The 72089-nt window shown below is 35.9% G+C and overlaps 1 long non-coding RNA gene across 3 annotated transcripts; it reads left to right on the top strand.

The window, feature by feature from the left end:
• The first annotated feature begins 24259 nt into the window (after nt 1–24259).
• Nucleotides 24260–63149, top strand: LOC118153835 (uncharacterized). Of its 3 annotated transcripts, none has more exons than XR_004743455.3 (4): nt 24260–25618; nt 34343–34463; nt 46795–46830; nt 63023–63149. It is a non-coding gene; the product is annotated as an uncharacterized LOC118153835 (long non-coding RNA). The 3 variants fall into 3 exon arrangements; XR_013536287.1 differs by lacking the exon at nt 24260–25618 and adding an exon at nt 33957–34232 and having other exon boundaries at nt 63023–63135; XR_013536286.1 differs by lacking the exon at nt 24260–25618 and adding an exon at nt 33958–34246 and having other exon boundaries at nt 63023–63135.
• The last annotated feature ends 8940 nt before the right edge of the window (nt 63150–72089 follow it).

The following is a 72089-nucleotide window of genomic DNA, read 5'->3' as shown; positions in this document are numbered from 1 at the left end:
AGCATAACTAGAATAAATGTAGAAAATCTAATGGTGTGCATTCTGTATTACTATTTGCTCACTGATTTTGACTTAGACAGTTTATCCTTGTATTTCCATTCTCTATTTTAAAAATATATTCATTTTTGTGTTCTTAATTAATTACATTCATTTTTAACTTTTTCAAATTCTTTTGGAAAATGAAGGACAATAGGTAAAAAGAGCTAGTTAATAAGCAAGCAAGAAAACGACATGTACTGGACAACATTATGTCAATCAGCCCATTTTGTTTGTTTTCAGTTTAAAGTAAGAAATTTCTTAAAGGGATTTAAATGTTTTATCCTGTTTGGCATGGTTCCTAATACCTATAAAGTATTTCCTGCTTTCTGTTTTGAAACAAGAATGATAAATTGGACAAGGTTGGTAGAATTGAGCAGCAATGCATGTGTGACATTTTGTGTCATGTCTTCAAATCTGTTCATAGAATGTAAATTTTGCATTGTAATTGAAAGTAATTTATCTATTTTAATGCAGATGCAGATGTATTCAGCTTGACTGATTATTATTTCACTGTATACACTGATGAGTAATTTATGTTTGTAATCCTATTAGTGGCTTTTGATCACTTTTATTTTTTTAATGGTGATTAAAAGATACTTGAAACATGTTGCAGTATCGTTATTAAGTAGCCTAATGAATGTAATTAATAAAATACTAAAGTTAACTCATACAATTTGTGACTCATATAGAATAATCTTCAAAATAAGACTCTACTAATTTATAAGCTGAGGTGTTAGTATGAACTAAGAATTATTTTAGTCTTTCATTACTATCTTTTTCAAAATATCTGATCAGGGTGAATAATCAGAGAAGCAATATATGAGTTTGAGGAGGTTTTACTGTATGATATATACAATATATCATCTGACTCTAACACAGCAAAATATACCAATTCTAATTTCATCCTCTCTAATACTAAGGAAAACATTTTAAGACACAACTGTAGCCCAAATTGTAATAATGCCATCTAAAAACTAACCCTAATTCTAGGACTAATCTTAGCCAAAATCCTCATGCTAATGCTCAATCTATTTAAAGCCTCTAATGCTAAGAGATTGGCATTTACTTTCATGCTGAAGTTGAATCCTAGCCTTATCCCTAACTGTAGTACCCGTAATAACAGCATCAACACAAAAACATGAAAAAAGCAAACAAGTTTTAACTCACATATGAACTTTGACTGGTAGTGTATTCTCAGTCAAAGTTCCTAAGGCTCAGTGGAAAAGAGTTTGAAGACAATGAACAATGTCTTTCTTGATAAATACTGAAGTAAAGGACAGCAGCATGGATGCCAAGCATTTGCTGTCTCTATCCTAATAATAACCCTTGCTGTGGTCTGGCTGTGACTCCCTAAACATAAACATTGCTGGCAAGTCATGTGACAAGAGAATAAAATCATTCTCTGCTTTGGTCTCTATTATACAAAAGAGGTAGGACTTGAGTTCCTAAGGACCAAGTTTTCTTCCCAAGAGGAAATATACTTCTTTCAAATGTCAAAACTTGTCAAAACAATTCATTCATTCCCTATATATTAAAGAATATGGACAAAGAATTAGAATTTAGTATCTCAATGCTCAGTTTTAATATTAAAGTGACTGATTACCAAAGAGACCACCTAACAATTATTCTTCTATCAAGAGAATACATTTTCTTATTTTACTTCTCTGGGACATTTATGTAATATATCAAATGTTATTAATCTCTGCCAATTGTTAATTTGAAATAATCGATGTGGTATTTTACAGGACGTAAGCATAAATTTTTTAGGGCAGTTTATTTTTCTAAGGATATGGGCATGATATTCAAGCCATGGCTAGAAAAATTCTTTTAAAATTTGTTTCATTGAAAATTTGCAGTTCAGATATAACTAAAAAATATACTATAATTGGCCGGGCACATTGGCTCATGCCTATAATCCCAGCACTTTGGGAGGCCGAGGTGGGTGGATCACGAGGTCAAGAGATTGAGATCATGCTGGTCAACAAGGTGAAACCCCATCTCTACAAAAAATACAAAAATTAGCTGGGCATGGTGGTGCATGCCTGTAGTCCCAGCTACTTGGGAGGCTGAGGCAGGAGAATTGCTCGAACCCAGAAGGCAGAGGTTGCAGTAAGCCGAGATCATGCCATTGCACTCCAGTCTGGGTAACAACAGCGAAACTGTCTCAATAAAAAAAAAAATACTATAATTAACTCCCAGATACTCTTAACCAGCTTCAACAATTATCAATCCATGTTTAATCTTATTTAATTAAGTACATATTACTTATGTTTTTATTCAAATTTTAGACACATTATCTGAACATATCTCATTAATGACTTGATGTTTAAAAATAGCTTAATTGAAGAATATTTGACTATCATAAAATTCACCTATTTAAAATGTACAATTCAGTGATTTTTCATATAGTCACAGTTCTGTTAGAATTACCACAATCTTATTTAAGAACAATTTCAGAGAAGATCCAAGATGGCCCTTTTAGGAGCAGCTCAGGATTGCAGCTCCCAGTGAAAGCACAGAGCATGACTGGACAATGCATTTCCAGACGGATCTTTATTGCCCACAGACCAGGAGATTCCTAGGCAGAGGAGCCCTATGGGTCGCCAGTGCGGCAGTTTTGGCCAGTGTGGCTGTTTGAACCAGCATGGCTGTTTTGCTGGTGCCGTGGTGCAGCAGCACTCCATACAAAATACATGGGTCTGGTTGCCCTTTTAAGCTGGCCAGGAGATTCCCAGGCAGAACCGTTGTTTCACCCAGCACAGTGGGTCACCTCACGGGAAATCACACAGATCCCGGCACCCTTTCAGCAGGCGACTGGAACGCCTAGGAGGGAGTCAACTGTTCAACTTAAAAAAAAAAGGCTCTGAGGCAGGGAGCTAGGTGATCAGGCTTTGTGGGTCCCACACCCCCCAAAAATAAAACAAAACAAACAGCAATTGGAAACACTGGGAGTTGAGAGTTTCATGGCAAGCACAGCTGAACCCAGGATGATGCAGTTCAGTGGGGGAGGACTGTCCACCATTACCGAGGCACTCCACCCCTACGGAGATAGTCCACCATTGCTGAGGCAGCCTGCCATTGCCGAGACAACCAACCATAACATAGAGAGTCCACTATTCCAGAGGCAGGCCACCATTGTCTAGGCAGTTCTAACCATACCCATATGAACAGGACTACAGGGAAGCTCAACGGCAGCAGGGGGAGCTCAGCAAAGCCTCTGCAGACAGACAGTGACTAGGCTGCCTCCTTGCTGGGCAGGGTGGCCCCGAAAATAAAAAAAGGCAGCAGCACAATGGACACTCATAAATAAAGCCCCAACTCCCCGGGACAGAGCACCTGGGGAAATAACGGTGGTTTATGAGTTCTGCTGCAGCAGACTTAAACGTACCTACCTAGCAGCTCTGAAAGAACAATGGAGCTCACAGCTCAACACTTGAGATCCTACAAAGAACAGATTGTCTCCTCAAGCAGCTCCCTGACTCCCATATATCCAAAGAGTCAGCTCACAAAAGATTGATCAGACTGACATTTGGGGGGTATCATTCTGGGACAAAGATAGGAAAAGAAGAAACTGGTAGCAACCCTTATGGTTCTGCAGCTGCTGCAGGTGATCCATAGGCAAGAAGGTCCTGGAGTGGACCTCAGCAGTCCTACAGCAGAGGGCTCAGAGAGTTAGAAGGAAAACTAAGTAACAGAAGTAACTTCATCATCAACAACCTGGACATCCACTCAGAGACCCAATCTGAAAATCAGCAACTAAACAGATGACAGGTAGATAAATCCAAAAAGATGGAAAGAAACCCACACAAAAAAAGAAAACACCCGAAACCAGAGCACCTCTCCTCCTACAAGGGATCACAACTCCAAACCAGCAAGGGAACAAAACTGGATGGATCATGAGTGTGATGAAATGACAGAATCAGAATACAGAAGGTGGGTAATGAAAAACATCTGTGAGCTAAAAGAACATGTTCTAACTCAATGCAAAGAAACTAAGAACCCTGAAAAAAGATTTCAGGAAATGATAACAAGAATGGACAACTTAGAGAGGAATATGAGTGAATTGATGGAGCTGAAAAACACAATACGAGAACACCACAAAGCATGCACAAATTTCATCAGCCGAATTGACCAAGCAGAAGAAAGGATATCAGAGGTCAAAGATCAACTCAATGAAATAAAATGAGAAGGCAAGATTAGAGAAAAAAGAGCAAAAAGAAATGAACAAAGTCTCCAAGAAATGTGGGACTATGTGAAGAAACCTAATCTATGTTTGATAGGAGTACCTGAATGTGAGGAAAAGAATGAATCCCAGCTAGAAAACACTCTTCAGGATATTATCCAGAAAAAGTTCCCAAACCAAGCAAGGCAGGCCAATATTCAAGTCCAGGAAATACAGAGAACACCACTAAGATATTCCTCAAAAAGAGCAACCACAAGGCACATAATCGTCAGATTCACCAGGGTTGAAATGAAGGAGAAAATACTAAGGGCAGCCAGAGAGAAAAATCGGGTTACCCACAAAGGGAAGCCCAACAGACTCACAGCAGATCTCTCTACAGAAACCCTATAAGACAGAAGAGAGTGGAGCCAATATTCAACATTCTTAAAAAAAAGAACTTTCAACCCAGAATTTCATATCCAGCCAAACTGAGCTTCATAAGTAAAAGAAAAATAAAATTATTTATGAACAAGCAAGTACTCAGAGATTATGTCACCACCAGGCCTGCTTTACAAGAGCTCCTGAAAGAGGCACTACACATAGAAAGGAACAATCAGTACCAGCCACTCCAAAAACAAACCAAATGGTAAAGAGCATCAACTAAATGAAGAATCTGCATCAAATAATGGGCAAAACAGCCAGCTAGCATCAAAATGGCAGGATCAAATTCACACATAAGAATATTAACCGTAAACGTAAATGAGCTAAATGCACCAATCAAAAGACACAGACTGGCAAATTGGATAAAAGCCAAAACCCATTGATGTGCTGTATCCAGAAAACCCATCTCACATGCAAGTATACACAAAGGCTCAAAATAAAGGTATGGAGGAAGATTTACCAAGCAAATGGAGAGCAAAAAGAAGCAGGAGTTGCAATTCTCGTCTCTGATAAAATAGACTTTAAAGCAACAAAGATCAAAATAGACAAAGAAGGACATTACATAATGGTAAAAAAATCAAAACAACAAGAAGAGCTAATGATCCTAAATATGTACGGACCCAATATAGGAACACCCAGATACATAAGCAAGTTCTTAATGACTTACAAAGAGACTTAGACTCCCACACAATAATAGTGGGAGACTTTAACACTCCCCTGTCAATATTAGACAGATCAACCAGACAGAAAATTAACAAGGATATTCAGGACTTGAACTCAGACCTGGAACAAGCAAACCTGATAGAGATTTACAGAACTGTCCACCCAAAATCCGCAGAATATATATTCTTCTCAGCACCACATAAAACCTACTCTAAAATTAACCACATAATTGAAAGTAAATCACTCCTGAGCAAATGCAAAAGAACTGCAGAAATTATAACAAACAGTCTCTCAGACCACAGTGCAATCAAGTTAGAACTCAGAATTCAGAAACTAACTCAGAACTGCACAGCTTCATGGAAACTGAACAACTGGCTCTTGAATGTTGACTGGATAAAAAATGAGATGAAGGCAGAAATAAAGAATTTTTTCAAAACCAATGAAAATGAAGACACAACATACCAGAATCTCTGGGACACATTTAAAGCAGTCTCTAGAGGAAAATATATAGCTATAAGTGCCCACATGAGAAGAGTGGAGAGATCCAGAATTGATACCCTATCGTCAAAACTGGAATAGCTACAGGAACAAGATAAAAAAAAAACAAACCTCAAAACCTAGCAGAAGACAAGAAATAACTAAGATCAGAGCAGAACTGAAGGAGATAGAGACACGAAAAACCCTTCAAATAATCAATAAATCTAAGAGAGGGCTTTTTGAAAAGATCAATAAAATAGAAAGACCTCTAGCCAGATGAATAAAAAAAAAAGAGAGAATAACCAAATAAATGCAATAAAAAATGATAAAGGGGATATCACCAGAGATCCCACAGAAATTCAAAACATCATCAGAGAATATTACAAACAACTCTGTGCACATAAACTAGTAAACCTGGAAGAAATTGATACATTCCTGGACACTTGCATCCTCCCAAGCCTAAATCAGGAAGAAGTCGAAACCATGAATAGACCAATAACAAGATCTGAAGTTGAGGCAGCAATTAAGAGCCTACCCCCCCCCACCAAAAAAAAAGCCCGGGTCCAGAGGGGTTCACAGCCAAATTCTACCAGACACACAAAGAGAAACTGTTAGCATACCTTCTGACACTATTCCAAATAATCAAAAAGAGGGAGTTCATCCCAAATCATTTTAGGAGACCATCATCATTCTGACACCAATACCCAGCAGAGACTCAACAAGAAAAGAAAACTTCAGGCTAATATCCATGATGAACATAGACACAAAAATTTTCAATAAAATACTGGCAAGCCGATTGCAACAGCACATCAAAAAGCTTATCCACCATGATCAAGTAGGATTCATCTCGGGGATGCAAGGCTGGTTCAAAAATCACAGGTCTATAAACGTAATTCACCACATAAACAGAACCAAAAACAAAACCACATGATTATCTCAACTGATGCAGAGAACGCCTTTGACAAAATTCAACAGCCCTTTATGCTAAAAACCCTCAATAAACTCGGTATTAATGGAATGTATCTCAAAATAATAAAAGCTATTTATGACAAACCAACAGCCATTATCATACTGAATGGGCAAAAACTTAAAGCATTCCCTTTGAAATCTGGCACTAGACAAGGATGCCCTCTCTCACCACTCCTATACAATATAGTACTAGAAGTTCTAGCCAGAGCAATCAGGCAAGAAAAAGAAATAAAGGATATTCAAATAGGAAAGGAGGAAGCCAAATTTTCTCTATTTGCAGACGACATGATAGTATATCTAGAAGACCCCATCGTCTCAGCCCAAAATCTCCTGAAACTGATAAACAACTTCAACAAAGTCTCAGAATAAAAAATCAATGTGAAAAAAATTACAAGCATTCCTATACACCAATAACAGACTCAAAGAGAGCCAAATCAAGAATGAACTGCCATTCACAATTGCTACAAAGAGAATAAAATACCTAGGAATACAACTAACAAGGAATGTAAAGCACCTCTTCAAGGAGAGCTACAAACCACTGCTTAACGAAATAAGAAAGGACACAAACAGATGGAGAAACATTCCCTGTTCATGGTTAGGAAGAATCAATATTGCAAAAATGGCCATACTGCCCAAAGTAATTTACAGATTCAATGCTATCCCCATCAAGCTACCAATAACCTTCTTCACAGAACTAGAAAAAACTACCTTAAACATCTTATGGAACCAAAAGAGAACCTGCATAGCCATGTCAATTCTAAGTTAAAAGAACACAGCAGAAGGTATCACACTACCGGACTTTATACTACAAGGCTACAGTAATCAAAACAGCATGGTACTGGTACCAAAACAGAGATATAGATCAATGGAACAGAACAGAGGCATCGGAGGCAACACAACATATCTACAACCATACAATCTTTGATAAACCTGACAAAAACAAGCAATGGGGAAAGGATTCCCTGTTTAATAAATGGTGTTGGGGAAAACTGGCTAGCTATGTGCAAAAAGCAGAAACTGGACCCCTTCCTGACACCATACACTAAAATTAATCCAGATGGATTAAAGACTTAAGCATAAGACCTAACACCATAAAAACCCTAGCAGAAAATTTAGGCAAAACCATTCAGGACATAGGATTAGGCAAGGACTTCATTACCAAAACACCAAAAGCACTGGCAACAAAAGTCAAAATAGACAAATGTTACCTAATCAAACTCCACAGCTTCTGCACGGCAAAAGAAGCAGTCATTAGAGTGAATCGGCAACCAACAGAATAGGAAAACATTTTTGCAGTTTACCCATCTGACAAAGGGCCGACATCCAGAATCTACAAAGAACTAAAGCAGATTTAGAAGAAAAAGCAAACAAGCCCATTCAAAAATGGGCAAAGGATATGAACAGATACTTTACAAAATAAGACATATATGAGGCCAACAAACATATGAAAAAATGCTCATCATCACGGGTCATTAGAGAAATGCAAATCAAAACTACATTGAGATACCATCTCATGCCAATTAGAATAATGATCATTAAAAAATCTGGAGACAACAGATGCTGGAGAGGATGTGGAGAAATAGGAACACTTTTACACTGCTGGTGGGAGTGTAAATTAGTTCAACCATTGTGGAAGACAGTTTGGCGATTCCTCAAGGAAATAGAAATTCCATTTGACCCAGCAATCCCATTACTGGGTATATATCCAAAGGATTATAAATCGTTCTACTATAAGGACACATGCACAAGAATGTTTATTGCAGCACTGTTTACAATAGCAAAGACCTGGAATCAACCCAAATGCCCATTGATGATAGACTGGACCGGGAAAATGTGGCACATATACACCATGGAATATTATGCAGCAATCAAAAACAATGAATTCATGTCCTTTGTAGAATGAACCTGGAGAACATCATTCTCAGCAAACTGACACAAGAACAGAAAATGAAATACTGCATGTTCTCAGTCCTAGATGAGTGTTGAACACTGAGAACACATGGACACTGGGAGGGAAGCACTACACTCTGGGGTCTGTTGGGGGGAATAGGGGAGGGACAGCAAGCGGTGGGGAGAGATAGCATGGGGAGAAGTGCCAGATATAGGTGAAGGGGAGGAAGGCAGTAAATCACACTGCCATGTGTGTCCTTATGCAACTATCTTGCATGTTCTTCACATGTACCCCAAAACCTAAAATGCAATTAAAAAAAGAAAGAAACCAAAGAACATATTTATCACTCACAAAAGAAACCCCCTATACATTAGCACTCTCTCCACATTTTACCCCCACCTGCAAACCTAGGGAATCCCTAATGTAGTTTTCTAATGATTTTCCTATTCTGCACATTAAATATAAAGTAAGTCACATAATTTTTGGTCTATTGTGTTTGCTTTCTTTTACATGGTATAATGTATTCAAGATTCATCCATGTTACATTATGTATCAGTATTTACACCTTTCAATTGTCTAACAATACTGCATTGTATGAATGTACCCCATTTTGTTTATTCATTTATAGTTGATAAAAATTTTGATAATTTCTATTTTTGTGGCTATTAGAAATAATGGTGCTCCAAATATTCATGTGCACATTTTTGCATTAGCAGATGTTCTCATTTCTCTTGGTTATGGAACCAAGAGTGAAATTGATGAGTAACATAGTAATGCTTTGTTTAAAGAAAAAAGTTAAAAACATTTCAAGGAATGACCAAACTCTTCCAAAGTGGTTCCACTATTTTGCTTCCTCCCTGGCAAAATACATGGGTTTCAATTGCTCCGTATGTTCATGAACATTTATTATTGTCTGTCTTTTTTTTTTTTACCATAGCTATAACAGAATTAGTAAATTTATCTTATTGTGACTTTGATTTATATTTCTCTAATGATTAATGATGTTAAACATTTTTTATGGGCTCATTGGGCATTTATAAATCTTTTAGAGATGTCTGTTCATATTTTTTGCCCATTTTAAAATTGGAATACTCCTCTTTTAATTATTGAGTTGTAAAAATATTTACATATTCCCTGCTCTGATACAGTTTGTAAATATTTTCTGTTATGGTTTGAGTTGTTATATTAGTCTGTTCTTACATGGCTATAAATAACTACTTGACACTGGAAAATTTATAAACAAGAAGTTTAACAGACTTATTATTCTGTTGTCCATACAGGCTTCTGCTATTGAGGAAGCCTCAGGAAACTTACAATCATGGTAGAATGCAAAAGAGAAACAAGCATTTTCTTCACCTGGATGTAGGACAGAAAGAGGTTGACAGAACACACACAGAGGGAAGTGGTACACATACTTTTGAATAACCAGATGTTGTGAGAACTCTATCTGGAAGTCCACCACATAATTCAATTAGCTCCCACCAGGTCTGTCCCCCAACATGTGGGGATTACAACTGAACATTATATTTGGGTGGAGACAAAGAGCCAAACTATATCATTATAACCCTGACCCCTCCCAAATCTCATGTCCTTCTCACATTTCAAAACCAATCATACCTTATCGATTATTCCCCAAAGTCTTAACTCATTACAGCATTAACTCAAAAGTTCAAGTCCAAGGTCTCACCTAAGGCAAGGAAGTCCCTTCTGCTTATGAATCTATAAAATCAAAAACAAATTAGTTACTTACAACTTAGTTATAATGAAGGTAGAGGCATTGGATAAATGCTTTTACTTAAAAAGAGAGAAATTGGCCAAAACAATGGGGCTACAAGCCCCATGCAAGTCTGAAACCCAGTAGGGCAGTCATTAAATCTTAAAACTCCAAAATAATCCCCTTTGACTCCAAATTTCACATCCAGGCCACACTGATGCAAGGGGTGAGCTTCCAAGGACTTTGGCAGCTACACCCCTGAGGCTCTGCAGAGTAGTTTCACTAGCTGATTTCATGAGCTGGCATTGAATGCCTGCAGCTTTTCCATGTACACAGGGTAAGCTGTTGGTAGATATACCATTCTAGGCTCTGGAGAACAGTCCCCTTTTCTCACAACTTCACTAGACAGTGCCCCGTGGGGACTTTGTGTGGGAGCTTCAATCCCACATTTTCTGTCTGCACTGCTCTAGCAAAGGCGCTCCATGTGGGCTTTCCTCCCACAGCAGACTTCTGCCTGAACATCCACACATTTCCATATATCCTCTAAAATCAAGGCAGAGGTTCCCAAGCCTCAACTCTTGCATTCAATGTACCTGCAGGCCCAGCACCATAAAAAAGACACCAAGGCTTGGGGCTTGCACCTTCTGAAGCCATGGCCCAATGTGGACCTTGGCTTCTTTTAGTCATGGCTAAAGCTGGAGCAGCTGGGATGCAGAGAACCATATCCTGAGGCTGCACAGAGCAGCTGGACCCTGGGTCTGGCCCATGAAACCATTTTTACCTCCTATTTTTATGGGCCTGTGATGGAAGATGCTGCCTTTAAGGTCTTTGAAATACCCTGGAGATACTTTCCCCATTGTCTTGGCTATTAACATTAGGTTCCTCATTTCTTAGGCAAATTTTTGCAGCAGCCTTAAATTTCTCCCTGGTAAATGGTTTTTTTTTTTTCTACAACATGGCTAGGCTGTAAATTTTTCAAACTTTTTTTTTTAATTGTACTTCAGCTTCTGGGGTACATGTGCAGATCATGCAAGATTGTTGCACAGATACATTAATGGCAAGGTGGTTTGCTGCTTCCATCCCCCCATCACCTATACCTGACATTTTTCCCCACATTATCCCTCCCCACTTTCTCTCTCACTATCCCTCCCTTAGCCCCCAACAACAGGCCCCAGTGTGCGATGCTCCCCTCTCTGTGTCCACGTGTTCTCATTGTTCAATACCCGACTATGAGTGATAACGTGCGGTGTTTGGTTTTCTGTTTTTCTTTGTTTGCTGAGAATGATGGTTTTATGCTCTGCTTCCCTTTTTAATGTAAGTTCCAGTTTCAGATAGTCTCTTTGTTTATACCTCCCACCACACCCCTCCCCCAGCACATGAAGATTACAACTGGACATGAGATTTGTGTAGGTACATGGAACCAAACGATATCAATCATCTTCACTTTTTTTTATAATTGAGTTGTAAAAATGTTTTACATATCTTCTTGAATATAATTTGCAAACATTTTCTCTTTTTCTGTGGGTGGTCTTTTCACTTTCTTTGAGACAGTGTTTGTGAAAAAATTATTGGTTTTGATAAAATCCAATGTATATATTTATTCTTTCGTTGCTTATGCTTTTGGTGACAGCTAATCAAACGTAACGTAATGCCATCAAATATAAGGTAATAAAGCTGTATCCCAAAATTTTCTTCTAAGAGTTTTACAGGTTTTACTGTTCTTTATTGATTTTTTGGCACTTTTGTCAAAATCAATTGACCAGAGATATCAGGGCCTATTTCTGGACTTTCATTTTTATATCATTGAATTGTATGTCTTTTTGCTAGTACCATAAAGCAGTTTTGATTATTGCAGTTTTATAGTAACTTTTGAAATAAAAACAAATCCTATTTTTCAAGATTATTTGGCTATACTGGGTTCTAATTTTTGTATAAGAATCAGTTTGCCAATTTATTTTAAACATGAGGTTAGATTTTGATAAGGATTGTGTTAAATTTGTGGATAAATTTGGAGAGTATTGCCACCTTAAAACTATTTAGTCTTCTAATCAACGACAAGGGATGCTATTCCATTTATTTAGCTCTTCTTCAGTTTATTTGAAAGTTTTATAGTTTTCCTTTTACAAATCTTGCACTGCATTTCTTACATTTATTACCAAGCTCTTTATTTTATTGATGCTACAAGGAATATAATTGCTGACATGGAATGTTATTCCATTTATTTAGCTCTTCCTTAGTTTTTTAATATGTTTTATAGGTTTTTTTTTTAACAAATCTTGCACTGCATTTGCTAAATTGATTACTATGTTCTTTTTTTATTGATGTACTAAAATATAATTGTATTCTGAATTTCATTTCAGGATGTCTTCACTAGTATATAGAAATGTAATTGATTTTTGTTTATTGGTTTAGTATGATTTACTTTGTTTTCAATATGGATACTTCCCTTGTTTTCAATATGAATACTTTCTATTTATTGTTTTCCTCCAATTTCTCTATCTAGAATCAGTATAGTGTTGAATAAGTGGATAAGAACACTGATCTTTGCCTTATTTCTAGTTTTAGCAGAAAGGCATGCAGCCCTTTGTCACCCATTCGGTAAGATGTTATTCCTGAGTTTCTGTAGTTGCCCCTAAGCTGAGAAAGTATTTTGTGAAAGTTTTCTATCATGGAAGAGTGTTGAATTTTGTAAAATATTATGACTGAATGAAATGAAATGATCATGTGATTTCAAATTTCCATTCTATTAATATGTTGCATTATATTGATTTTCAGATATTAAACTATCTTTGAAATGATGTTAAATCCCACTTGTACATGACATATAATCTTTTCAAAAAATATTTTCAATTTAGAATGCTACGATATTGTTGAGAATGTGTCTATACTCATATGAGGTATATATCCATTGCCTGTTTTTAAATAGGATTACCTTGATTTTTTTTGATGTTGAATTGTTTGAGTTCCTTGCATATTCCCTGTATATTCAGAATATATATTCAGAATATTATATCGTGAATATATATTCTGAATATTAATTCATTGTCAGATTACTAGTTTGAAAATATTTTCCAGTTCTTAAAATTGTCTCTTCATTCTGGATATTTTTTCTTTGCTGGGAAGAAGCTTTTTAGTTTGATACAATCCCATTTATCTATTTTTTTTTTTATTTTCCTGCCTTTGCTTTTAAAGTCTTATTCATAAACTATTTGCCCAGACCAATGTCCTGTAGCTTATTCTCTATGTTTTACTCTAATAATTTCATAGTTTTGGGTTTTACATGTGTGTCTTTAATCAATTCTGAGTTAAATTTTGTTTGTTGTGAGAGATAGAGATGTAGTGTTATTCTTTTGAATATGGATATACAATGTTCCCAGCACCATTTGCTGAAGATACTGTTCTCTCCACAATAAATGTCCTTGATGCTTTTGTCAAAAATCAATTGACCGTAAATTCATATGTTAATCCCTGGGTTACCTATTCTGTTCTATTGGTCCATGTATTTGTTTATATGCTAGTATTATGCTCTTTTGGTTACTTTAGCAAAGTGCTGTGTGTATATATATATATACATATATATATTTTATATATATGTTTATATATATGAATTCATATTTATATATATGTATATATATATATATATTCAGTCAAGGTTATGTTGATCTTTATTTTTAGTAGTTAGCATTACAAAAAATAGATGATTGTTTTCATTTTCAAATGTAAAATTGTGATGTTGATTATGCCATTTCAAAGTATATACATTTCCCTCCCCCTGACCCTTCCATTTCTTTGGTTAGATTCTGGTATGCCATGTAGGGGTCGTTTACCCTATTCTACATTAAGAATTCATCTAAAACAATGAGTGTTTCTTTCTGTTTTTGTGTGTGTGTGTGTGTGGGGGGGCTTGGGTCTACTACTCAGCGGTGAATCCAGTAGCACTTTTATTTTTAAATTATATTTTAAGTTCTGGGGTACATGTGAAGATTGTGCAGGATTATTACATAGGTATACACATGCCAAGGTGATGTGCTACATCCTTCCCCCACATCAACTACATTAGGTATTTCTCCTAATGTTATCCCTCCCCAATTCCCTCACCCCTAGCTATACTTCCCCTAGCTCTCCAAACCCCTCCAACAGGCTCCAGTATGTGATGTTCCTTTCCCTGTGTCCATATGTTCTCATTATTCAACACCCACTTATGAGAACATGTGGTATTTGGTTTTCTGTTCTTGTGTCAGTTTGCTGAGAATGATGGTTTCCAGCTTCATCCATGTCCCTGCAAAGGACATGAACTCATCCTTTTTTATGGCTGCATAGTATTCCATTGAGTATTTGTGCCACATTTTCTTTATCCAGTCTAACATTGATGGGCGTTTGGGTTGGTTCCAAGTCTTTGCAATTGTGAACAGTGCTGCAATAAACACGTGTGCATGTGTCTTCATAGTAGAATAATTTATAAACCTTTGGGTATATACCCAGTATTGGGATTGCTGAGTCAACTGGAATTTCTATTTCTAGGTCCTTGAGGAATCACCACACTGTCTTCCACAATGGTTGAACTAATTTACATTACCACCAAGAGTGTAAAAGCATTCCTATTTCTCCACATCCTCTCCAGCATCTGTTGTATTTTGACTTTTTAATGATTGCCATTCTAACTGGTATGAGATGGTATCTCAATATGGTTTTGATTTGCATTTCCATAATGACCAGTGATGATGAACTGTTTTTCATGTTTGTTGGCTGCATAAATGTCTTCTTTTGAAAAGTGTCTGTGCATATCCTTCACCCATTTTTAATGGGGTTTTTTTCTTCTTGTAAATTTGTTTAAGTTCTTTGTAGATTCTGGTTATTAGTCCTTTGTCAGATGGGTGGACTGCAAACATTTTTTCCCATTGTTTTGGTTGCTGGTTCACAGGAATGATTGTTTGTTTTGCTACGCAGAAGCTCTTAAGCTTAATTAGATGCCATTTGTCTATTTTGGCTTTTGTTGCCAGGCTTTTTGTGTTTTAGTCATGAAATCCTTGCCTATGCCTGTGTCCTGAATCGTACTGCCTAGATTTTCTTATAGGGTTGTTATGGTGTTAGGTCTTATGTTTAAATCTATAATTCATCTGGAGTTAATGTTTTTATAAGGTGTAAGGAAGGAATCCAGAATCAGCTTTCTGAATATGGCTAGTCAGTTTTCCCAACACCTTTCCCCATTTAAATAGAAAATCCTTTCCGCATTTCTTGTTTTGCTCAGGTTTATTAAAGATCAGATGGTTGCAGATGTGTGGCATTACTTCTGAGGCCTCTGCTCTGTTCCATTTGTTTTTATCTCTGTTTTGGTACCAGTACCATGCTGATTTGATTACTGTAGCCTTGTAGTAAAGTTTGAAGTCAAGTAGCATGACACTTGCAGCTTTGTTTTTTAGTTTTTAGTTGTCTTTTTTTTTTTTTTTTTTCTTAAAATTGTCTTGGGTATGCAGGCTCTTTTTTGGTTCCATATAAAATTTTTTTTCAATTCTGTGATGAAGGTCAGTTGTAGCTTGACAGTGATAACAATGAATCTATAAATTACTTTGGTTGGTATGGCCAACTTCACAATATTGATTCTTCCTAACTATCAGCATGGAATTTTTTCCATCTCTATGTGTCCTCTCTTATTTCCTTAAGCAGTGGTTTGTAGTTCTCCTTGAAGAGGTTCTTCACGTCCCTTGTTAGTGACATTCCTAGGTATTTTATTCTCTTTGTAGTAATTGTGAATGGGAGTTCACTCATGATTTGGCTCTATTTTTTTTTTAAATTTTTTATTGGATTTTAGGTTTTGGGGTACATGAGCAGAGGATTTGGCTCTATTTTTGTCTCTTATTGGTGTATGGGAATGCTTGTGATTTTTTGCACATTGATTTTGTATCTAGAGACTCTGCTGAAGTTGCTTATCAGCTTAAGGAGATTTTGCACTGAGATGATGGGGTCCTCTAAATATCTAAATATACAACCATGTTGTCTGCAAATAGAGACAATTTGACTTCCTCTTTTCCTAATTGAATACCCTTTATTTCTTCTCGCCTAATTGCTCTGGCCAGAACTTCCAATACTAGGTTGATTAGGAGTGGTGAAGAGAGGGCACACTTGTCTTGTGCCAGATTTCAAAGGAAATGCTTCCAGTTTTGGCCCATTCAGTATGATATTGGCTGTGTTTTTTCATAAATAGCTTTTATTATTTTGTAATTTATTCCATAAATACCTAGTTTACTGAGAGTTTTTAGCATAAGGGCTGTTGAATTTTGTCAAAGGACTTCTCCAAATCTATTGAGATAATCATGGTTTTCGTATTTGGGTTTTTTTTGTTGTTGTTCTTGTGGGTTTGTAACATATGGCTTTAGTTTGTTAAGGTATATTCTCTCTATATCTAAGTTGTTGAGACTTTTTATCATGAATGGACATTAAATTTTATCAAATACATTTTTCTGTATCTACTGAGATAATTATTTGGTTTTTATCCTTTATTCTGTTAATGTGGTGTATCATATCTATTCATGTATGTATGTTGAACCATCTTTGCATCCCCACTAATCATGTTGTATAATTTTTCAATGTGCTCTTGGATTTAATTTACTAATAGAGGCATTTGCAGCTTAAATTTCCCTCTATCACTAGGTTAGCTATATCCCATATACTTTGCTGTCTTCTCATTTTTCAAACAATAAAAAATAGAAGAAAAAAAATAACCAAGTGGATAAATTATTGATTCTCCTTCCTGCACTAATCAAGGAATATGACCCTCAGTAATACAATGCAGTGCATTCTGAAAATCTTAGTGGATAAACAGCTAAGCTATGGTTACATTTGCTTTAAAACTTACTGTTAACAATAAAACGAATGCCTTATATTGCTTTTTCCTTCTTCTTTGACATCTCTTTATCTCTATTCTTATTGCACTTGTCCCTCCAATAAAATGTTATCCTATAATTGCTAAATCAGGGTCTGTGTTCTAAAAGACCAGGCTATGATTACCTGGCAATTCTTTACTGCTTCCATAATGTGTACTATAATCTCATCTTTCTGAAGTAAATTATTTCTCTAAATGTGCCAGATACATGCTACAAACATTCACAAATTTTATGTTTGCATTTACTATTCTTTGCTTAGAACATCCTCCATGGATTCACTTGGCCATGCTCTGTTCACTTTCTAAGGCTTAGCATAAATATCAAACTCCAAACACAATTTTTCTCTCTTCCTTATCCTAAGATTGTTATTCTTTGAGGTCTCTAGGGCTATGGATATAGCTCTTCTATCACATTGCATATATTCATCTCTCTTTCAACTCTAAGATTCTTGAAGGCAGAAACTGTGTCCCATGTCCCATGTCCCATGTGTCTCTGTGTGCCCTGAGTTTATAAAGTTACTTGGAAAAAGGATTCACTCAAATATTATTGAATTAAATTGATTCCATGCTATAAAACACAATTTATAGGAAATTGGCTGTAGTTATTATTGTAAAATTTCAGGCATAAAGCACATAAAAAGAAGGCACATTTGTCATCATTAGACAAAATAGATAAATCTGCAAATATACACTCAGAAGTAGCTATCTTGCCACATTTCTCATAGCTTTAAAGGAGAAGATTGCTTGAACACTGGAAGACAACATAATAGAGAAATGTTCCACATTTTGGATTCCATTTGTGCTTAGTAGTTGAAGATAAACCACTGGAAAAAATGGTGATAATGATAATAAAATCACTGAGCCTAAAATGACTTGGGTGTATGAACTCAAAAGCCACAGGGCCTTTTTATCCAATGATTCAAGTTAACAAAAGATACTCTGATATGCTGCCTAGTTTACCTTATAATTTTTTTAACTCTAAGAATGTATAATGGTGGCTGAAGTATAAAGGTTTTAAAAGAAATGATAGGGAGATGTTAATGTAATTTTTAGTACTGTGTTCTGTGTCCTCTGACTTCAAAATTGCAGCACATTTTACACACCATTATCAGTGATACCAGATCACAGAATACTTTTGAAATAAGCATACCATTTTACTGTTTATATTTTTAATCCCTTTAAGTATTACTATGGGATATAAAAATGCACTGCAACCCCTTTATAGCTATATAAATGCCGTGGGTTAAATTATCCAAATTTGTATATCTCAACTACTTGATGTGAAATGTATGCTGTATATTTCTGTAGAATAAAAAACAAGGTAAATATTAACTCATATTTTTGTTAATGTTACAAGTAACAATACATTCATTTCTCTTCAAACTGAAATAAATAGTTTTAAAAAAACACTTTTCAGTTTTGGGTTCAAAAAAACATATTAATGAAATATTAACAGAATATAATAACTGTCTATATTTTAAAATTTGTATGTTACAAAAAGGGTATGTTCAAAACTTAAAAATAGCCTGAGTGTAAATTTAAAATGAAGTTTTCTTTCCTCATTTAGTTAGAAACTAGAGAATTAAAAGAGCCCAACACAAGTAAAAATCGCTCTTTGTTGCACTATGCTTCTAGATTTAGTTGTGTCTATGTATACATACGTGTATATATGTGTGTATATCTGTGTGTTTTATACTTAAAGATATATTTTGCAGATCTGAGAAGAATGGGCTGCTAGAGCCAATTGGATAGCAAAAATGTCAGAGAAAGGGTACAATTTTAGAAACACTATGAGAGAGGCAACTTGCAGACAGCAAGAACAGACAATGGAATTTAGGACTGAGTTTGTTTGTAATTAGAGCATCTCTACCACCTCCCAGTGGAATCATTTGTAAACTCAAGACCACTAGATACTCTCTGGGAGTAATTGAATTTTTTTTTATTGCATTTTAGGTTTTGGGGTACGTGTGAAGACCATGCAAGATAGTTGCATAGGTACACATGTGGCAGTGTGATTTGCTGCCTTCCTCCCCTTTACCTATATCTGGCATTTCTCCCCATGCTATCTCTCCCCAACTCCCCACCCCTTGCCGTCCCTCCCCTATTCCCCCCAACAGACCCCAGAGTGTAGTGCTTTCCTCCCTGTGTCCATGTGTTCCCATTGTTCAACACCCGCCTATAAGTGAGAACATGTGGTATTTCATTTTCTGTTCTTGTGCCAGTTTGCTGAGAATGATGTTCTCTAGGTTCATCCATGTACCTACAAAGGACACAAACTCATCATTTTTTATTGCTGCATAATATTCCATGGTGTATATGTGCCACATTTTCCCTGTCCAGTGTATCATTGATGGGCATTTGGGTTGCTTCCTGGTCTTTGCTATTGTAAACAGTGCTGCAATGAACATTCGTGTGCATGTGTCCTTATAGTAGAATAATCTATAATCCTTTGGATATATACCCAGTAATGGGATTGCTGGGTCAAATGGAATTTTTATTTCTAGGTTCTTGAGGAATCACCACACTGTCTTCCACAATGGTTGAACTAATTTACAGTTCCACCAGCAGTGTAGAAGTGTTCCTATTTCTCCACATTCTCTCCAACATCTGTTGTCTCCAGATTTTTTAATGATCGCCATTCTAATTGGTGTGAGATGGTATCTCAATGTAGTTTTGATTTGCATTTCTCTAATGACCCATGATGATGAGCATTTTTTCATATGTTTGTTCGACTCAGGTATGTCTTTTTTGTAAGGTGTCTGTTCATATCCTTTGCCCACTTTTGAATGGGCTTGTTTGTGTTTTTCTTGTAAATCTGCTTTAATTCTTTGCAAATTCTAGATATCAGCCCTTTGTCAGATGGGTAAACTACAAAAATTTTTTCCCATTCTGTTGGTTGCCGATTCACTCTAATGACTGTTTCTTTTGCTCTGTAGAAGCTGTGGAGTTTCATTAGGTCCCATTTGTCTATTTTGGCTTTTGCTGCCAACGCTTTTGGTGTTTTGGTCATGAAGTTCTTGCCTACTCCTATGTCCTCAATGGTTTTGCCTAGATTTTCTTCTAGGGTTTTCATGGTGTTAGGTCTTATGTTTAAGTCTTTAATCCATCTGGAGTTAATTTTAATGTAAGGTGTCAAGAAGGGGTCCAGTTTCTGCTTTCTGCACATGGATAACCAGTTTTCCCAACAACATTTATTAAACAGGAAATCCTTTCCCCATTGCTTGTTTTTGTCAGGTTTATCAAAGATTGTATGGTTGTATATATGTTGTGTTGCCTCCAATGCCTCTGTTCTGTTCCATTGATCTATATCTCTGTTTTGGTACCAGTACCATGCTGTTTTGATTACTGTAGCCTTGTAGTATAGTTTGAAGTCCGGTAGTGTGATGCCTCCCACTGTGTTCTTTTTGTTTAGAATTGACTTGGCTATGCGGGCTCTCTTTTGGTTCCATATGAACTTTAAAGTAGTTTTTTTCCAGTTCTGTGAAGAAGGTCATTGGTAGCTTGATGGGGATAGCGTTGAATCTGTAAATTACTTTGGGCAGTATGGCCATTTTTACAATATTGATTATTCCTAACCATGAACATGGAATGTCTCTCCATATGTTTGTGTCCTCTCCTATTTTGTTGAGCAGTGGTTTGTAGTTCTCCTTGAGGAGGTGCTTTACTTTCCTTGTTAGTTGTATTCCTAGGTATTTTATTCTCTTTGTAGCAATTGTGAATGGCAATTCGTTCTTGATTTGGCTTTCTTTGAGTCTGTTATTGGTGTATAGGAATGCTTGTGATTTTTTCACATTGATTTTGTATTCTGGGACTTTGCTGAAGTTGCTTATTAGTTTCAGGAGATTTTGGGCTGAGACAATGGGGTCTTCTAGGTATACTATCATGTCGTCTGCAAATAGAGACAATTTGGCTTCCTCCTTTCCTATTTGAATATCCTTTATTTCTTTTTCTTGCCTGATTGCTCTGGCTAGAACTTCCAGTACTATATTGAATAGGAGTGGTGAGAGAGGGCATCCTTTTCTAGTGCCAGATTTCAAAGGGAATGCTTTAAGTTTTTGCCCATTCAGTATGATAATGGCTGTTGGTTTTTCCTAAATAGCTTTTATTATTTTGAGATACATTCTGTCAATGCCGATTTTATTGAGGGTTTTTAGCATAAAGGGCTGTTGAATTTTGTCAGAGGCCTCCTCTGCATCAATTGAGATAATCATGTGGTTTTGTTTTTGGTTCTGTTTATGTGGTGAATTACGTTTATAGACTTGTGATTGTTAACCAGCCTTGCATCCCCAAAATGAATCCTACTTGATCATGGTGGATAAGCTTTTTGATGTGCTGTTGCAATCGGCTTGCCAGTATTTTATTGAAAACTTTTGCGTCTCTGTTCATCATGGATATTGGCCTGAAGTTTTCTTTTCTTGTTGAGTCTTTCCTGGGTTTTGGTGTCAGAATGATGTTGGTCTCATAAAATGATTTGGGATGGACTCCTTCTTTTTGATTATTTGGAATAGTGTCAGAAGGTATGCTACCAGTTTCTCTTTGTGTGTCTGGTAGAATTCGGCTGTGAACCCATGTGGACCCGGGCTTTTTTTGGGGGGGATTGGGGTAGGCTCTTAATTGCTGCCTCAACTTCAGATCTTGTTATTGGTCTATTCACAGTTTCGACTTCTTCCTGGTTTAGGCTTGGGAGGATGCGAGTGTCCAGGAATTTATCCATTTCTTCCAGGTTTACTAGTTTATATGCATAGAGTTGTTTATAATATTCTCTGATGATGGTTTGAATTTCTGTGGAATCTGTGGTGATTTCCCCTTTATCATTTTTATTGCATCTATTTGGTTATTCTCTCTCTCTCTTGTCTTTTTTTTTTTTTTTATTAATCTGGCTACTGGTCTCTCTATTATGTTGATCTTTTCAAAAAACCTGCTCCTGGATTTATCGGTTGTTTGAAGGGTTTTTCGTGTCTCTATCTCCTTCAGTTCTGCTCTGATCTTAGTTATTTCTTGTCTTCTGCTAGGTTTTGAGTGTTTTTTATCTTGCTCCTCTAGCTCTTTTAATTTTGATACTAGGATATCAATTTTGGATCTCTCCACTCTTCTCATGTGGGCACTTTTTGCTATATATTTTCCTCTAGAGACTGCTTTAAATGTGTCCCAGAGATTCTGGTATGTTGTGTCTTCATTTTCATTGGTTTCGAAGAACTTCTTTATTTCTGCCTTCATCTCATTTTTTATCCAGTCAACATTCAAGAGCCAGTTGTTCATTTTCCATGAAGCTGTGCGGTTCTGGGTTAGTTTCTGAATTCTGAGTTCTAACTTGATTGCACTATGGTCTGAGAGACTGTTTGTTATAATTTCTGCAGTTCTTTTGCATTTGCTGAGGAGTGCTTTACTTCCAATTATGTGGTCAATTTTAGAGTAGGTGTGATGTGGTGCTGAGAAGAATGTATATTCTGTGTTTTTAGGGAGGAGAGTTGTGTAAATGTCTATCAGGTTTGCTTGGTCCAGGTCTGAGTTCAAGCCCTGGATATCCTTGTTGATTTTCTGTCTGGTTGATCTGTCTATTATTGACAGTGGAGTGTTAAAGTCTGCCACTATTATTGTGTGGGAGTATAAGTCGTTTTGTAAGTCATTAAGAACTTGCTTTATGTAACTGGTGCTCCTGTATTAGGTCCATATATATTTAGGATCGTTAGCTCTTCTTGTTGTATCGATTTTTTTACCATTATGTAATGATCTTTTTTGTCTCTTTTGATCTTTGTTGCTTTAAATTCTATTTTATCAGAGACGAGAATTGCAACTCCTGCTTCTTTTTGCTCTCCATTTGCTTGGTAAATCTTCCTCCATACCTTTATTTTAAGCCTTTGTGTATCCTTGCATGTGAGATGGGTTTTCTGGATACAGCACACAGATGGGTTTTGGCTTTTTATCCAATTTGCCAGTCTGTATTTTTTGATTGGCGCATTTAGCCCGTTTACATTTAGGGTTAATATTGTTATGTGTGAATTTGATCCTGCCATTTTGATGCTAGCTGGCTGTTTTGCCCATTATTTGATGCAGATTCTTCATTTTCTTGATGCTTTTTAGCATTTGGTTTGATTTTGGAATGGCTGGTACTGATTTTCCTTTCTATGTGTAGTGCCTCTTTCAGGAGCTCTTGTAAAGCAGGCCTGGTGGTGACAAAATCTCTGAGTACTTTCTTGTTCGCAAATGATTTTATTTTTCCTTCATTTATGAAGCTCATTTTGGCTGGATATGAAATTCTGGGCTGAAAGTTTTTTCTTTAAGAATGTTGAATATTGGCCCCCTACTCTCTTCTGGCTTGTAGGGTTTCTGCCAAGAGATCTGCTGTGAGTCTGATAAGCTTCCCTTTGTGGGTAACCCAACCTTTCTCTCTGGCTGCCCTTAGCATTTTCTCCTTCATTTCAACCCTGGTGAATCTGACGATTATGTGCCTTGGGGTTGCTCTTCTTGAGGCATATCTTTGTGGTGTTCTTCGTATTTCCTGGACTTGAATATTGGCCTGCCTTGCTTGGTTGGGGAAGTTTTCCTGGATAATATCCTGAAGAGTGTTTTCCAGCTGGGATTTATTCTCTTCGTCACATTCAGGTGTACCTATAAAATGTAGATTAGGTCTCTTCACATAGACCCATGTTTCTTGGAGACTTTGTTCATTCCTTTTGGTGCTTTTTTTCTCTGATCTTGCCTTCTTGTTTTATTTCATTGAGTTGATCTTCGACTTCTTATATCCTTTCTTCTGCTTGGTCAATTCAGTTGTTGAAACTTGTGCATGCTTCGCAGAGTTCTTGTGTTGTGTTTTTCAGCTCCATGAATTCACTCATATTCCTCTCTATGTTGTCCATTCTTGTTATCATTTCCTCAAATCTTTTTTCAAGGTTCTTAGTTTCTTTGCATTGAGTTAAAACATGTTCTTTTAGCTCACGGAAGTTTCTCATCACCCACCTTCTGAATTCTGATTCTGTCATTTCATGACACTTATTCTCCATCCAGCTTTGTTCCCTTGCTGGTGAGGAGTTGTGATCCCTTGTAGGAGGAGATGTGTTCTGGTTTGGGGTGTTTTTCTTCTTTTTGGCTGGTTTCTTCCCATCTTTTTGGATGTATCCACCTGTCGTCTGTGTAGTTGCTGATTTTCATATTGGGTCTCTGAGGGGATGTTCAGGTTGTTGATGATGAAGTAATTTCTGTTTCTTAGTTTTTCTTCTAACCATCTGGCCCCTCTGCTGTAGGACTGCTGAGGTCCACTCCAGGCCCTGCTTGCCTGTGGATCACCTGCAGTAGCTGCAGAACAGTAAGGGATGCTACCAGTTTCTTCTTCTGCTATCTTTGTTCCAGAATGATGCCTGCCAAATGTCAGTCTGATCAGTCTTTTGTGAGGTGACTCTTTGGATATATGGGGGTCAGGGAGCTGCTTGAGAAGACAGTCTGTTCTTTATAGGATCTCAAGTGTTGAGCTGTGAGTTTCATTGTTCTTTCAGAGCTGCTAGGCAGTACGTTTAAGTCTGCTGCAGCAGAACTCATAAACCGCCTTTTTTTTCCCCAGGTCCTCTGTCCTGGGGAGTTAGGGTTTTATTTATGAGCGTCCATTGTGCTGCTGCCTTTTATTTTTTCCATGGCTGCCCTGCCCAGCAAGGAGGCAGCCTAGTCACTGTCTGCCTGCAGAGGCTTTGCTGAGCTCCACCTTGCTGCCGTTGAGCTCCCCTGTAGTCCTGTTTATATGGGTGTGGTTAGAACTGCCTAGGCAATGGTGGTCTGCCTCTGGAATGGCAGACTCTCTCTGTTATGGCAGGTTGCCTTGGCAATGGCATGCCTCAGCAATGGCGGACTACCTCCGTAGGGTGAGTGCCTCGGTAATGGGCGATGATCATCCCCCACCAAGCTGCACTGTCCTGGGTTCAGCTATGCTTGCCGTGAAACTCTCAACCCCCAGCGTTTCCAACTGCTGTTTTTTTGTTTGTTTGTTTTTGTGGGGTTGGGACCCACCAAGCCTGATCACCTAGGTCCCTGCCTCAGAGCTTTTTTTTTTTTTTTTAAGTTGAACAGTTGACTCTCTCCTAGTTGTTCCAGTCGCCTGCTGAAAGGGTGCTGGGATCTGTGTGATTTCCCGTGCAGAGACCCACTGTGCTGGCTGAAACAAAGGTGCTGCCTGGGAATCTCCTGGCCAGCTTAAAAGGGCAACCAGACCAGTGTATTTTGTACGAAGAGCTGCCGCACTGGCACGCCAGCAAAACAGCAGCTCTGGTGACCCGCAGGGCTTCTCCGCCTAGCAATCTCCAGGTCTTTGGGCAATAAAGATCTGTCTGGAAATGCAGCATCCACTCACCTTCTGTGCTTCCACTGGGATCTGCAATCCTGAGCTGCTCCTAAAAGGTCTATCTTGCTGTTCACTGTAGTAATTAAATTTTTAATGTTATCTGTGAAAAGTGTTTTATTTCAGTGTTAATCTGTGTAAAAATCAAGGTGACTTGCTGAATCAGCCCTTAGTGTCAAAATTTATTCATGTCTTCCACCAATGCTGTTAAAGGCATACCCTACTCCAGCCATTTATTAATTAGCTGTGATAATATGTTGATGAGCCAGATAAAATCCCAGACTTCAAGTGGCCCTCGACATGCACCTGGCTGTGGAAACACATTCCATGTGTGTACAGGCAAATTAATTACAAAAGAGAATAATAAAGGTCAATAAAATCAAAGCACTAGGTGTCATGCATACACATAGACCAGGCATGTATCCTAGTTTGGGGACTTGTCTCTATTCTTAGAAAAAAATAAAGGCTGGTTTTATTACAGAATTTGATTTTGAAATTCTTAATCAAATTACTCACTGAATATAAATATATACTAAATAATGAATTATGTAGTTTTTATGCATGACAGAACATTGCAGAGAGCACATGGACATTAATGTTAGACTCTTATAATTTTTGATCTCCCTAACTTGTTAACATGTAGGTATGGACATAGAGGTAAAATTGGGAAATTAATTCACCAATCTGTTTCCTCTCCTGCAAAGGAAAGATAATGTTAACTTTTTAGGTTGTGATTATCAACTAATGCAGTGTCTGGTACTGTCTAATAGGCATTTGGTACATGGGAATTATTGTAGAACCTTGCAGATCTTTTAATAGGCAAGTGTCATTGTGAATTGCAAAGATGGGTCTAGGGTTTATGGTACTTCCCCAACTTAATTCATTTAAAGAATATGAATTAAATTATTGCCAAACACAAAATAAGAGGTTGCTTGTTTTCTTTAGGAGTAAAACATCCTGAAGGAGTATAAAAACATCAAAACTTGCTCTATCAATTTAAAAAAATTTACATAATGTGAATGCAGTTTTCATAGATAAAATATTTTGTAATAATTATAAACAAAAACAAGGTGATATCATACTGTGGGATATTTTATGTATAAGTAATTATGCTCAGTAATATTTTATAGCCCATTTAAATATTTTATATGTTAATATCATTTTCAAATGCTGACTTCTAAAACCCTGGCTGTATAATGTACTGGTATTTTGCTACCTCTGCATTCATTCTGATTTAATTACTTCAGAAATTCATTTGGAAGACATAACTGCATCTTTATTTCTAACATATTTTAATTGGTTATAACAATTAAAAGCAAAAATACCATCAGAAATAAATAATTTTATCCTGCATTATTATTGTTGTTGCTATTGTTCTAATTAAATGATCTCACTTTATACTTTAAGTATTTTATGATGAATTCTAGACAACATGCTTTGGCAGTCATAACTTTCTTTGGAAGAGAAGGCAAATTCATAATGATTATCTAACATGAAATACTAGAAAGTGATCTGATAGTTCGGAAACATGTTTTGCTTTTCTTATATTGTTTCTCCCCTTTGGAATTGGCTTAACCAGTGCGGTCAAATGCTGAGCTTTTTCTGAGCCAACAGTACCAAAATATAACCTGGTAAACAGTTGCCAGACTGTCAGTCTTCCAGTCCAGAACCAATTTCATAACAACAATCCAGTCAAATCATCCCCTTCTCATGCAGGAGACTCTGTGGGTTCCTCATTTCACAACTGTCAATGTCAGCTTGTCCCACTAATCACTTCCCTCATATGGCTGTAGCTATCTGCCTATTTCTCCTCTGTCCTAACAACTCTATTGGAGAGGATTTCTGTAGCCTCCCAAGTGCTCAGATAAGGTTTTTCAGCCACTGTTCATTGAGACCTCATTATCCTCCCCAAACAAGTTGGATCTCAATCAGGCAAGATCTGGGGTTAGCTACTTTGCATTGGCTTTCCAAGTGCATATCTTATATATTAGAGCATATATTCTAACTCAGATGCAAATTTTAGGGCAAATCTAAGATTATTTTAGCAGTTTAGCCTAATGCAATAATGAAATAAGTGTGCAATAATCCAGATGAAATAATCACAACTGTTTGACCCATAATTGCATTATTTATATTTATGAACATTTAAAACTATCCTGGATGGATGTGGTAGCTCACACCTATAATCCCAGCACTTTGGAAGGTTAAGGCAGGAAGACCACTTTGGCCTAGGATTCAAGACCAGTCTGGAAAACAACAAGAACCTACCTCAAAAAAGAGAAAATTTCCCAATTCTTCAGTAGTGGAAGAATGATAAAATAAAATGACACTATGTGATATAAAGTGATGCCATGAAGAATAATTAGGTACATTTTTATTGACCTGAAAATGTTTTCAATATACATTTTTACTAAAAAAACTTATAAAACAATATGTACAAAATGAAGGTTTATTAATAAAAATGAAACACACATATTCATGTGTGTATATGTGTGTATGTATACATATATATACATACAGATGATATTAGACACCACAATATCATCTTGTGTTTATATCAAGGTAGCAGGATTATAGGTAAATTTTACAAATAATTACTTTTTCAGATTTGTATTTTTACCATTAACATTAATTACTTGTGTAATATTAACTTAAATAATACTTAAGAACTTTTAATCATGTTCCTGTTCTTTCTCAAAATAATTCATAAAAAAGCACAAACTCAAAAAATTCTCCACATCCCACTTTTGTCTGCACCCCATTTCTCTTTCCTTTATTTAGACCTAAACCTCTTAGCATATCTGTTCTTATTTATATGTCCATTTCCTCACTTTTAAAGTAGTTTTCAAATTGTTCTAATCATGTTTTAAAATCTATATTCCATTGAAGTTCTTGATGAAAGTGATCAAGAAATACTTGTGGCTAAACCTATTCAATTAAAAATAATTTCTTGTGTCTTTTGACCTCAGTGCATTGTTGATCCCTCTTTCCCAAAAAGGTACTTCTGTGATATCCTAAATTTTCACATCACAGCATGCATTAAACTTGGATTGATTGTTTAATTTTCTCTCTCCAATTGAACCATAAGATCCATAAAGGCAAGATGCAATCAACTTGATTCTTAATACCAGGCCCTAGCCTAGTGTCTCATGTATAGTAGGTGACCAACATACAAATCAACTAAGAGAATGAATAAATTACTAATATATTATTTAAGAAGAATATGATCATACTGAAATGATATCTTGTTGATATTCTATTCTAGTTTCAGAAATCTAAATAATTTTAATATTACCCTCTCAACAAAGACCCTACAACAGTTGTCCCAACCTTTTGGCACCCAGTTCTGATTTCATGAAAGACAATTTTTTTTTCCCACGAGATGGGGTGGGGCAGTGGATGGTTTTGGAATGATTAAAGCACATTACAGGCATTAGATTTATTGTGTACTTTACTTCTATTATTATTATATTATAATATATAATGAAATAATGATACAACTCATCATAATGTAGAATCTATGGGAGCCCTGAGCTTAATTTCTTGCAACTAGACATTCCCATCTAGGGGTAATGGGTGACAGTGACAGATCATCAGGCATTAGATTCTCGTACAGAGCATGCAACCTAGATCCCTCACATGCACAGTTCACAATAGGGTTCACACTGCTATGAGACTCTAATGCCTCTGTTGATCTGAAAGTAGGATGATCTCAGGCTGTAATGCCAGCAGTGGCGAGTGGCTATAAATATAGACGAAGCTTTGCTCACTGGACCACTACTCCCTCCTGCTCTGCATTCTGGTACCAACCTGTGGCCTGGGACCTGGGGCTCCTGACCCAGGAGATAAGAAAATATGATTCAGAGACTTTTACTGGAAAGTAGGTACAATGTAGTTTTACTATAGCTCAATAGAGAAAGCCTCAGAAGGAATATATCAATTTTTAAAATCACTGGTAGAAATTGTAAAGAACCTTTGGTTGATTTCCCTCTCCCATTCCCAATCTGTGCTCCTATCAATCAAATATGTTATATAAGCTTAGCCCACACACCAGTTGATGGAAAAACAACAACAAAACACAGGGCTGTTGTGATTTATTGAACACAGATCTCATCAAAGACATATAGCTGCAAAGAATCTAATTAAAATATGTTATTTCAGCTTGTTGGCCATATTCTTTCTGTACAATTAGGGGTTGTGATTTTATTTAAACCAAGTTCCAATATTCTCTCCCACTCTCAGGTTGCTGCCAGAGCAGCACTTGGCAATTGGGAGGAGAATATAGACAACACTTCCCTCACCATTCTTTCTGGAATGTCTGTTTGGACTAAAATTTCAGCCTCTGCTTCACACATGTTATATCTGCCTATGTATTTAACCACTGCAGAGAAGGAATTTCTCTTTATGATTTAAATGTTAGGTGGTTATTGAGTGTGGAAGAAATGATGGTCTCTGGAGTAACTAGACCCATTTTTCCCATGTGACATGTGTGATTGGACTGATAAACTTTCAGTCTTCTTTAATGAGTTTCTCAAACAAGCATTAAAAAGTGAAAAGAAAAATGCATTTTGGCTTTCTTCAAAATTCTAGCAATTTGTTCTATGGCACAGAGTGTATAGGGTAAAATGCTATGAATAATAAGACTATTCATTCAAGATGAAAACAGGAATAGGGTTTAGTTCTCTGACTATACCTCTGTTACTTAAATTGCCAAGAAAAGCTTTATTTATTAAAAGTAGTATTCATAAAGATAATGCTCACTGATTTGATTCACAAATAAGAGTATAATTCATTCTGTCCTCAGTATATGTGAGGGAAAGATTCTCTTCACAGGAAGCTAACACTTCCATTAAGACAACTATGGACTTGGCCTTGAAAATCTAATAATAACTTACCTTCTTTAAATCATTGTAGTGTTTATGTCATTATTAACTATTTGACCATAAAAAATTTATAAAGGCAGAGGGACAGATTTCATTTAGTAACAGATTAATTTAGATTACAGGTACACAATGCCAACTCCTGTTTTTGTTGTTGTTCTTTTTTTTTTTTTTAAGAAATCTGTCAAAAATCAGTTGTTTATTTTTTTAATGATAAGGAACTGGTTGAATGACAAATGTTTTCTTCAACAGGTCAAACAACACCCTCTATTGTAATATAGTTGACGCTGAGTCTCCCTTTCAATGGAATATGACACAGAATTTCACATACGCTTAGGAAGAAAGAAAAGACAACTTGCATATTGTCCAGCATCTTTATGTTAGGCATTTGCATTAGTCCATTTTCACACTGCTATAAAGATACTACTGGAGGCTGGGCAATTTATTAACAAAGGTGGTTCAGTTGACTCACAGTTCCCACATGGCTGGGGAGGCATCAGGAAACTTACACTTAAGGTGGAAAGGGAAGCAGGCACCCTTTTCACAAGGTGGCAGGAGAGAGAGAGGAGCCAAGAAAAAATCACAAGTTATAAAATCATCAAATCTGATAAGAACTCAATGTTACAAGAATGAACAGCATGGAGAAAACTGCCCTTATAATTCAATCATCTCCCATTAGGTGCCTCCCTTGACACATGGAGATTACAATTAGAGATGATTTGGGTTGAGACACAAAGGCAAACCATTTCAGCATTGTACTAGACAGGGCTCCTTACTTTAGCTCACATAATTTTCTTAATAATATATGAAATCTGCATTATTAATTCTGCTTTTCAGATGAACAATTTGAAGTTCAATAAATTTACGTTATTGACCAACATTGCCCACTTAGTAAGTGGTAGGGCAAAACACACACACACACGTGTGCGCGCGCACGCGCACACACACACACACACCTTTCTTCCCACTGAAAAGTCTGTTGCCTTTGCCCACTTACTAGATGGTAGGGCAACACACACACACACACACACACGCACACTTCTTTCTTCCCACTGAAATGTCTGTTGTCTTTGGGCTACATGTTTTAACTTAGGGACACACTGAAGATAAAATATATGAAAGGCACTGAACATAAAATATATGGAAGGAGATAGAAACACACTTAATATGAATGGGCAGAGTGCAAAACAACAATGAAAACTTCATATAAATGTTTTCACTTTGGTACATGGTCTAACTTTCTAATTCGTGTTCCAGTAATTGGGTCAGGACCCTCTGCAGAAGCTCCTGAGCTGGTTGTGTAAGCTTGATGTGAAAAACAGGGTGAGGAAGTGACACAACATTCATCATTAATCAACTTCTTTTGCACCTGCCTTTTCTTCCTGTTTATCATTATATTATTTCTGCTATAAGTTTTTTATATTCTGTTCTTTTTGATATATCTAATATTTTATCTCTCTGAGGATATTATAGACTGTTTTAAAAAATATTTTATTCTGGTCTCTGTATTGTCTCTCTTTCTCCCAAGGTCATTTGTTTTACACTTGAGAATTTCCCCCATTATATGTTGATCATTGGCTGATGATGCATGGTTCAGAGTAAAACATATAAAAGCAGAAATGAAATCTGGTAGGAGGACACACTAATGAGGGCAGATACCATGTACCTAAGTCAACTAGTGAGTGATTAGATAATAATTGGTATTTTTTTATTGGAAGGACTTTCCACAATTGAGTATCTATAAGCATTTTATTTTGGGCCTTATCCTGCAAGTAATCTTCACCTCTGGAGGTAGACATAGTGTAAATCTGGATGCTAGCTTACTGAAGAGAAAGAGGCTATAGTAGCTCTCAGCACTATGCATGTTGACTTTCAAACATTTCCTTGTTATCAGCATGGTTTCTCTTTTCTATTCTCAGCTGTCTAAACATCTCTGCTAAGTAAAATCCATTATATTTTGGAATTGAGAATAAGTAGTCACTTGGATAGCTGGAATGGAGTAAAATATCTGGAAGTTTAATTCTTATATATCTAAGTTTTCTATGGCCCTCTTTTCAGCCCTGTCTTACCTTTACATTTCAGATTCCTAGTGGCCCCAATCTCTGAGGCTTTCTGAATTTAATTAAGTTTAGTTTTGTACTTTGTTGTTTTCTCCCTACCTTCCTGCCAGGGTTGTATATCTGCTTCCTTCTGTTTCTGAGGCAGTTACTACTTATCTATCTGCTCTTGACATCTTGTAACAAAGACAAGTTATCGCTAAGAAAGTTTGCTTTCTTCATTTCTGGACACAGAGCTGATTTATATTTCTGAGCCTGTCTTACAGCCATGCAAATGAGTTGTGGTAATGAAACACAAGGGAGGTAATGTATGCTGTGCACAGGTCTTGTTCAGTGTGGCCTTTGACACGTAATTGTATTCTCTTTCACTTTTCCTTCTGAAATAATTTTGGAAGCCATATGTAAGACAGATTTATGCTATGGGTGAATTGTGCAGCTGTGAATCATGCCCCCTCCATTGATATATGTTGATGCTCTGTATTAGTCCATCTGCTGTGAAGAAATACCAGAGACTGGGTAATTTATAAATAAAAGGAATTTAATTGACTCAGAGTTTTGCATGGCTGGGTTGACCTCAGGAAACTTACAATCATGGCAGAAAGCACCTCTGCACAGGGTGGCAGGAGAAATGAGTGCTGAGCAAAAGGGAAGCCCCTTATAAAACTATCAGAGCTCTTAAGAAATCACTCACCATCACAATAACAGCATAAGGGAAACTGCCCCAATGATTCCATTATCTCCACTTGGTCCCGCCCTTGACATGTGGGTTTATCACAATTCAAGGTAAAATTTGGGTGGGGACACAAAGCCAAATTATATCATGCTCTAAAACCTAGTATGGCTGTTTTGGATATAGGGACTGTAGAATGCAATTAAGGTTAAATGAGTTCATAAGGGTGGTTTTCTAATCTGATAATATTACACTTCTTATTAAAAAAATACTAAAGAGCTTTGTCTCCACTATGTGAGGACACAGCAAGAAGGTAGTTGTTTGCAAGCAAGGATTATTTAACAGAACCATGTCCTGCCTCCATAACTGTGAGAAAATAAATTTCTGTTGTTGAAACCATGTAGTTTGTGGTATGGTTTTATGGTAGTCTGAGATGACCACAGATAAAATGAGCCACAGATAAAAGGAGTTTGTATCTCTGAATCATTTCTTGGAGAATTGCCAGCCAGGCAGTAATATTCATTAGGTCTTTGTATAAAAAAAAAATAGCTTCTATTAGGACTTACCTAGTGTTAACACCTCGTATTACTTTAACAATGTACATTTTACATTGGCTGTGTTCTTCTATCTATTGCTGTCATCCTTGTGGATTTTATACTTTGCTATTTTATTGTCATTTAGAGGACTGTTGGTGGGGGGCAATGAGCATGAATGTTTTATTCACTATTTATTCCCCTTGTCTTACTAAATCTATTCAGCTTATAAACTTTTAATTTTACTTCCCTGTTTTGTCAGGGTACTTAGACTTTAGACTTAATGAAATCCTTTGTTTTTTAGTTTGTTGATTCCTTCAGCATAATCTCTTAGACATTATCATGTATTCATTCATTTTTCTCATTTCTGACTGCTTTGTGACCACACAGTATAAGTTCTAGTACACAAGATTCTATCTATAAGACATGCAATATTATCTTTCATCTTCATTTAGAATATTTACATCTGTTGGATTTGGTGCACTGGAGTGAAGAGAGAGATGATTTATCTCCAAGATCATATTAAGTCCTAGGTAATCCGATTATGGTAAGATGAAAAATAATGATTAAAATAAGGTTTCCTTGGAGGATGTCTCACTCTCAGATATTAAATATTTTCTCGGTTTTTAACGTCTTCTCACAGGAGAATTTGAAGAGTTAACAAAAGATGTATATCCTTAATTCCTATGGGGTATACCTTCATTCCTTCATACTTGCAGAGAGGAGACCACACAAAAAAGAGACATCTGCTTCCCTCCCTACAGGTATTTGTACTGGGTACTTTTCTTTGTTTTTTAAGGCTATATGTTTTTTATCAGCTCATGGTTTAATAGCCACACAAACTCATAGCTTACTTACTTATCTTCTCTTCTAGGGAAACTGACCTAATTGGGCCATATTCTTAATTCTAAATGGTATCATTTTTCCTCAAAGATAAGTAAGAAAAGCACTGGTTTTCAAGGTCCATGCATCAGGTTCACCTAAACTAAGTGTCTTGAAAATAGTAAAATTGGAATGAGGATAGGATTGTCCCTGCTCTTTTCTTCTTGGAATTGACAAAATAGGTGAGTTAGAATAGGCATTTGTTCTGAATCTCTTTGTCTTCAATTTAGCAAAGAAGAAGCCAACCACTAGGCTTTTGGTCCAGGCTACATTCTCCAATCCAGTTTAATTGGTTTGGTTGTGTCCCCAGCCAAATCTCATTTTGAATTGTGAATCCCATAATCCCCAAGTGTTGAGAGAGGGACCCAGTTGAAGATGATTGGATCATGGAAGCATTTTCCCCCATGCTGTTCTCATGATTGTGAGTGTTTTCAGAAGATCTGATGGTTTTATAGTATTTAAGGCCAGGTGCAGTGGCTCATGCCTGTAAGCCTGACACTTTTGGAGGCTGAAGCAGTGGATAACCTGAGGTCAGGAGTTCAAGAACAGCCTAGCCAACATGATGAAACCCCATCTCTACTAATAGTACAAAATTAGCCAGGCATGGTGGCCTGCACCTGTAATCTCAGCTACTTGGGAGGTTGAGTCAGGAGAATTGCTTCAACCTGGGAGGTGGAGGTTGCAGCAAGCCAAGATTGAACCATTGCACTGCAGCCTAGCCAACAGAGCATGAGTCCATCTCAAATAATAATAATAATAATAATGTGTTTGAATGTTCCTCCTTCACATGCTCACATTCTATCCTGCTGCTTTGTGAAGAAGGTGACTACTTTCCCTTCTGCCATGATTTTAAGTTTCCTGAAGCGTATCAAGCCATGCAGAACTATGAGTCGATTAAACCCCTTTCTTTTATAAATTAATCAGTCTCAGGTATTTCTTTTCATCAGTGCAGAAATTGACTAATATACAGCTTTACCACCAGTGTTTAGAAAGCTTACTTTAATTATGTTTTTAACTTTGTGAATACTATCTTCCTTAGCTAGAAGCTAGAAGCAAGAATACATGAAGACACTCCAAACTCTCACAAAATTACTGTATTTTGGCAGTAGTCACTACCTCATGCTAAAATCCTGATACAGAATTCCTGAACTTAATACATTCTTGGTTGAGCAAATCTTCTAAGTTTGAAAATAGGAAAGTCTTTCAGTTAGTGAAAACTATATTTAGATTCAAAGTCACTGAAAACATAGAGTTCCTTTTGATTATAAAAGAGGACTATATAATAATAGAGAATGAAGAACTCTGAAAGTCTATTATAGTTTCATGTTTTCATCGTACACATGGGGAGAAGCTTTATATACTTGATGAAAACTTCAGCCATGGGTAATTGCTCTGTGATCATTAGTAGTAGGTTGAACTTTCTTTCTATTGCACTGCCTGGCTAGAAAAATAATAAACAAATTTTTTTAAACACCTGGATTTCTAATCATGGAAAACCTGATTGTTCTAAAAATATTTTTGTTTCCACTACCAATCTAATGCTAAGGCATGCAAAAAACTGAAACTCGAAATGAACAAAAACCTAGATCTCTTTTAAATTTTAAGTAATGTATCCTATAAATAACTCCCTTGTCAAATCCCTTCTTCAGAACAGATATGCTAAGTATCCTGAGAGGATACAGAATAAACTCCGTTTGGGGCTTGGAAAATTGTGGGAGGTATTCATGAAGAAGTAATACAGGGATACTATTGTTGTTATTTATATCTTTTAAAGCATGTTAGAGGCAAATGAATCCTCAAGGAAGAAGAGAAAAAGTAGTGATGAAGCTAGGCAGTGAAGATGGGGTGGTAATGTGGATAGTGTTAAGAGTGGCAGTGAATCTGAGCTTGCTGGGGATGAAGATGGCAATTGTAGAATGCGGTGATAACAGAATTATTTGAGAGGTGGTAGTAGACATAGTGTTGTAGGAGGTAACTTAATGTCAAAATCTGTAATAGAGTATGTATGGCTTAGACCCCCCTATCATGTTTCCAGGAAATAAGCATTGTAAGTATTATATTCAAACACATTAAAATCTAATTGCCATTGCTTTTGGACTACCACTTAAATGAACTCTTGCTATGGGTGATTGGTGCTAAATGAAGGTGTCAAATTGCTGTATACAGTATGATATAAATTAATGATATAGAAGATAATCTGTAAACATGTTCAGCCAAACATTTATGGTTTTATAGCAAAACACAGTATTGCTCCATGTTTGAAATTGATTTTCTTTCAGGAATTCTTGGTTCGCAAATCAGTAATGTTAGCAAGTATGTGGTGCCACTTTGATAATATTTAAAATGCCTGTTTCTATTCTTCAAATGACACATTAAAAGTAAAAATAAACAACGTATTATTTCTGACAGGTCTGACTTAATTTCTGACTCTGAGTTCAATTTACCAAAGAGAAAGTAATATAAACTAGTGCGCAGCCTTGTTTTGAGGTGGAGGGGGTAATTTATTTGACTGCCTTTTGTGCTATGTTTCTTTGGATGATGGTCCACATATACAAAAAGTTGGAAAGCATTCTGTTGTCAGTGTAGATAGGTATGAGCCTCTAAAGACCTTCATTCTCCCAAATGTACTTAAAGTGTGCTGAAAAGAGGATAATAGCAGGAACATTTGCTTTAGTGTCTATAAGCTAGACGTTGGTTTATTTCATTCAACCTTTATAAAAAGTTTATGATACTAACAATAAAATAATAATATTAATTTTGAGGAACTAGATTTAAAATTGTTTGTCAAAATCAGAATATACATTCTGTTCTATCTAAAAGTAAGGTCTATATTCCTTCTTTGTGCTCATAATGGGCTTAAAAAGAATGAAACACAGATTATGTAATTTCAATAAACAGCACTGAAAAGATCTTATAATGTAAATCTCAAACTCATTTTGCCCTTGATGTCTATCTCATTTTTGTTTCATTGGTGATTAATTATTAAATGAATATATTATTATCTTGTTTACCTCTTTTATATAGTCAGATTAATTTTGGATTCTTATGATTAATTCAGAGATCATAGTCAAAATAATTAACAATCAATACAGCTCCACTATACCAACCCACCACCAAGAGTGGAGGCCAGCTGAAAACAATCCTTCAGGAGGGTGTGACAGTGTATGGATAAGTATCAGCTCCAAAGTTATGTTCTCTTTCACTGACACATTAATGCTGTTGTTTTACTATATATATTTTTTTAAGTTCTGGACTTTTAAATAAGTCATTTCTTGAGGTGTAAGGTGCATACATTATAAAATATACTTTTAGTTATGTTCTCTTTTACTGACACATTAACACTTTTGTTTTACTATATATTTTTAAATATTCTGGACTTTTAATAAGTCATTTTTTGAGGTATAATGTGCATATGTTATAAAATCTACTTTTAAATGTATGTTTCAATAAGTTTCACAGAGATGCACAATTACCATCACAATAAACATATGGATTATTTCTAACACATATAGACTTCTTTTAAGGAAAAAAAAACAATTCTAGATGCATTCAGAAGATGATGAGAGAATAATTACTAATTATAAATCATTAAACATTCCATTATTGTTAAAACCTACATTTGTTTCTTTGTTGCAAGTACAGAAATGATTGGTTTTGAACTTTCTGGCTCTTTCTTTACATTAGGTTATATGAAGGCAAGTTAGAAGTTGAGAGAAGGATGAGAGGCATTAATTATGCATAGAAGTCCCAAGTGCTATGTTTTAATGTACTAATGCTTCTACAAATATTAACCTTATTCGAAGAAAAATCAGTTTTGGATAATGAAAGAAACCTGGTCACAGAGAGTAAAATGACTGCTAATTGCATTTCAAGTAGTTTAGCTAAATTTTTGGTAATATTCGACATCATTTCCAAGTTATATTTGTTTAGCCCCCATTAGGCCAAGCATATGTAATTAGTTTCTGCATTACTGTACATTAGTCACTTTCTCCACTCCTACTCCTTACATGTTTCTTTTTGTTTCACTCTCTTCCATATACTCTTTCCCTTTTCCTCTGAATAGGGTCTCTACTATGAGCCATTTTTTCAGCCCTAGAAATTTCTTCTTGGCATCTCTATGCTCTGCACCCAGGAGGGAGCAGGGCTGTGGCCTTGTTAAGGATGTTGGAATTCTGTAAGCAATCTGCCATACTCCCCCAGTTCTCTTCTCCCAAGTTCAATTGACTGCAAGACTATGGTATGATGATTCTTTTCATTTTTAAGGTAAAAATTCCTGTGCAGCATTTATAGACTATTTATACTATACAGCCATCATTCCCTCCTTTTCATTTTTGTGCCAGACAAATTCACTTTTTTTTCTCCTTCTTTTAAGAATCTGGAAGTAAAACAGAAACCTGCCAAGGACAAACCCTAAAGTCTCTAATATCTCAAGGGAAATACTCGGCAAACATCCTTAATGTTTAATAGATTTCAGCCTGTTCATTTCTCCTAAATAATATGCCATACTCCACTGGGCTTCTTGAGTTTTCTTCTGTGTTGACCTTGCTAATTATATTATGGCTTTTGCCATCTACCTGTAAGAATTCATTAAACATTAAACAATGGTATTTGGTGGACATTTAGAAGAGATGGGGAAGTGGGGAGTTGATTCCCCTTCTTATCCTTTCCCGTGAGATGCATATGTAAATCCTTTCTCAGGCAGAACCTAATGAATTCAAGTCATTGGACCATCACTTTCATTTCCTTTCCAGTGTTGTGTGCAATATCTAACCACACACTGATTTTAAATTAAATACCTTGTTATCATTGGAGTGTTTTCATAACTCTCAAACTATATATGCAGGCTTTAAACACTCTAGAGGGCAAGCTCTGATATGCCTTCAAATATCAAAACAACAATGAATGATTTAAGGATTTCCAAAGGAAACCAAGAATCAAGGAAATGAGCAAACTTTTGAAGAGTCTTAATGCATTCCAGAATGTTAACGTTTGAAAGTGCTGAGGTCACATATTCCTCCCACTTTTATAGATGAGTCAATTGGGGCCCAGAGATACACAGCTAACTAGGGAGACAGTAGACCCAGTGATAAAACTAAGTCTTTATATTCTCAGTCTAGGTTTCTTTCTACTGTAACATATTCCTAAACACAACTAATAATAGTGATCAAATGAAGTATTTCAAATATTTTGAAAATAATTTTATTTCAAATACTATATAGCTATTTGTATGAACAATTTCTCCTCAAATACTGCAGAGAGTCAGGGGAGAATAGCTTTGTTTTTGATTCCTGTTGAAATAGCAAGCAGACATAATCAAGCTCACGATGATCACTCCAGAAGAATTTTTCTATGTGGTCTAGGTATGTTCTTTCATTTAAATAAATCACTTTTTCATCTGCAGTCCGAGTCATTCCAGCTTAGTAATGGGAAATAGCATTTCCTATTGTTGGTTTTGTCTCTTCAAAAAGATCTTCATGACAAATTATTTAAGACAACTTGTACTACACATCAAAGTAGAGAAAAATTATTTCTTTTGGAGCACTAACGTTCTTGAGAAGGTCAAAGGGGTTATTGGAAAAATACAAGGGAGAATCCTCTACTATAAATTATTGTGGTTATTCAAATACAATATTCTGGGAAAGGATAAGGGTGATCAAACCTTTTCACAGCTCTTTACCAATAAATAACATATAATAATATAGATGCTCTGTATACTGAAATACTAAATGAACAGGGTAGAGTTAGCAATATTTTAATTCTTAAATATCTTTTTTTTTCTCAGACAAGGTTGAAATAATAATCAGTCAAAAAACAGAAAACCAAATCAGATATTTGGCCTAAAGCTTACAAGGGAATATGATTAGAAATGCCTTTAAAAATGTTGATCCTATGTGCTAAGTTTCGCTCTCACAAATCAACAGAAATAAACCTAAGTACAACAATGCTTATAATTTTACACAAATGTATGTATGAATATTTTCAAGAAAAATGAGGGATGATAACTCAAATTACTTGAGTGTCTATTATATGCTAGGCATTCTACCAGACAGTTTATGTAAAATGATTTTATTTAAATTCTACAGCAACCTACATAAGAAGTACAGTTTCACAAAAGTCATTTAACCTACTTAAGGTCAGATGGTAAATCAAGAACAGAAATAGCATTTATTTCAAATATTGTTGAATTCATTGCCTCAATTGTTGACTTACTAATAATATTTCTTTTCGGGGTGAGGGAGTTGGCAGTAGGAAGAGGAACTCTTAGGAACTCGGTTTAGCATAAATTGTAGACAGAATGCCTCAATCAAATTCCTTGTCCTCCTCACCTTCATCCTCCTTTTCCTCCTCATTATTTTCATCACCATTGTTATAATATATATTTATTTGAGAACATATAATGGAAGTGTTTCAAAGTACTTGTTTTGTGTTTTTGTATGAAATCCTTTATTCTTCCAATTATCATTATTGCTATCCTGCCATTAATTTTTGAAAATATTCTATTACTTTTCTTTTACATCCATTATACCTTATATATGATTCTATCCCTATCTTATTATAACTTAGTTATTAAAGTGACCGTTTCAAAATTATTATTTGTGGTGATTTTATGTCCACAGAAAAATTTAATCAATGAAATACTATTAAAACTTATTTAGTTGAACTCTGGAGTGTCGAGGCTTTCTCAAGTGTTGGGACACAAAGGTAAATAAACATGTTATCTATCTTCCAGGAATTTACCTCCCAATTTTTTTTTTTTTTTTTTTTTGAGACGGAGTTTCGCTCTTGTTACCCAGGCCGGAGTGCAATGGCGCGATCTCGGCTCACCGCAACCTCTGCCTCCTGGGTTCAGGCAATTCTCCTGACTCAGCCTCCTGAGTAGCTGGGATTACAGGCACATGCCACCGTGCCCAGCTAATTTTTTGTATTTTTAGTAGAGATGGGGTTTCACCATGTTGACCAGGATGGTCTCGATCTCTTGACCTCGTGATCCACCCACCTCAGCCTCCCAAAGTTTATTTCCCAATTAATAATAATAATACCTTACATTAATATAGACCTTTACAGCTAATGAAACACTTTATCACAGAGTATTTCATAATGAGATATCTTGCAAAAATATACCAAACCTGTTGTTATATGTTACTTAGGGGAGAAACTTAAAAACAAGATTTAATGAGATAGCCAGTTTTATATCTGAAACAAACCAAAAAAAAAAAAAAAAAAAAAAAAGCCTATGAATGAGGTTAGGTATTACAGTAACCAGTAAAAATACATTTTTTTCCCAACTCTTTTAGGAATACGTCTTTGTAATTTTTTTAATGAATCTGGATGGAGAAATTGGGTTATAATTTAAGGGTTATTGGAAGAAAACTGTAAAAGTAGAAGAAAAAAATTAGAAAGAATAAGGTTTGAAGAAAGTGAAATAGAAATGAAATCAGGAGGGCAATTTTGATGATACTATGGTGACTATAGCTACATTTCCAGCTATTAATTTAGATTTTTTCATAGAGTTTGATGCCTAGCTATTTCTCTCTCTCTCTCTCTCTCTCTCACACACACACACACACACACACATGCACACGTGTGCATGCACACACACACACCACACAATTTGGGGTGAGAATGGTGGCTTCCCACTTTGGCTACACCTAATTATATTATCTCAGAGCTTTTTAAAATACAAATACAAAGACTCAATCACAGATATTTTGAATTTATTGTTCTTGGGTGAGTTCTAGGTATTGGTATATTTTTAAATGAATAAGACAATGACCATACAATCAAGGAGCACGTGTCTTGACATAAGGTCTAATATCAATTTTATGTCAAAAAGTCACTAAAATTTCATTATTAGAGAAAATAAGGGTGGAAGACTTTGATTTCATAATGCCCTTGGGCTCTTTCAGGTCTACACTTACATGATTTTGTTTTTAAAGTTAGGCAATGGGATAAGAGATAAGAGCTTGAGCTCTGGAGGGACAGCAAAGGCTTTAGACTGAGAAGTCTACACTGCATAGACTTCCTGGGAGAGAATTTGGACTCTGGTGAATTTTGTCAACAAAATCAATTCATACATCACAGCATGTTTGGGTGCATTTTGTTATAAACAACTCACTCATGTCTTCTGAGTTAAGTCCTCATAGTCATGGAGAATTATCCTTATTCCATTAAGAATATTCATCTTTTTATAACCGAAGAGGTCAATAAGTTCTGACTCATTTGTAATCCCACAAGATGTTGATATCCTTATGGTTTAGGAGTGAATTTCTTCTATACCTTCCTGAAGACATGGGTTTAACAAATTATCTTGTTATTAAGTATTATGATTTAGCTTTAAAGTGTTAAAATAGATACTATTATACCTAGAAATATGCACAGAGAAGTCTCTCATTCATAGTACCTGATCTACATGTGAAATTTGTTCCTTTTGTTTTCTTCCTAAGTCTGAGAGATGTATTTCTTCATTCTATAGAAAAAAGCTAAAGATGTGAGAGTAGTATACTGTGAAATTTTGGGGTCTGTTTGTTTAATTTTTTTTAAGATAAAGGCACATAAATATACTGATAGAGTATAGTAGTCATCATCTGTGATAAGAATTACTGATTTCCAAAGATATATGGCTATAATTATCATAATAAAATTAGTAAACTTATATACAGATTACATGCCAGCATCTTTTTAAGTCTTATGACACTATAGGAATATTCATGATGTGAACTTTTTTGTCTTCTTCTGAGGATATTTACTGCCAGAAAACAGCAATCTTGAACTCCCTAAAATGGCAATCCCAATCTCCAAAAATATATTTTTTCAAAACCAGATTACTCCTAAAGAAGTGTATAATTTAGTTACAGATTTTTTTTAAAAACAAAAAACAATCAAACAAAATTTATCCTGAGAAGGTAAGAAACTGAAAATGTCTACATATGCAAAGTGAATGAAGAATTTAATCAATCACTTTGTTGTTTTATCCCTCAAGCACTGGTATTAATGAAAACTGTGGAGTCTTCTGAGAATGAAGCTAGCTGATTCTGTTGCTTCATCAGTCTGATAAACGATCGGTTGTGTATTTAACTGTCTTCCTTGAATTTAATTCAGAGTGGCAGGTAAATTTCTCCCTTATAAAGCAGCCAGCTAGGGAAATCATTTTGGAAGGAAAAGGAACTTAACACATCTTGGGGAGGCAAAGAAAAATGAATCTTGGGATTACATAGAAGGCTTTGAAACATGGGCTTTTGAATTCTTGGTTGAAGAACACTTAAAATGCTACTCAAAGACTCTGAAAATGCGGTAACTTGGATTTGTATGTGAAGATTACTGACTGCTGAGACATTGTCTCCACCTTCCACAAAACAGCATCCTCCACTTAAGAAACAAAAACTTGAATATCCTAATTTTACAGTTTGTCTAAGAGGTTATGTGCTTTGTACACATGTGAAATAAGTATGTGCAGTTGTTGTTTTCTTTTTATTCTCTCTTTTTTTTTTTATCAGAGATTCATTTGAAAAAATTCAGAATTAATTCTCTAAGGAATTCAGAAAACCACTCTCTGGAATAATCCCAGTCTCTGAAATATATGGTGTTCTTTGCCATAATGACTGGACAGACTGCAATATTAAAATATGTGTGTTAGTGCCAACAAATTGTAGAAAGTAAAAGGTACATGTATTATAGATTTACCCTCAAGAAAGGGACCCAGAATGGTATTGGTTCTCATTTCTTTTAGATGTGGCACTAGTAATTATACCACACTAGATTATGAAACTCCACTTTAAAAAATTGTCCAGTTAAGACTTTTTGTGTGTGTGTGTGAGAGATGGAGTCTTGCTCTGTTGGCCGGCTAGAGTGCAGTGGCAGGATCTCTTCTCACTGCAACCTCTGCCTCCCACATTCAAGCGATTCCACTGCCTCAGCCTCCCAAGTAGCTGAGACTACAGGTGCAGGCCACCATGCCCAGCTAATTTTTTTTTGTATTTTTAGTAGAGATGGGGTTTCACTGTGTTGGCCAGGATGGTCTTGATCTCCTGACTTTGTGATCTACTCACCTCGGCCTCCGAAAGTGCTGGAATTACAGGTGTGAGCCACTGCACCTGGCCAAGACTTTCTGTCACCCTCAAGTTAAAGGGCTTAAGTATTGCCAGATTACATCTTTATTGATAAAGAACTTAAGTATAGTCTCAGGTAAAAGGCTAATGTTTCTAAAAGATGCACCTATTTTTCCTAAAGTATAAATTCAGCAAGTTTTTGAACATACTCTTTATATTGTATTTTGATTTCCTTTTCAAAATATTGTTATTCTATGTTTCTTAGGACAGCACATTACTGAGAAAGAGGAAAAATTTAAGCAAATAGTTTCGCACTGACTATTATTAGTACCATATGGAGAAACGTGTTAGGAACATAATGGGATTGTTTCTAGACTGTATTCATCTCTCTGCTGAGTTTTACTCAGACTTTGACTCTGTACCGTAACCAATGATGGAACAAATGATACAATCTCAAAGTGAGCTCCTGGGTAAAGATACTTTCACAGAGTATAAACCCCACTGAAACTGTAAGAGCCAGTCACTATTGATGAGCAGACCGAATAATGACATGGTATGAGACACTGGTTTACAAAATGTTTATTGCTTATCTTGTGCCCTCTTTAAAAACATTGGTTATGCTAGTGACAGAAAATAATATTTGTCAGATCAAGATTTAGGATGAACTGCTATGCTGATAGAAAGATGTCTTGTCCTCTAATCTGATGATAGTTATACTGTTTTAAAAAGACTTGTGGTAGATAATTTATCTAATATGACTATCTAAATATGACTTAAAATCTGTGATTCAAACCAACTCTTTGAAAACAGAAATCATCCCTCAGGTAGTTGTATTTCACTATTTATATAACTTAGCTCGAAAAATTCTACATAACCTATCAACTAATTCAGTTACATACAACCAGTATTTCCTGGGTAAATTGCCATGCATTTACATTGCAAAATAATTGCATGATTCCTGTATGTAATATTAAGACATTTCTCTAGTCAGACGTTTTTGTGCAGACTTCTTGATATGATTTTCATATACAAATAGTTGTATTAATACTAAAACCAAGTCAATTCATTTTTGCTCTTGCAAAATAGAAAAAAGAACCTAATACTATCTTATCAAAAGCCAAAAACTAAGGTTCCTCAGAAAGGCAGTTATGAACTAAGCAGACAGTCTTTTCCTCTATGGAACCTACCGTTTCCTAGGGAAAAAAACACCTGTACTAAAAAATTACATAATTATTTAATTTTCACTTTCATACAGTCTATGAAGGGAAAGTACAGGTTTCTAATAGAAATACCTGATTTCTCTTGGGAGTCAAGGAGAGGCTTACTGAAAATATGATGTTCATGCTGAGCTCAAAACAATGAAATGTGGTTAACTACGTCAAGGATTGGTGAGATCATTCCAAATGCAGAACATAATGTGTGAGGAATCTGAAGCAGGAGGAATAAAGCATCATTCAAGACATTGAAAAAAATTGAGGCAGGGAAGAAACAAGAAATACAAATGAATCTCCCTAGAGAGGAAGAATCCAGATGATGTAGGGATATAGTTTTATACTGAGGATTTTGGTCTGTATTCTAAATGCAATGGGCAACCATTGACCTCTTTAAGCAGAATAGTAACATAATTGAAACTATGCTTTGGGAGAAAGGTAGAACATATGAATTTGTAAAACTAATTGGAAGACAGTCTAAGTAATCAGGGTAAGAACCTAAGAGAGTCTGGATTGAGTACTGACAACGAATTCTGGGAAAACTAAGTATATCTGAGCGGCAACCATCTATAGAAATTGGGTATTAGTGTATATAAAAAAAGAAGGATTCTTGGAGGATTGCTAGGCTTCCCTCATGAGCTATTGGATGAATGACTGGACCGTGTTATTCGCTAATATTGTTGCAGAAGCAGAATCTGTGGTGGGGTTGAGAGACTGATGAAAGAGATTATGAACTCAGTTTTGTGCATAAGTTTGGAATTACCCTAAAATATACAACTGAAGTTGTCTAGCAGATATTTGAGTGTATGAAACTGAAACTAAGGGAGACATTTAGACTGTAGCTGTTTTAATATCTACTACTTAAAGAGTGCTCACCAAGTGCTGGGCATTTTTCTAAAGCTTAACTTATATTAATTATTTCATCCTCATAACAAACCTATTATTATTACTCCTAGTTTGCAGAAGAGGAGACCAAGGTATGGAGAGCTTGAGTAAGTTGCTTATCATTACATCATCAGTAAGTGGGTAAGAAGAAAAAGGTTAACAGCAGGCCTACAATCTATTCTTTCCCTTTACTGGGGAACATCCCATGGAAAAAAAAAGAAAGGTAACATGATCAAATCTCCTAGTTAATATGGTAACAGGAGGCTTCCTGGGAAGCACATGAGTAGTATTTTGTAATGAAAGAATCATTACCTATGTAATTATTTTAGAAGACATACCTAATCTTCCTAGAATCGCTTATAATAAACCTAAAATCTGTTGATCTATAAGAACATCTCTCTGGAGAACATCACATAAACTTCATTATGATCATAGTATAAAATTGTAAGTTTGAGATTCCTTTTTTTTGGTAAGTATGCACAAGAACGTAAGTTAAATTCTATATATATTATATATGGGTTTGTGTATGTCCCATGTGTCCTAATGTAGGTAGCAAGGATGTGGAAAGCTGCGATGACAGTTTGAATTTCTCCCTGTTTTTATTGTGCATTGTGAATACTTGCATCCTTGAGGCTAGAACACAGGACTAACTTTTTAAAAAAACCTTAATAATTGGAAATTACATCAGAGAGGAAATGTGGCAAGAAAATCTGAAAATCATAGAAATGTAAGAAAAAAAAAACAGGAGAATGTAATGTCACAGACACCAGAAAACATATTAAGTTGATATTTTTAGCAGTCCCTGAACCTCATTCCATTGCTGAACCTCACTCCTGACCCCGAAGTTGTCCTGATGGTAAGGTTGGGCTACAGATGGCTACAAAGAAGGAATAGCGTAGGTTAGACATAAGTGTTAGAATGAGCCTCAGACATATTGGTAGTGGTCAGAGAGGACATGTGCTCAGAGATGGGGAAAGAATGATGTAGTAGTTTGGCACCATCCATGTCAAATAATCTGTAAACCAAAGACATATGCATCACACCAGCTTAGTTCAGAAAAGAATTTCAATCATCTAAACCACACTGTTTGCTCATTTCCTAACAATTATTTGCTATTCTGAGTGATTTTGCCTCTCATACTCACTAATTACTCTATAAACATTATGATGTTCATACTTATTTACTTTCCAATACTAATATTAAAATACAAATGGAATTTATTTTGCTTTCCATTAAAAAATCTACAGGACAAAATTAATCTGCTTATGTACATTTTCTAATTGAGGTAATTTTGTTTGATTGAATCTATACTAGGCATTGGACTAGAAAGGGGAGGGGAAAATTCATGTGCATAAAAATATTACTTTTCTATTTTTATTTTTTTGAGACAAAGTCTGACTCTGTGGCCCAAGCTGGAGTGCAGTGGGGTGATCCAAGCTAACTGCAATCTCCGCCTCCTGGGTTCAAAGAATTCTCCTGCCTCAGCCTCTGAGTAGCTGCAATTACAGGAACATGCCACCTTTCCCAGCTAATTTTTGTATTTTGGGTAGAAATGGAGTTTTGTCATGTTGGCCACACTGGTCTTGAACTCCTGACCTCAGGTGACTTGCCTGTCTCTGATTCCCAAAGTGCTGGGATTACAGGCATGAGGCACCGTGCCCAGCACATAAAAATATTTCTTTTACTCAGCTGTCAACTGTATAGTTAATCTTCAATTAAATGTTTTCCTTGTTTCAGAAAAACATAATGCCATAAGTGAACCTTTAAATTACATTTTAGGATAAAGGACTGAAGTAATATAACCTAAATAAAACTAGACAACATTTTTTTCTGGGGTATAAAACTAATATGGACTAAAAAATTTCAAAATTACATGGGAATAAATAAAGGAGAAGGTGGCTATTATAATGACGAAGGATCAGGAATATGGGCTGTGCACATTACCTTGTAATTAAAACAAAAGCCATTTTTATGAAATTATGCCAAGGCTTATACTAATATAACATTTTTATTAAAATGATTATATCAAAATTGCTAAATCAAAGCTTGATAAAACTTTATAGCAAACTCCTAGAGAAAGCAATTGTATTTATTAAAGTAGCTTCCATGGCACTCTCATTCTTTTGGTGTGTCCTGAGAAATAAGTATTGTGTTCAACTCATTTTGAGAAATGCTGCACACTCCCACCCTGTCACAGATTCATAATGCACATTAACATTTTAAAGGTCCTGAAAAATATTTTTAAAACCTTTTAAAATTAATCTACTCCAATATTTTCAAAGTGAATTTGATCACAAGACTCAGGATGTGTGTGTTTATAAAATGTTACTGGTATTTGCTAATGTTTATTTAGCATTTATTTTATCCAGGTGATTATATGAAGGGCTTTATGTGCATATTTCAAAAAAGTCTTAACCAAGGTAGGCTGATGTTACTATTATTATTGTCACTTTTCACACAGGGAAAATGAAACAAAAAATAATTAACTAATTGCCAAGGTAATCTATTAACATTTTAATTTAGCCAACAAGCATCTAGGACTGATTCCAACTGAAGTCTGACTGAATCTTCAGTGCGATTTCTTAATCAATACACTGTATGATCCCCAACATTCCACAACACTTTTTGCCATTTTTGATATAGCTTTTGAAGGACTCAGCAGTACATTTCTAAAAAATAGCATGAAGTTGCATTTTATGTCTTCCTCCACTCACATCTATTAGATCAAGTTGCTAGAGTTTTGTTTTTGGTTTATTTCTCAAAGCCCAGCTACTTCTGTAATTGACCCTATGGTCATTGTACACTCTTGGTCCTTGCCAGGACACATAATTCAAATGCTTCACTACTGCAGCCCAAACCTCACCTAAAGCCCAGTTACAAATAGTTCAAGAGAATTACCTAAAGGATTTGAAATCTATTCAGTCTTCTCAATGTCCTACAAGCTGGCATACTGAATTAACTCTTGTGATCTTAGAGACTAATCTCTTTCAATCGATTACTCTGCATTGTATTTTAATGTCATGTACATTCTCCGTTTGCATTGAGGAATGTTACTAAAGGAGTTGTACAAAACTTGCCCTTAGAATTAGCTGACTTTCTTCATTTCACACAATGATTTATAGTCATTGTGACTATGATTTGCACAGTGCCTGAGAAGCCTCTTAGGAGGTAAACTTGATCATAACTGGGGTTCAATAAGAAATAAAATCTGGTGAAATACATGTTTAGGTGGGCAACAGAAACCAGGCTGCAGAGGGACGAGAGTGTCCCTGAAGAGTCACAAAGATAAAAGGAGTGAGTCAGAACCTCAGTGCTCCAGGGCATTTATGTGACACTTGTTGATGAACTGTCCCATAATCTTAGCTACTTTGGTAGCAGGACATTGACTGAATTACCAGTCAGACAGTTGCCATTAGGCTCATGCATGCAGTTCATCTTGGTATAGCACATGCTCGAGGCCTGACTTTGCTACTGTCAAATCTGAGCAACTATTAGAACAGCTTTCCAAATGAAAAGATGAATGATTATAAATATTTGAGGAAAAAAGACATTTTTTCAGGACCCAAAATTCCAACAGAAGCAGAAGGAGACCTACAGCTACCAAGATTCATTAATATAAATTGATTGTACTATATGCCTGGGTTGGTGAATGCTGAGTCACATACATTGAATAGAAATTTATTTGCATGTTGTTTACTTCAGCACAGTGTTTTCTTAAAGAACCTTCATGGGAGAAACTTTCTCCTAAGTGGTTTTTTTTTTTTTTTTTTTTTTTTTTGAGACAGTTTTACTCTTATTGTCCAGGCTGGAGTGCAGTGGTACAATCTTGGCTTACCTCAACCTCTGTCTTCCAGGTTCAAGTGATATTCTTGACTCAGTCTCCCTAGTAGCTAGGATTACAAGCATGCACCACCATGTCTGGCTAATTTTGTATTTTTAATAGAGACTAAAAATGGGGCTTCTCCATGTTGGTCAGGCTGGTCTTGAACACCTGATCTCAGGTGGTCCAACCACCTCGCCCTCCCAAAGTGCTGGCATTACAGGCATGAGCCACACTGTCTGCCCCCTTATATTTTAATTCCACTAGAAGTCCTACTTCTCCAAAGATGCTCATACTTTTTTTTTTAAGTCTTTGTGTGTTGTTTTTTGAAATATCCAAAATTAGTCAACTTGACTTTTTGGTGTGTATAGCTCTATACATGTATGAAAATTCACATTTTAGTACATGTATAGATTTGTGTATCCACCACCACAATAAAGATACATAATATTTTTATCACTTCCAAACACTCATGATAGCATTTTTCACCCCATGCCCTGACAAGTACTAATGCTCTCTATTACTATATTTTGTCTTATTAACTAAGTCATTGAAAAGGAATCATACAGTATGTGACATTGAGACTGGTTTCTTCTACACAATAAAATGAGATTCATCCCAGTTATTGCATTTTTGTTGCCAAAATAAAATGCCTTTTCATGGACATAATGCAGTGTGTTTATATAGTCAACCACTGGAGGTCATTTGGGTAGTCTCCAGTTCTTGGCTATTTTTAATAGAGCTGCTATAAATATTCATGTACACGTTTCTGTGTGAGCATAAAGGATTTTTTTTTCTAGAATAAATATCTAGAAATGAGATTGCTAGGTCACATGTAGGTGTATATTTTAACTTTAAGAGAAAAATGCCAAAATCATTCTCCAAAATGTGTGAATCATTTTACATTCTCGCCAACACTACATGTTTTCTTAGTAGTTCTACATCTTTGCCAACTCTTTGTGTTGTTAGTTTCATTTTATCTTCTTTTGATTTTTGGCCATTCTTATAAGTCTGTCATTGTACCTTATTGTATACCTCATTGTGGTTTTAATTTACTTCTCCCTGACAACTAACGATGTTGAACATTTTTTTATGTGTTTATTTGCCATTAATATACCTTCTTTAATTAAAATATTTGCTAAAATATTTTACCTACTTTTGAAATTTGGCTTTATTTCTGTTGAATTTTGAGTTATTTATGAATGCTTGATACAGGTCATTTGGCAGATATATGATTTGATGAATTTTTTTCTCAGTTCAATTTATCATCTTTTTGTTGTTGTTGTTTTACTTTTCTGAGTTATTCTTTTGGTATCATATCTAAGAACTCTTTGTCTAGCCCAAGATCATGAACGTTTTTTAAATAAGTTTGTCTGAAAGTGTAAGGCTAACTCTATGAGGATGAGTTCATTTAGGTGATTTCTCTGATTATATATTTGGTAGATACAACCAAATGAAAAATAACACCTCTCAATATGATCAGGTTAATGTATTCTGATTTGTGTCTTTGGTTTTGAATATGTTTAAACCATTAACAACACATTTTAAATAGGCTAGTCAATTTTCTTCATGTAGAAGAGACTGCAAATTAATTTATTCAGTTTCTTCACTTTGTACTGGGCATAATTTTATACATACTACAGAGCTGCACCCATGCACTTAATAAAATGTAAATGCTAACTATGTAATAGGGAATGTTCTAGCTATTGGAGGACATCAGTGATTACAATCACAGCAAAATCCTTCCCTTCAAGCAATGTATATTTCTGTTAAATATATATATCAGGTTGAGCATCTCTAGTCCAAGAATTTGAAATCAAACATGCTTCAAAATCTGAAATTTTTTGAGCCCTACCATGATGCCATAAGTGAGAAATTCCATATATATGTACTTAGCACAACTTTTACTCATTCACAAAATTATTAAAAATATAGTTTAAAATTACTTTCAGGTTATATATATGTAAGGTATATATGAAATACAAATCAATTTTGCACTTAGACTTGAATCCTATCCCAGATATCTTATTATGTATATAGAAATATTCTGAAAAAAAATTCAAATTCTGAAATACTCTGGTCCCAAGTATTCTGGATAAGAGATACTCAACTGGTGTGTGTGTGTGTGTGTATGTGTGTGCATGCATGTGTGTATAATTTACACTGGTTCAAAGACAGAGGAGAAATTAAAATTTAATTATACCTGCTATTGTACTTAATTAACCTATGTCCACAAATACTTTTCATATAGGATCAGTGAATCGGATTTTTCTTCCATAAGTCTCAATTGCCACAGAAATATGCTGATGGAAGCAATTTTCTTAGGTAACATGAGCCCAGTATTTAAAACTATGTTTCTCATGGAATATGGTTTTCAAATGGTAAACAAAGGCTTTCTTTGTTGGGGAACAACATTTTTAGAAATTTTTGATGACAAAAATGAGCACTTCAGATCCCCCAGCACAGCTAGAACTCAACCCCAAAGGTCCAGCAGTTAAAGGCACAGGCTGATCTCAATGCTCCAGGGCTATGCTGTGCAAATTGAGAGTGCCAAGCCAAGATCTGTGGCCAACACTTGAGAAGGGGAAGGTGTCTCTACTTTCAGAACACTGAGAGGGGTGAGATGCATGGGTTTGTGGGTTGGCATACAAGCAGTGTGTGGCTTCCTTCACAATGCTCGTCCACAAAGGGTGTGACCTAACTCTCTGCCATGGCGTCTGCCTGAGAAAGCCCCAGAACAGCTAACAAGGCAAACATGGGAATAATGCTATTGATTGGAGGGGGCTCCCTCAAGGCCAGGAGTGGACCTTGTGCAAAGGTCATCTATCTCCCCCGCCCACCACAGAGCATGGCTGCAAACAGGAGAAAATAAGAAAGAGCCATGTGGCTGATTAGAAGCCTATCTGCCAGCCGTTACTTTTAAGTGCCATCTACTGGATCACAGCCCAAACAACACCATAAAAAATATCTTCCAGTTTACATCCCTGTGAAACCAAAGAAAAGAATCCAGACACAAATTAACATCTTGTTCAGAAACTTGACCCTTTGAAAGCACTCAAAATGAAGTCATTTGACTATTCTCAACTTACATTACAATAAAAACAACAGCCCTCTTAGATGAAAAAGAATCAGCATAAGAACTCTAACAATTAAAAACCCCAGTCTCTCCTTACCTCCAAATGAACCCACTGGCTTCCCAGCAATGATTCTTAAGCAGACTAAAATGACCAAAGTGGCAGACACAGAATTCAGAATCTAGAAGGAAAGGAAGCATATCAAGATCCAAGAGAAAGTTGAAGCCCAATCAAAGAAATCCAAAGAATCCAGTAAAAGGATTCAAGATCTGAAAAATGAAACAGCCCTTTTTAAAAAGAACTAAACTGAACTTATAAAACCGAAAAATTTACTACGAGAATGTCATAATACAATCAAAAATATTAACAGCAGCATAAACTAAGCTGAAGAAAGAATCTCAGAGCTTGATAACCAGTTCTGCAAATCAACTCAAGTCAGATAAAAGTAAAGAAAAAGAATGTAGGAAAATTCTGCTACATGCTATACAAGATGTCCATCTCCAAAGCACACTGTCATCAGATTCACCAAGGTCAATGTGAAAGAATAAATCTTAAAGGCAGTTAGCAAGAAGGGTCAAGTCACATACAGAACCCCATCTGGCTGACAGCGGACCTTTCAGAAGAAACCTTAGAAGCCAGAAGAGATTGAAAACCTATTTTCAATATCCTTAAAGAAAAGACATTCAAACCCAAAATTTCATATCCTTCAAAACTAAGCATCATATGCAATAGAGAAATTAAATCCTTTTTAGACAAGCATACAATAAGGGAATCTGTTACAACTAAGAACAGCCTTACAAGGAAGTACTAAACATATAAATTAAATGGTGACACCTGCTTCCACAAAAACTAAAGCACATTGTGCACAGACACTATAAAGCAACTACACAATCAAGTCTACAAAATAACCAGCTAACAAGATGATGACAGGATCCAAATCTTGCATATTAATACTAACTTTGAATGTAAATGTCACGTAAAAGACACAGAATAGCAAGCTGGAATAAAAAACGATGGCTGGGCACAGTGGCTCAAGTCTCTAATCCCAACACTTTGGAAGGCTGAGGTGGGTATACTGCCTGAGGTTAGAAGTTTGAGGACAGTCTGACTAACATGGTGAAACCCTGTCTCTATTTAAAATACAAAACTTAGCTGGGTATGGTGGCAGGCACCTGTAATCCCAGCTACTTAGGAGGCTGAGGCAGGAGAATTACTTGAACCTGAAACGTGGAGAGTGAAGTGAACCAAGATCATGCCATCGCACTCCAGCCTTGGCAACAAGAGTGAGACTTCATCCCAAATAAATAAATAAATAACAGTGTCCAGCTGTCTGCTGCCTTCAAGAGACCCATCTCACATTTAATGACCAGGTTCAAAGTAAAGGAATGGAGAAAGATCTACCATGCAAAAAGAAAACAAAAAAGAGTAGGAGTCACTATTCTTACAGTACACAAAAGGGACTTTAAATCAACAGTAAAGAAGAAAGACAAAGAAAGGCATGACATAATGATAAAGGGAAGATTTCAATGAAAAGATTTTACTATCAAAATATATATGCACCTGATATGGTTTGGTTTTGTGTCCCTACCCAAACCGCATCTTAAATTGTGATCTTATAATCCCCACATGTCATGGGAGGGATCTGGCAGAGATCATTGAATCATGGGGCATTTCCCCCTTGTTGATCTCAAGATAGTGAGTGAGTTCTCACAAAGTCTGATGGTTTTATAAGGGATTTTCCCCCTTTGCTCAGCACTCATTCTCTTTCCTGCCACCATGTGAAGAGGTGCCTTCTGCCATGATTATAAGTTTCCCAAGGCATCTCCATATATGCAGAACTGTGAGTCAATTGAATCTCTTTTCTTTATAAATTACCCAGCCTCTGGTATTTCTTCACAGCAGTGAGAGAACAGACTAATACAGTAAATTGGTACCAGGTGTGGGGTGCTATTATAAAGATACCCAAAAATGTGGAAGTGACTTTGGAACTGGGTAACAGGCAAGGGTTGAAAGAGTTTGGAGGACTCAGAAGAAGACAGGAAATGTGGGAAAGTTTTGAACTTCCTAGAGACTTGGAGGGCTCAGAAGACAGAAAGATGTCGGAAAGTTTGGAACTTCTTAGAGACTTGTTGAATAGCTTTGACCAAAATGCTGACAGTGAAATGGACAATGAAGTCCAGGCTGAGGTGGTCTCAGGTGGAGATGAGGAACTTGTTGACAACTCAGAGAAAGATGGCCTTTGCTATTCTTTGGCAAAAAGATTGGTGACATTCTGCCCCTGCCCTAGAGATCTGTGTAACTATAAACTTGAGAGAATCTGAAATTAAAACTTAGGTTTAAAAAGAAAGCAGAGCATAACAGTTTGGAAAACTTGCAGCCTGGCCATGTGGTAGAAACTAAAAAACCAATTTCCTGGGAAGAAATTCAAGCCAGCTGTAGAAATTTGCATAAGTAATGCAGATCCAAATGTTAATCACCAGAACAATGGGGAAAATGTCTTCAGTGCTTGTCAGAAACCTTCATGGTACTCCCTTCCATCACAGATCTGGAGGCCTGGGAAGAAAAAATGGTTTCAGGGGCCAGGTCCAGGGACCTTCTTCTGTGTACAGCCTGGGACTTGGTGTCCTGTGTGCCAGCCACTCCAGTTGTGGCTTAAAGAGGCAAAGGTACAGCTCAGGCCATTGCTTCAGAACATGCAAGTGTCAAGTCTTGGTATCTTCCATATGAGGTTTGGCCTGTGGGTGCACAGAAGACAAGAATTGAGGCTTGGGAGCTTCGACCTAGATTTCAGAGGATGTATGGAAATGCCTGGATGTCCAGGCAGAAGACGTCTTAGGGGTGGAGCCCTCATGGAGAATCTCTACTAGAGTACTGTGGAGGGGAAATGTGGGGCTAGAGCCCCTACATAGAGTCCCCACTGTGGCACTGCCTAGTGGAGGTGTGAGAAGAGGGCCACCATCCTACAGAGCCTAGAATAGTAGATTTACCAGCAGCTTGCACTGTGTGTCTGAAAGAGCTGCAACTACTCAACACTACCCTGTGAGAGCAGCCACAGGGACTGTATCTTGCAAAGTCACAAGGACAGAGCTTCCTAAGGCCTTGGGGGCCGTGCGTTGCATCAGTGTGCCCTGGATGTGAGACATGGAGTCAAAGATGATTTAGGAACTTTAAGATTTAATCACTTTCTGCTTAATTTCAGACTTGAATGGAGTCTGTAACCTTTTTGTTTTGGCCAATTTCTTCTTTTTGCAAAAAGGCAATTTACCCAATGCCAGTACGCCTATTGTAACTTGGAGGCAACAAACTTGTTTTTTATTTTACAGACTCATAGGTGGAAGGGACTTGCCTCATCTCAGATGAGACTTTGGACTTGGACTTTTGAGTTAATGCTGAAATGAGTTAAGACTTTGGGGGACTGTTGGGACGGTATGGTTGATTTGAAATGTGGGAAGAGATTTTTTTAGGGGTCAAGGGAAGAATGATAGGGTTTAGCTCTGCATCCCCACCCAAATCTCATGTTGAACTCTAATCCCCAATTTTGGAAGAAGGCCCTAATGAGAGGTGATTGGATCATGGGGATGGATTTCCCCATTGCTGTTCTCATTACAGTGAGTAAGTTCTCATAAGATATTGTTTAAAAGTGTATAACACTTTCGCCTTTACTCTTTTGTCATTCATATGACAACCATGCCTGCTTTTTTTCCCCTTTTCCTTCCACCATTATTATAAGTTCCCTGAGGCCTCCAAAGTCATGCCTCCTGTATAACCTGCAGAACTTTGAGTCAATTAAACCAGTTTTAAAAATAAATTACCCCATTTCAGGTATTTCTTTATAGCAGTATGAGAATGGACTAATAGTAAGTTGGTGTAAAAGTAATAGCAGCATTTATTGAATAAGGAGTCCTTTCCTAATTACTCATTTCTGTCTGTTTTGTCAAATATCAGATGATTGTAGGTGTGTGACTTTATTCCTGGGTTCTCTTCTCTGTTACACTGGTGTATAGGCCTGTTTTTATATGAGCTCAAGGCTGTTTTGGTTACTGTAGTCTTATATAGTAGAGTTTGAGGTTGAGTAGTGTGATGCTTCAAGCTTTGTTCTTTTTGCTTATGGTTGCTTTAGCTACTCGGGATCTTTTGGGGTTCCACATGAATTTTAAAATAGTTTTTCTAATTCTGTGAAATATGATGTTGTTAGTTTGATAGGCATAGTGTTGTAGATTACTTAAGAAATATGGCCATTTTAATGACATTGATTCTTCAAATTCATGAGCATGGAATGTTTTCTCATTTATGTATGTTGTCTCTGATTTAATTTAGCAGACGTTTGCAGTTCCTCCTTGTAGAGATCTTTTACCTTCTTGTTTAGCTGTGTTCTGGTTTCCTTATAGCTATTGTAAATGGGATTGTGTTCTTTGACTCTCATTTTGACCATTGTATTATGTCGATTTGAAGTATTGAAGTTTTTGCCATTATTTTTAAGGGATAACTAGCTAGCCATATGCAGAATAAAACTAGATCTTTACTTTTTACCATTTACAAAACTTAAAATGGATTAACATTTAAATTTAAGACTTTATATAAATTATATAAATTGGACACACCATAGTGTACATAGTCTTTGGGAGATAATTTATGATTAAGTACTCAAAAGTAATTGTAAATAAAATGAAAATTGATGAGTGGGACCTAGCTAAACTAAAGAGTTTCTGCACAGCAAAAGAAACTACTACCAAATTAAATAGACAACTGACTAAATGAGAGAAAATACAAACTATGCATCCAATCAAGGTCTAATATATGAAATCTATAAAAAAACTTAAAGAATTCAATGGGCCAAAAAAAAAAAACCTGATAACCCCATTAAAATGTGGGCAAAAAATAAAAGATACAAGCAACCAACAAAAAAATCATAAAATGCTCAACATCACTAATTATCAGAGAAATGCAAATCAAACCCATGAGATGAGATAACATGTCACAGTAGTCAGAATGGTGGTTATTAAAAATTCAAGAAACCATAGAAACTGGTGAGGCTATGAAGAAAGGGGAACAATTATTACATATTGTTGGTGGGAATGCAAAGTAGTTCAGCCACACTGTAAATATATTTGGAAATTTCTTAAATAACTTTAAACAGAGCTACCAGCAAACAGAACTACCAACAATCCCATTATTGGGTTTATACGTAAAGAAAAATAGATCACTTTACCAAAAATACACATGCACTCATATGTTCACTGTAGCAGAATTTCCAATAGCAAAGACACTAGATCAACCTAGGTGCTCATCAATGGTGGACTGAATAAAGAATATATGCACTATGGAATACTATGCAGTCATAATAAAAGAATGAAATCATGTCCTTGGCAGCAAAATGGGTGCAACTGGAGGACATTATCAATACTCAACTCTGTAGTAGCATTGTAGCTTAACAAAATAAAGAATTGAGGGCCAGAGAGCTACATGTTCCACTCCAGGCCACAAAACTAAATAATTTGAACGTTGGGATCAAAATTCAAATATTTGGGTTTTGAATACTGGCGAAATCTAGAATTACTCTCCTCTCTTACCTGAAAGGCTCTTCCTCAACACTGATTGTGCTTAGGTTCTTCTCTAAATTTTGAATCCTTTGAATTTCCACAGTCCCTCCTTCAATCCAAAGAATATTATCCAGGATAATCTTTCTTGTTATAGTAACTTACCATGAAGACCTAGACTCAATGTTCTTCCTCTTTGAAACATATTCTGAAGACTAGATTTGAATTTTCACCCTGGCATCAGAAAAGAACTCTTCAGCATATATGGGTATATGTATGTTTATGTATATGTGCAAATTTTTATGTATTCCTGAATAACACATCTTGTACTAAATGCGATTTAAAATTGTTAATAGAGATAACATACAATAAAACAACTTACTGAGTTGTTAACTATTTGAAGATGACTTCTCATTCAAGAGGGAGGATTCAGCACACATTTATATATGCTGTTTCTGTGACTCCAATAAAATAACAGTAATGAGCAAAAAATGCATAAATTCATAATGATGATTAGAATGAGAACAGGGACAACATTAGATGATAAATTTTAATATTTATGATGACCAAATTAGATCAATAAGACTTCACTAAAGAGAAAAAGCCATGAAGACAAAGCCTAGAATATATAAAGAAGGAATTACAAGAGAGGAGGCAGAAAATATAATTTCTCAACTCAGAAACTTGAAGAACATTAGAGAGTGAAATGTAGAGGATGGGATAAACAGACATTTAGTAATCTCTATGTCAATACTTGCTATTTCTTATGGCAAACATCGCACAACCAAGTATTTATATCCTGACAGAATAAACAGCATGAGATTCTTCTGTAAAAATAAGTTTAAGGGAAACCAGCACAAATACTCCAGGGTATTGACACCTCAGAGTAATGTTTTGCATTTTAACATTTGGGAGTCTGGCAGTTCAGTGTCAGTTTCTTCTTGACTCCTTCCAAAGTAAAATTGGTTAAGTTAAAATCTCTGCCCTTACACTTTTAATTCACACTCTCCTATTGTTTAATAAATAGAAAAAAAGGCAAACAAGGATCATTAGTCTTCTGCAATATAAAGAAAAATTCCAAGAAATAAAAACTGCAAACTAGACTTCTCATCTCAGTTGAAAAGAGAAATTTTGAGGAAGATAACTGAACAAAAACCTATGTAATATTGACAGAGATATATTCACATATCCATAAAATAGAAAGGTAATACAATTAAAATGGGCAAGAGAGAATGTAAAGTGCTTTGTGAAAAAAAAGATAGTTGCTGAATTATATATACTATATAAGTACATGTAAGACATAAGTACTTCGTTGTGGGATGTTTTTCCATAAGAAATAAAATATTGATATAGAGATTACAAAATATATAGATGATAGATATTCAACTTGTAGAATTAACTTAGAGACAGAAGGCAGACTATATATATTATATAAATAATCATATATATATATATATATATGAGAGGTGGAAGAAGTGAGAAAGGAAGATAAAAAAGGAGAGAGAGAAGATTAGTTGAAGACAGATAACTTAAATGATGAAAGAATCAAATCAACACCATATATCTTATTAACCATATTGATGCTAGAAAGCATTAGATCAATGCCTTTAAAGCTCTGAGGAAAATTATTTTCAACTTAAAATTCTAAACCCACTCATATTATTGATATAGTGGAAGTGTCAAAGAAAGTTGTTTTGAGACACATTTGAGCTAAAAGTTTCCCTGAGAATGTATTCTAGCAAAATGCATGCAGAAACCAAGGAAGATTGAACTTTGGAGCCAGTTATCCAGGAAAAGATAAATTAAATACAGTTTTAATTTAATAGCTATAATGTAGCAAAAATAACAATGAGTAAACGTTGGAAATGGAGCAGAGAATTCAGGAAATAGGGTATCTGAAGAAACAGAAAGAAAGAGAGAACATATTACATGGTTTAGATAATGTCACAAAGGCATTAAAACAACTAAATAATTTGATAAAGGCAGATAGTGCTAGATTTAAAACAATGGTTAGAAACTTGTAGATAAAAATTAAATGCCATATAAAAAAGAAAATTTTATTACAAGATACTCTTTAACTCTGTAGCAAAATATAATTAGAAAGTCATAAGAAAATAAAATCTTTAATTGATGTTCAACTTACAGAATTAACGTAGAAACAAAATGCAGATAGTATGTCTTATTCTATTTTGTATTGCTATAACAGAGGTAGTTACCTGAGAGTGGGTCATTTATAAAGAACAGAGATTTAGTTTTTACAGCTCTGGAGGCTGGGAAGTCTAAGATCAACGGGCCACATCTGGAAGACCTTCTGGTTGCATCTTCCCATGGTGGAAAGCAGAAGGACCAGATGGCACACTTGAGAGGGAGCGGAAGATGAGACTAAATTCTCTTTTATAAGTAATTCAGTCTTATAACAGCCAACCTACTCTGAAGATAATGATATTAATTTATTCATGAGGCAGAGCCCTCATGACCTGATCACCTCTTATTAAGCCCCACCTTTTAATACTGTCCCACTGCGAGTTGTTTCCATGACATGAACTTTGGGGGATACATTCAAACCACAGCAAAATAATTTCAGAAAAAAATACAAAAGTGCAGCTGATAAACACTGGGAGAATAGAAATGCAATCCAGGGGCATTTAGACATGCTACTGTGCTTATCTTGTATACTGAAGAAGCATGAAACACAAATTGCAGTTAATGAAAACATGATGTTACCAAGAAAATGAATGCAGGGACTCTGCCTTAAGCCAATACTCTTTTTGTTCCTGCTCTGGAATTCTGGAACATCTGTCATCCTTAAACACTTTAGAGTCATTAAGACAAGACAAGGCAGGGTTATTATTCTTCTAGTTATAATTTGGTCAATCTTTAGAATTTCCAGGAGATCTAATAAAGTGTACATTATCAGGTAATCTCCTTATTGTCTCTTTTAGTAGTAATTTTACAAGGTATTATGAATCAATGAATAAAAGACTGCAACTTTTTTTCAGAAACAGTTATTTTGTTAACACATTCTTTAATAATCAGCTTATCTTGGGTTGGAATTAGCAAAGTCTTATATACCTAAGTAGTCTAAATACAAGGTTAGTCAACTTCCTCTTGGAGGTGTGATTAGCTTCATGGGAATGAACATCCAGGCAGGAATTTCAGATATTGACAAGATGTTTTCCATTCATTTTAACACTGTGGTTTGTCTCCCAATATCTATTTTTTCCCTTCCTTGTTAAGGCTGGCTGTAAACGGCAATGTGGTCTGAAGACTTAACCCTATACCCAGGAAAGGTCTTTAATTAGTCTAATCCAATTAATTTAATTCCTTTAATTCTCTTCCCCTTGACACTGTTTGTCTTAAAAAATCCAGGTTTAAGTCAATTAGCACAAATCCAGCTCCTAATGAAAGTTATTGGAGTAGGGATAGATACATCATATAATTTTGTCCAATCAAATAGAAAGATAAGCACTTTATCACATGCATTATGAAACATAATAAGTAAGGTATTACTAAGTTGCTGTTGGCATTAATCAGTAATTTTGTGACCAAGAAAGAAGAAAAGGGCAGAACAATAAGAATTTCAGAGAAATGTAGTCTTGGTCAAAACATGCCTGAAGTTCACTCATCTCTGCACTTACAGATATGTGAGATAATCCTGTATTGTTTAAGCAGAGTTGGCTTAGATTTCAATGATGTAGAGATGAAAGTATCCTAATAGAGATACCAGTCTAGCTGTAAGCCAATTCTGGCAGCATAATGGAAGTGACCTGAGGAGTCAATGTTCTCTTTTATTAGTTCCATTCCTTAGACACAAGAATGTTATGCAAGGGACAATCACAGATCCTTTTCTCCCTCATTCTTCTTGCAGGCACAACGATGGCAGTAGTGAGGATTATACTTTGAAGCATGGATCAAGACTAACATGTACCATGTAAAACATGACGTTGTGCTCCAAAATCCTGAACTGATGATATATTAAATTTTACCATAATTACAGGTATTGTGTTGGTGTAGTATTTAGGAAATAAATAAAACCATAATGTAGAAACCATACAGGTTACTATAACAAAATTAAGGGGAGGGGTTATTCACCTGTCCCCTTAAGCAATTACAAAATATTGAGGCATTTGAAGCTGGTGATAATGGATGCCAGCAAATCATTCAGCTTTTCCTCAGTTAGTTCATAACTTGCATAATTATTTATTGAAATAATTTTTTATAAATGAGTCTGAAATGATATGGATATTCTGTCATAAATGGTCACTTTTAATTACTTTCAAATAGATGGTTTGCCTGATAGATTAATGTCACATTAATAAATGATGTTGCAGAGAAAACATATTCCTCATACTAAGGAAGGGACAACATTTCATAATTTAATTGACCAATTTCTAGATGTGGGAAAGGGGAAAGCAGTCATCACCAATAACCAGTAAATAGTTTAGTGGTGTGCCTTAACATGAAGAAACATAACCAGTTATTTAGTTTCCTTTTCTTTTCTAAGTGTAGGTCTACTCTGTACTAAGTCAACAGAATAAATAATTGTGGCCCAGAGGAACTCAATGAGAAGGGGTTGGTCCAATTTTATGATTCTAGGGAGAGAAGGCGTTAATACTAACATGTCCTCCTGATATTTGGAATTGGGGAACTACTAGACAGAAGGTTGCTAACTAAGACCTGGTAGCAGTGAGAAGCAGCAGGTATGTTATCCTAGAGGGTAGGTAGATGTTATCATGGAGGGTACAGAGTTCAAAATATTAATGAGCTACAGCATTAAATCAGAAAGAGAGACAGAGAAGCAGGTCAGTACTCTTAGTTACAAGCTTTGTTATGTCTTGAGATTGTACATATTCTCTAGAAGCCCACAGTTAGTAAAATCAAACAAATTCAAATGCAATGATCCTGTGGGTCAATGAATTGAAATCAGTCATGCTTGTTTCAGATTCTACACAATGTATAGCTGGAACCTTTAATTCAGCATCTAGACACATGCCAACTAAAATTATTGCTTTGCTGTTAACTGACAAATTTAGTAGGAACTATCAACTTTCAACTTATAATTTCAAGCCAACTACATGAACTTAGGGAAAAGTGGTTTTTCAAAGGAAAAACTGCTAGGCAGACCACCCCCAAATATATGTGATACTACCAAATGTTTTGTGCATTCATAAATTGAATATCTCACAACGTATCTAGATGAATACTCACATTACAGGTGTATGTGGGTCAGGGAGCATGGCATAGACATATAGATGTGTCTCTCAGAGTCCTCTTTAAGAAAATATTTGTTACCCACTCATGGGGAGTACAGTCAGTAAACAACCTCCAGGCGTCAGCTGCTTCAGGGTCTACCTCAACTGTGACCTCCACAGCACCCAAGGTTATGATCTTCCCAAAGCAGCTCAGATCCAAGGATTGAATGAGGTGTGGATATAAAATTCTGGTCATTTTGGTCAGATGCAAGACATTATTATGTTCCATTGCTCTTTGCCAAACTGGTGAGGATTTCTTGGGCCTGAATCACAATTTTCCTCTGCTAAATCCTGCTACTCATTCTTTCCCTTCACAGATGCTAATTCTTAATAAACCCAGACTCCATCACTATTTGCTTCTGGAGAACTTAATCTGCAGTGTGTGTGTGTGTGCGTGTGTGTGTGTGTGTGTGTGTGTTTGACTTTGCATCTATATGTCTGTGTATCTTTTAGAGCAAGTCCATCGGGATAAAACTCTTGGTTTCGCTATTTACTAGATGAAGATAATAATTTATCCCAGAGGGCTACACTCAGATTGAAATAACTTACTTCATCAAAACTCAGAACAGTGGCTGTTACATAGTGCCCAATAAATGTCAGTGATTAGCATACATAGCCATATATATGTATGCATAGCTGTTGAACATTTGAGGAATATATACTTCTTTGTTTATGGAAACTAACTCTAAAATATAGTAATTACTGCTAAAAAGCTGCCTGTTTTCCATGCTTTGAACAAATTACTGACAAAACTGCTTCACTGTCATATACAATAGACTCACTGTAATTATTTTTTCCTAATATAATCATAACAACTTCAAACAAATATTTAACAAACTACTCTTTGTTGATTCAGTGTTTGTTATAGATGATTTTTGAAAAAGCTCATAGAAAGCTATGTTTATAAAGAAATTTTCACCTGTCACACCAGCTTCATCTGAAACCTTCAAGCTGGGTTCATTGTAGCAGATAAGTACTGATTGGGAGTTTCCATTGCTTTCTTTTGGGCTTTATTCTCTGCTCTGGAGAGTTTCATATTCTCCACGAAACACCATAAAAATAAAGGTGTAGCAAAATGGGAGTCTTACTTTCAATGCTCTTTTCTATTTTGTCATGTCCTTTTTTAGCCAAGGAAGGAACATTTTCCTGGAATTCTCAATGGTCTGTGTGATGTGAGCCAGTCTGCACCATTCAAATGATTCTCATTCACAGTGGCAAATCGCTGATTCCTGTGGCTCTGAGGGAGGGAGCAGGGTATCCTTTGTCTCCCTTACCTGGGTGATCCCAGAGACAAGTTTGTTAGGTTATGTAAATATTAAATGAAATAAACTTGAGGAAGGGGACAAAAAGAGAGAATTATATGTCTGGCAATATGTTTTTGTGTACTTGAATTTCATGGACCAAAACGGCTTCTGTAAGACACATGGCTATGGGTACCAAGCATTTTAAGAGCTTTCAGAATGGAAGGAGCACAGATTAGGAATGGTTTAAAAGTCATTTTAAATGTTTTTATACTTTCTTTAAACACTCAACATTTGCACTTGGATGCTATTACCAGTACAAGCTGGGCAAGGTAACTGTAACTATTCATAGAGGACAAATAGAAAACTAGATTCTCTATTTTCCTCAAACAGTACATACTCATGAAAGAGCAAATTTCCAATTTCCCATCTTTTCCCCTCCACTAACAGAGATGCCTGATAAATTATTTTGACTTTATCAAAGTGCATCTTTATAAAGGAATAATTATCACTTTCAGAAGTTTTATGATTTAAACAAAATATTGTTCTAAATCATACTACAATTATTCAATAGTTTTATTCATTTCTATAAAATTAATAGTCAAGTTTGCAGGCTGTAATGTGTATTCTATATGTTACCAGTTTTGTGAGATGCTTGAGGGCAGAGTTCATATCTTATTTCATATTCTTGGCATTTAGCATATAATTCAAAATTTGCCTCTGCATTTTTATATTCTTAAATGCAATGGTATTAAAATACCGTAACTGCCTTACTGGGGTTATATTATCAAATGTGTATACAGGGATGTTGGCCTTTCTGATAAGCTAATTGAAAAGTAACTTTCAAGGATTAATTTGAAATTGGAGATACCTTTAATATCCCCAGCGTGTGTTTCACAAATGGAAAAAAAAAAAAAGTGGAATCAACTCCAAAAGGATATGGATTCTTCTTTTTTCTTCATGGTTATTTGTAATAGAAATAATATTAGCATGCTAACAATCTTTTCAGTATATAAGCAAACATGAAGGACACATTTATATTTTAATAGTTTGAGTTTCAGGAGATGTCTTATGATAGTAAAATTGTTAATATCTCCAATTTGTTTAAAATGCTTATAAGGAAATGTTAAAATATGCATATAACCTCTATTGAATAATTCACACTTGGAGTAAGTCTTCGGATAATGTAACATTTGAATTGTGTATACTGCAAATTGACTTGAATGATTGTTTTACCTATATAATTCACCAGCATCCCCTGTGTACATAAAGATTGCATTTCCAGAAACTATGCTGCTCTGAGCTGTTTAGGTATATAGTTTGGGCCAATTACATGATTCATATATCAAATTCATTTTGATATGAGAGAGTATTATAATTCATTAAGAGACTTTTGAAAAAAGGTGCTGTCCCTTTCTGCTGATTTTTTCTTTTCATTAAATAATGTAAATAAATCATTACAAAATACTCAGGAAATCTAGGGAAAATATTTAATTTAAATTGTAATAGAGTCATGCACTAAGTCCTCTGACATTTGTAATTATTGCTTATATGTAAAGTTTTTACATGCAGTTAAATTACCAAATTTCATGAACTCTAAGATGCACTTTCAACCTCAGAGAATTTTGAAGATAATGCTGCCTTTAATTTGTTCCTTAACCTTTCTTTGGATTTTTGAAAGCAGTTTGTTCATTTATATTTGATATATAAATATTATTGGGTACTGGACACTTCCAAATCACAGGACTGGGTATTAACAATAGCTATCAAGCTGGATTATATACAGGTATTTTCTTGCAGGAGGCAAAGGTGAGAGAAAGGGGACAAATATTTATAAATACTGGTTGCAAACCAAATATATACTCATTTGATTTGCACAGCATGATGATGAAGTATATTTTTAAAATTTGATAAATGAGTGAATTGAATTACTAACTTATACAAGTTTGCACACTTGGTAGGCATGGAACCAGGAGCTAACTCCTAAAAGCCTCCCTTATTTTGTCTTCTCTACTATATTCTGTTGCCTGTGGCTAAATAGAAGAGATGAAGTACATATAATGTATAAAAAATAGAAAATGTTAACTGTCAGAAGAGGAGTGCTGATAAAGTAATATGAGAGTTTTATAGTTTTATACTTCACACTACAACATTTGAAGCTCAGGAAAAGAAATTGACTTCTTTTTTTTATTTTTTATTGGATTTTAGGTTTTGGGGTACATGAGCAGAGCATGCAAGACAGTTGCGTAGGTAAACACATGGCAGTGTGCTTTGCTTTCCTTTTCCCCTTCACCCACATTTGGCATTTCTCCCCAGGCTATCCCTCCCCACCTCCCCCTCCCACTGGCCCTCCCATTTTCCCCCCTATAGACCCCAGTGTTTAGTACTCCCCTTTGACTGCTAGTTCAGAATTTAGCATTTCTTTTAGCTCCTCATGTCTCAAACCTAAGGTGAGCTCCTTGGAATGGTGTGCTGTTTTAGAGTGCAAAGCATTAGAAACCAGCAGATGATTAGGTGTAATGTTTGAGATTACACAGGCATCAAAATATGGGAACAATTCTTTATTCTTTTAAAAAATATTCACTTTTAAAAATTAGTATTCCACTTCTTTTCCTTTGAATAGGTCTTCTAAAGTATTACAGCCCAAGAAGTATTTACAGTGGCTAGCCTCCTTCTCACAGGATGATGGCAACCATAATTACAATTGCAGGTTACAACCGCTTGAATATCCCTATGGCTTGAGGGGTTATAAAACCATAAAGAATCTCTACGTTTCCATTTTTATGGTTCAATCCAATCTTTTTACTGTGAAAATCTCCAAGAGACCTATAGGTAATCAACCTTTTTCCTCACTGTCAGTCAGCAATTGGACTTTTGTAAGAATTTGAAGACAGAAGTTATATCCACAGCTCTAAGTGTTCTAAATATGCCTCTATTTCTTACCTTCTACTTTTTTCCTAAACACAAAACATTTATTCACTGAATATTTACTGCAAAGACTACTCCAGATCAAGCTTAGGCAATATTTGAGAACTGGACCTCCCAGTGCCAAGAGCTCTTAAGTGATGGATAAATAAGAAAAGAGAGGGAGGATATGATTTGGGTCCCCAGCTCAATTGCAGGGATCATGGCTGGTCTCTGTGAAGAAATGAGAATATTCACAACATCTGAGGAGAACAGAGATTTACCTCAGGCTCAGTTAGGACCACAGTAACACAGTGTCATTTCAGTCACAAAATCATCTGCAGCTTTGGAAGCCCCTGGAGAGAAATCTCATGAGATGGGTGATCTATTAGAATGGTATTGTCAGTGGTTTAAATAAATGTCTAGTGAATATGGTAGAGAAATAATAGAAACCTGGTGGGAAAACAGCCACAAAAAGCAAATTCATATTGTTCACACATGTTAGTGACTGTCCCAGGAGACTTCTCAGAGATACTCGACAGAGAATTTGGCAGGAATTTATAGTTCTATGCAAACAGGAAGAATATAGAATAAATATTAATATAAATTTATTTGCATATTAGAGAAGATATATGCCAAAGATGGATCCCAAATATGATTCTTGTACAGTGTTCAGGTGTAGAATGTATAGATTCGTACATGAATCTTGTATAGTTTGTAAACTGCACGAGAGGAGGTATCTTGTTTTAGACTCAAATTTTCTGGCACCCAATAGGCAGTCCTTAAATGTTTGCTAAGACCAGTGGTTATCTATCCTAATACTGGAGGAATTCTTAGTCAAATGTTACAGGTAAAGGTATAGCAATGATAATTACTACAACTTCATCAATTCAGACTATGTGCCAGGTATTGGTTTTAGTTTTAACAAATGTCAACTAATTCAATTCTCATAACCAGCCTGGGAAGGCGATACTTTGATTTTAAATCTTCTTCTTGACACTTATTTGATGGTGACTTTGGGAAAGTTGCTTAGATTGTCTTTACTTCAGTATCAGCAGATACTACAAAGAAAGACGGGATTATACAGGTACTCTTGGGTGACTGTTACAAGTAAATGCTAAGTATTTGATGCCCTTTGCAGAGGGGCTGCCAATAGCCATGTTCATTTCTTCCCTTCCTGTACTTCTCTTGTGTTACCCTGGACTTTTTCTGTAAAGAAACATGCAAGTAATGTTTACTTAAAATTGGCCTGTGTAACAAACCTGAATGTTCTGCACATGTACCACAGAACTTAAAGTATAATTAAAAAAAAAAAAAGAAGTGGCCTGTATCATTCACATTTGGTTTTAAAGAACATTTTAATTTACTTGTTTATTACAACAAAAGAATTTTTCAGTTTCTGGTTAGAATGAGTCTGCATCACTCTTGTTCCGATTGCTTTACCTGCGATTCCTTATTTCCTGTCTACACAGCCCAGTATGTTGGAGACATCAAAGGTCACTGGGGAAAGTCATACATCATCTTGACACCTTTTATGAGTTTACTGCTCCTGATGGTGATTATAGGAAAGGCTGTTTCAAAGTGATAACTGCCAGAGGCACTTGATGTTCATAGTATTGAATAATAGAAATATGTCCAAGTTTGGGGCAACAGAAAAAAAAAAAAAAAAAACTGAAGGACACGATGAGGTAGAAAATGCAAAGGCAACTCTAAAAAGCTGGTTCTGATTGAGAAATATTAATTTTAGGTAGAAATGAACCCAATTACAATCTATCCCAAAGGTAAGTTTCATAGATTGTGCCACTTCCACAATGCCAAATTAGTCACATGGCAATAAGCCCTTGAGTTATTGTCTTGATATTTTGTCTGTATGACATCAAGCACCTAGTATCTGACTGGTTTCAAACATAGGCTGCCATCACAAATGAAATCAATGACTATTCGAAGGAGTCTTGGTATTGCTAAAGTAAACATAGCGTTTCCATTGGTCTCCATTATCAAGTCGGGGTGCTCTGTGCTGTTAAAAATTGTGAGTGAAAATGACCAATTATATTCAATAATAATGACTAACATTAACTAAGCACTTAGGATATGCTATGCCCTATGTTAGGCACCTTAACTACATTTTCTTACGCAATCAGTATTGTAGTCAGCGCTATTGGGGGGATTAATCAACAATACCATTTTTCTCTGTCCATGTTCAGAATTAATTAAGATATAGTACACAAGACTAGGACAAATGGAAAACAAAATATTGTTTTTATCACTGATAAAGCTTATTGTATAATTCAGCTGTAGGTTTGTAGTCAGAAGGATAATGAATTGGTTCAATGAAAGCAGACTTAAGACTGTTGACTGGTTTACTGTTTAGTAGTCACTGGTTGAACTGCACAATATGAGGGCTCTCCCAAAAGTGGCAGTACTTTCTCCATTGTGTTTACAGCACAGCAGAATGTATGACCACTGGAGACAAGGCGACTCTAAAGAGAGAAGAAAGGGCTGAGCTGGGCAAGCTTATTTACTTCTCCAAATTTACTAATCAGATTAGACTCCTGAGTTCATGTCCTTTGCAGGGACATGGATGAAGCTGGAAACCATAATACTTAGCAAACTGACACAAGAACAGAAAACCACACAACACATGTTCTCATTCATAAGTGGGGGCTGAACAATGAAAACACATGGACACAGGGAAAGGAACATCACACACTGGGGCCTGTTTGGGGGTGGAGAGGGCTAGGGGAGGGATAGCAGGGTGTGGGGGGATTGGGAAGGGATAATATTAGGAGAAATACCTAATGTAGGTGATGGGGAATGGATGCAGCAAACCACCACAGCATGTGCATACCTATGTAACAATCCTGCATAATCTGCACATGTATCCCAGAACCTAAAGTATAATTTAAAAAAAGAAAGAAATGAAAAAATAATCAGTGAGGAGGCAGAGAGTAGTTGGAAATGTTTCTCTAATATTTTCCTCTCTTGAAAGTGAAGGTCGTATTTTCTTCCCCAATAGAAATATGAGAAGTGAGAAACAGAAACCCCCACCCCCAATGGGACCCATACTACCACACAATTAATAACTGAAAAAAAAGTTCAAGTTGTTAATGACTTCTTAGTTTCAAAATAGTTAAGTGATATAAATTGGTTCCTAGTAAGTCTTCAACCTCCAAAGCTTTAGCTGTGAGTAGCCATACATGTAAGAAGTTATTTAGTAATATAATCTATAGAACACAGAGAGACTTTCAGTTTATATATTACATACAAACAATACCTAGATCAGCATTAGTGCCATTATGCAATCAGTAGTAAATTCTACAAATAAAAATAATAAATAACTCAAGATTTTGTTTTTTATTTCATTTTATATTTTTCCAAACACAATGGATTATTAAGGTGGACCATGTGGGGGTGGTTTTCCAAACAAAGATAAAACACCTGATAAGTCATAGAAACACCAATATCATGTTATTGAAGTGGCTCTGCGGTCCAGGATATAAACCTAGGGTTTGTCGTCATGTGCAAAAAAAAATTTAGG

Source organism: Callithrix jacchus, chromosome 5 (genome assembly GCF_049354715.1).
Source record: "Callithrix jacchus isolate 240 chromosome 5, calJac240_pri, whole genome shotgun sequence".
Taxonomy (NCBI): Eukaryota; Metazoa; Chordata; class Mammalia; order Primates; family Cebidae; genus Callithrix; species Callithrix jacchus.
Note: the sequence above shows the minus strand (reverse complement) of the source record. Positions and strands in the feature narration are given on the sequence as shown.